Source organism: Lampetra planeri, chromosome 17 (genome assembly GCF_965212315.1).
Source record: "Lampetra planeri chromosome 17, kcLamPlan1.2.h2, whole genome shotgun sequence".
NCBI lineage: Eukaryota > Metazoa > Chordata > Hyperoartia > Petromyzontiformes > Petromyzontidae > Lampetra > Lampetra planeri.
Window position 1 is genome coordinate 620,463 of NC_136123.1, and position 71,067 is coordinate 691,529.

Sequence of the window (71,067 nt, forward strand, 5' to 3'; positions counted from 1 at the left end):
TTAACGGACTCGTTGACCGAGTGGCTGATTGGTTAGCTGACTGTCCTGCTCATCTTGCCATTGACAATGGTTGAGTCGTCAAGTGCGTCGCTGATCGCGTGACTCGTTTCTGCAGTTGACCGATTCGCTGAGTTACGCTCTCGTTCACTTAATTAAGACATTGATCGACTAATTGACTGACTTACCGATAGACTTATTGATTGACTAACTGATTTAATCATTTTAATGACTAAACAAATGATTATTCGACGTATTCACTCATTGATGAACTCTCTCTCTCTCGTGGGTTGTGGACAGGGGTGTGGGTTGTGGATTGGGGTGTGAGTGAGTGGGTGTGGGGTGTGAGTGAGTGTGAGTGGGTTGTGGTTTGGGGTGTGAGTGGGTGTGAGTGAGTGAGTGTGAGTGGGTGTGAGTGTGAGTGAGTGGGTGTGAGTGTGTGTGGGTTGTGGATATGGGTGTGAGTGGGTGTGAGTGAGTGTGAGTGGGTGTGAGTGAGTGTGAGTGAGTGTGTGTGTGTGAGGAGTGTGAGTGAGTGTGAGTGAGTGAGTGTGAGTGAGTGTGTGTGAGTGAGTGAGTGAGTGTGTGTGAGTGAGTGTGTGTGAGTGTGTGTGTGTGAGTGAGTGTGAGTGAGTGAGTGGGTGTGAGTGAGTGTGTGTGAGTGAGTGAGTGTGAGTGAGTGAGTGGGTGTGAGTGAGTGAGTGTGAGTGAGTGTGTGTGAGTGTGTGTGAGTGAGTGAGTGTGAGTGGACCGGTACCGCCTGGATCTCTGTGGCATTCAGGAGGTCCGGTGGACCGGTTCTGGCTCCTGCCACCATGAGGGGTGGACAGTCCTCTACTCGGGGCAGGAGAATGCCAAACAACAGGGTGTGGCTCTTCTTCTGAACAAAAGAATGAAGGGGCGTGGGAGCGTGGCGGTGAGGTGTGGGAAGCTGTAAGCCCCAGGATACTTTGGGCTCGCCTTCCCATCAACCAGAGGCGAGGAGTGGTGGTCGTGGCTACTTATGCCCCCACCGAAGACGAACATCCGTGGAGGGATGCAGGCAAAGCCGATGAGTCAGACGCTTTCTATGACCTCCTGTCACAGGTGCTGGCTAAAGTGGCCACTCGGGACAGAGTCATCTTGTTGGGTGACTTCAATGCCCGAGTTGGTCATGATGCTGGCACCTGGTCTGGAGTGATTGGAAGGCATGGGCCAGATCAGCTCAATAATAACGGTAGAAGGCTGCTAGATTTTTGTGCAGCCCATGGGCTTGTAATTACCAACACGCTCTTCCGGCATCGGCGCATCCACACAACATCATGGATACATGCCGGGTCCAAGCAAGAACATCTGCTGGACTACATAGTGACGGACCAGCGGATGCGAGCCCATGTCCTTGACACCAGGACCTACCGTGGAGCTGATCTGACCTCTGACCATCGACTAGTCATCTGTAAGATGCGCCTGCCATTCTTCCACTCCGGTGGTGGGTGTACACCCAGGACCCCATTCCAACCAAAAGTGGCCTGGTCTCAGCTAGCTGATGAAAGTTGCAAGCGAGAATTTCATCATTGCTTGCAGCTGGGGTTGGCATCGTCCCCCACTCCACCTGATGTCGAGGGTAAATGGGCGAGGTTTAAGACTGTGACTCATGCAGCTGCAATGGCTGCTTTGGGTACGCGGTCCAGACCTCCCCAGAAACCCTGGCTGACAGAGGAGGTGTTCAGGTTAATTGAGAAAAAGCGACAGGCCCACTCTCATCGCCTACAGCATCCCACGTCGGAGAATGAGGAGGTTTACCGCAGCCTTCGCTCGGAGGTTCGGAGAGCCGTAAGGCGCTGTAAGGATGGGTGGTGGTCGCGGGTTGCTGAGGAGATGGAGTCTGCCTCAGTGGCCCGCGATCACAAATCACTATTTAATTCCATCAAAAAAGTAACCTGCAGCGCCACACCTATTACCATCATTAGAGGAAAAAACGGTGATCCAATCTCCGACCCCCAGGAACAGGTTTGCAGATTTGCTGAGCATTTCTGCGAGGTCCTGGGGGAGGGAAAATCTCTCAGCCAGGAAAACATCATGGCACAAAGTGGGGATAACCCTGCTGAGGCTGCGGTGCCTCAAATATTGGAAGAGGTCACCCCCTGTGAGTGGCTGGCTGAGGTGCCAGCTGTTGAGGAAGTACTGAGGGCGATCCGGAGTCTGAGACCATGGAAGGCACCGGGCAGAGATGATCTCCCAAGCGAAATGCTGAGGGAGGGTGGCGTTTGTGCACAGACTGCCCTATATGACATCATAACAACAGTCTGGACCACTGGACGGGTTCCGCAGGACTGGAAGGATGCCCTGGTGGTCCCCCTCTTTAAGAAGGGGGACCGTACCGACTGTAACAACTACAGGGGCATCTCACTCCTCAGTGTGCCGGGTAAGGTCCTGGCAAGGATTATTCAACATCGCCTTGCTAGGCACGCTGAGGAGAGGCTTGCGGAGCCCCAATGCGGTTTCAGGAAAGGGCGGTCCTGCACAGATGCCATATTTTCTGTCCGTCTGCTCCAGCAGAGGTGTAGGGAATTTCAAAAAGACCTACATCTCTGCTTTATTGACCTGGTCAAGGCCTATGATACCATCAGTAGGACTGGGCTCTGGGTTGTTCTTCGTGCTTTCGGAGTCCCTGACCTTCTGCTCACGATCATTAAGGACCTTCATGATGGTGAGCGGGCCCGGGTAAAACTACGTGGCCGGGAGTCGGAGCCTTTCCCTGTACACCTTGGGGTGCGACAGGGATGTCCTCTGGCTCCCACATTATTTAACATCTATTTCGACTGCGTAGTTCGTGAAGCCTTCAAAAGCTGTACCGGGGGAATTACCATTTGGTACAGATATAATGGGAGGCTGATCGACGCCCGGGTGCGATCAAGGGATGGCTCCCTATTGGTCAACCACGTTATGTATGCCGATGATTTGGTAATAGCTGCTCATTCAGAAGAGGAGTTGGAGACGCTGCTGCTGAGACTGGAGTGTGCCACCAAGAGGTGGGGCCTTACCATCAGCCCCACCAAAACTAAGCACCTGCCTGGGTATTTTGTACCATCGGGCACTCCACCCCCACAACTCCCAATCGGTGATGGGGCAGTTGTGGAGAGAGTGGAGAGTTTCCCATACCTGGGCAGTGTGCTTATGACCGGCTCCAGTTTATCAGCAGAGGTCTCACTCCGAATCAGTCGAGCGGCAATATCTTTTCATCGGTTGCGTAACGCTGTGTGGAAGCTACCTGGTCTGTCGCTCCGCACGAAGCTTCAGGTCTTCTCGGCCACGGTCATTCCCTCCCTTCTCTACGCTTGCGAAACGTGGACCCCCCTAGTGGAGCATCTTCGCCGGTTGGAAACATTTAGGCTGGCCTGCCTACGATCCATCCTGGGTTTAACCAGGCTGGATTGTGTGAGGAGCTCACAAGTCCTTGAAAGATCTGGGCAAAGTCCCATCAGTGAGCTCCTCCGGCAGGCAAGGCTGCGTTGGCTGGGTCATGTAGCCCGCATGCCCAGCCACCGCATGCCTAAACAGCTTTTGTTCGGCCGGATCGAGGGGGCTAAACGGGCGCGGCACGGGCTAGAGAAGAGATGGAGTGATGTGGTACAGGAGGACGTGGAGCTGAGTGGACTTGCCGATGACTGGTACCAGCGGTGTCAAGATCGGCCTCAGTGGAGGAGGCTCGTGAAGGACGCTACTGGGCAGTTGGAGGCAGTCGCCCTCCAACAACAACGGAGGGCGGAGGAGCGACGCTCACAACAACGAGCGGAGCGCCGGGTGGCTAAAGCACAGCAAGTTGGCACAGTAGGGGGCACAGGTGGTGGATCAGCCAGTCATCTCGGTCATCTCGGTCAGTCGACCCGTGGCACCTGGGTCTGCCCCGTGACCTCCTGCCAGCGGGCGTTCGACACTTCACGTGGCCTCAGGGTGCACATGGCCTGGCACAAGCGTCGTGGTGACGTCACCGCCACTTAGTGGCGAATGGCGGTTGTTGTTGTTGTTGTTGTGAGTGAGTGAGTGTGAGTGAGTGTGTGAGAGTGAGTGTGTGTGAGTGTGAGTGAGTGGGTGTGAGTGAGTGTGTGTGAGTGAGTGAGTGGGTGTGAGTGAGTGTGAGTGTGTGTGAGTGAGTGTGAGTGAGTGTGAGTGTGTGTGAGTGAGTGTGAGTGAGTGTGTGTGGTATTAAGCTCGAGTCACTGCCAGACCCTCCCGTCCATCACCGCCCCTCGTCAGCAACCTCCTCGCGTGCGTCGTCCCTCCAACCTCCTCCTCGTTCGCAAATTGGACGCCAACGCCAATGTGTGATGAGTAATTAAGGGCTCTGATTTAGCGCTGCGCGTCCAACCGACTGCGCACCCCCCGTGACCTCCATCTAGCGGTCTAATAATACGATTAATATTCATCGTCGTCGTGTTTTAAATGTCTAATTTTATATTTCCTTACAGTTTGTTTTGAGTGTCAATCGACGGCTCTGCTCGCCTCCGCGCGAGACGCCGATTTGTCGGGGAGGGGGGGGAGGGGGAGGGCGAACACCCGCGCAGGAAAGCGACGCGGGTTCGTGCTGTCCGCATCATGAGACGCACCCCAAGCGTCGACTGTTCCACGTGTCAATAGCTCACAAGAGATGTGGCCTCGCACGCACCCACCTATCGGATTGTAAGCTCCCAACTTTTGCTTACGATCCAGATAATAAAAAACATGCGACAGGCAGATGTACAGAGACAGATGCACGGACGGACGGACGGACAGACACGCGTACCCACAGCCGTACGGACAGGGAGGCGGATGAATGGGCAGACGAACAGATGTACAGGGCAGACGGACAGAGTTATAGATGGGCAGCCAGGTGATGTGACAACGAGCCGGACCCTACCAGACGTCGGACTTGGAGTTGTAGCCCCTGCACTGCAGAGCCTCGGGGCTCATGTAGTGCAGGGTCCCCGTGAAGGTGAGGGCCAGGTCCGCGGGCCCCGCCAGCACGCGGGACACGCCGAAATCCCCTGCGGAGCCCAGGCACACACACAGAGTCACGTGGGTGGGTGGGTGGGGGGCATCACACACACAAACAGTCACGTGGGTGGGTGGCATCACACACACAGTCACGTGGGTGGGGGGGGCATCACACACACACAGTCACGTGGGTGGGTGGGGGGCATCACACACACACACACACAGTCACGTGGGTGGGTACGGGGGGGATCACACACACACATCCACGCGAGTGGCTAATTACCTACAGACAAATGGCCAAACAGACAAGCAGATGTGACAGATTCACGTCCAGACGCATAGATGTCACGACGCAGACGGGCAGATGGAAGGACATTGATTGAAAGGCCGTTCATGTACCCGGAAAAGCCTCTCATGGCTCGTTTCCCGGAGGGCCTTGCTTCATCGGGAAGTTTGGCAAATTCCATTCGCGAGAGGGAGTGAGGCTCCACGTGTGAGGAAGCCCACGACGCGATGATTCACGTGGACGGCTTCACAGTCCCGCTTGCTGTGCTGCCACGCCCGGCCACATCGCAGCCCAGCGGGCTTCGGGGGGTTTCACATATCTCTCCGTGATCCACCAACCCTCGCCTCTACGCCGCTGGATCCCAGCAGTGCGTAAGGTTTCCACCTGCTCTGGATTTCCCAGGAGCGTCCTGTGAAAATCTCCAAGTCTTCCCAGCACATTCAAGACTCCGGTTTTTGGCAGTTGCATTCCCCGCACCTCAGATTAGTACGGTTGGCTACGTACGGTACGAAAGAAGTTCAACACACATACAATAACAGCGATGATATTCCACTCAATACGATGCAACTCCGTGTAGCGCTTCCCGACACCGCTATAGTGAGACACTCTTCCCCCGGAGATACGTGCCACCACAACCACCACCACAACTTCCACCATCTACCACCACAAACCACCACCACCTCAACCACCACCACCGCTGCCGCCACGCTCAACTCACCCCACCGAGCCACCGGTCTCAGCCCCATCTGCACACATCAGCTCATTCATTTTATCTGCGTTTAAATTGAATTTGTCTCCATCGGCTTTCGAATCGTGCTCATTACGGGTTATTTATGGGCGCGTTTATGGGGTGGAGGCGCGCGGCGTTCGCTGCGTTCCGGGCGAGCGAGCGAGCGGGCGCCGGGTTCGCGAGCAGCAGCAGCTGCTCCGCTTCCTCAGCGAATGCCGCGCCGCGAGTTTAGCGAGATGGGGGGCGGGGGGGGCTTGGTAATGTCGCCGGGAGTTCCAAGGCGCGGGGGGACTGATGGTGGGGGACTGATGGTGGGGGACAGCCGACAGCTACCACGGGAAGGGGCCCCCTCCACCACGCTCCCCACGTCCTCACCCCCCCACCCACAACCCGCCCCAGACGTCATAGAACGACGTCTCAGGTCACATCCACAGGCCCCGTACAGCCACCCGGCCACTTCACATGAACTGAACGTTCACTGCGTGCGCAGCGCTATGCTTAACACGTTAATCTCGTGTCACGTGTAGTATATCATAACGGACATTAGTGCACGTGAATGCATGCCGTGTGAACATGTTACATGAACATGTTACATGAACATGTTACATGAACATGTTACAATCTTTTGTCAATCCACTGTTGGATGAAGGGCTCCCTCCACGCCTCATCGGCCATGGCAGATGTTTGGCCGGACTTCGCCAGCCGGCCACTTGAGGCCGCTGTAAGGGCGTGCCCCGAGACCGACTCGGACATTCCGGCGGGCGCTCAATGTCACCCGTGGCCGTGACTCCAACTGGGATGGGGCCCCGCTGTTGGCAGGGCAGCGCGCTACCCGCTGCGTCGCGACGCACGCGGCCGTGCGCTCGTTGTCTGCGCGTGCGGAACTCTGCCGAAGTCCACGTCAGACGCCACACGGCGACGGACGCGACGCTCGCCGATTCGCTGACGCGCCGGATGCCCCACAATGCAGCCACCCACCGATCTTCACCATGCCGCTCTTCAGGAAGATGTTTCTCGTCTTCAGGTCCCTGTGGAGAATGTGCCTGCGCGAGAGAGACACAGAGAGACAGAGACACGCACGGAGAGAGACTTGGGATCGGAAGAGATGAAGAGATGGAGAGACATGAGATGGAGAGAGACGGTGGGGTGGAGAGATGCTTTCGGGTTGCGCCGCGCGTTCGATCGGCTTTGATGTCCGACGTTTCGCACCACCCACTGGGAGCGGTTCTTCAGCGTGTGAACGAGCTTCGAGCACGCGCAGCCGAAACGTCGGGCATCGTACCGAACAACGTGCGACGACGCGGCCATAAACCACAGGGGAGAGCTGCACGTGGCCCTCTCTGTGGGACGAGCAGAAGCAGCAGGAAGTAGCTGCATCGCCAGCGACCGCGTTTCCCAGGGACAGCCCCCCCCCCCCCCCCCCCCAGTGTTCCCCCTGCCTCTCCGTGCACCGCCACCGTCGCAAGAATGAATTCACGTCACCAAGTGGAGAGAGAGAGAGAGGTGGGGGGAGAATCGTCGTTCACCTCGCCATTGGCCTCACCACCCTCACAGCCTCGGGCAGCAATATCCTCCAGCGCGCCCTCACCCCAACTGCGCCCGCACGCGGCACATCTCAGAAGCTAAGCGGCGTTGGGCCTGGACGGCGCTCGCATCCTGCACGCCACCCCCCCCCAACGCAGCCGCTCTTACTCTTAGTTCTTTCGGTAAAGTCACCTTGCCGGCCGCTGCTCGGCTCCTCCTCGGCTGCCCCCCGCCCTTGCCGCCAGTGTGGCACGCGGGGTCGGTGGGCCCCCCCCCCCCCACCTGTCGTGGAGGTGCTGCAGGCCCAGCAGCAGCTGCACGAACCACTCCACGACGCGCGGCAGCGCGAACTGGGAGCCCTCCTGACGCCGCCTCTCCACAGCCATGTGCAGGTCTCCTCCCTGCGGCGGCGTGGACAGGAGGCACGAGGTGCACGGGGGGGGGGGGTGGACAGGGGGGGCGGTGGACAAGGGGGGCGGTGGACAGGGGGGGGGGGGGACAGGGGAACGGTCACAAAGCTCCATATTTCCGTTTTGAAATAAAACATGCTTCATTGTAGTGTGTATTTAATGTGGCGCTGCACTCTGATGTTGTAGGAGTGTTGTTATAACAATTCTATATTTATTTAAAGTTGCGCATTTTTACGTGACGTCACATTTCTCAATCCCCCCCCCTCGTCACACATCGTCACAAATGTCTGACCCCCCCTAGGTACGTGACGTCATTTATGGACGGCCCCCAAGCAGGTGTGAACCATGACACCTGATCCCTAAGATAAAGCTACCAAATCTCCGGCTCTATCGCGGGTAGTCATGCTGGCTTGTAACTGCCTGTCGCGGTGTCTCTGCCTGGTGTGTTGTTGTCATCTGCATGTTGGTCTTCAAGCGCCACTCACGGAGCCGCCGAGGGAGGCGCTACCTGTACGGTGGGCGGGGCTACCCGACCAATGGGCGGGGCTAATGCTTCTGTGGGCGTGTCTATGTGATAGTGGGCGGGGCTGAGTCACAGCTGGCCGCGTGTCCCGGTTGAGCCTCCCGGAGAAGTGGCGGCGACGACGTCGTCCTCGCTGGGATCTCCGCCGCCCTGGGGCGGGCGGGCGGGCGGGCGGGCGGGCGGGCGAGCACGGCCGTGGGGTGGGACGTGGGGCGCCGCGTGGGCTCACCTCGCAGTGCTCCGTCACGATGTAGAGGCTGGCGTCCTGCACGAAGCTGCCGTGGAAGCGCAGCACGGCCGGGTGGCCGAGCCGGGACAGCAGCCGCGCCTCGGCCAGGGCCCGCGCCTCGTGCCCCGGGGCCGCCCCCCGAAGCGAAACCTCCTTGAGCACCACGCTGGGGTCGCAGGGACACGTTTGCTCCACACTTGGGAGGCTCAACAGGGACACACGTGACCAGTTGCCAGCCACCCCCCCCCCTCCCTCTGTAAGCCCCGCCCACTCGTACATAGCCCCGCCCACTCGTACATAGCCACGCCCACTGGAGCACTAGCTCCGCTGTGCACACAGTAACGCTGCCTCTGCCAGGTCTCGCGAGTCGGGCACGAGGCCAGCAATGGGCCCCGATGACTGCTGAGGAGTCCTAACAGCGACAAAACCGACCCGCGGCGGCGGTGGCCACGGGCACCCACGTACGTGGCGTCCTCTGCGGCGGCCTCGGTGTCGCGCGCCAGGTGGACCCGGCCGAACGCGCCGTGGCCCAGGGGCCCCAGCAGCTCGTAGCGGCCTCCTGCGAGCGCGGCCGCCGGCTCAGCGCCGCACCCCTTCAAGCGCCGCCGCATCCTCCTCCTCCTCCTGCCGCTGTGCGAGTTACAATAAACAACAACAACAACAGCAACAACGAGAAGCCTCGGCAGGGGGAGTTGCCGGGATGTATTCATAAATGTCGTGATTCTGGTGTGTGCACGGATGTTGAACTCCTTTCGCACCAACCGTACGGAGCCACCCGCGCTAGTCGGAGGTGTGGGGAAGGGCCCCGCGGGGGTCGCGCTGCGAGCGAGCGGCTCGGAAGCCTGCGGGGAGTTCCAATCTCGCTTGGGGGGGTGACTCAGCCCATCATCCCTCCGGAGGGGGGGGGGGGGGCGAGCAAATGAGCACCGCTATGTAGGGGAAGCCAGCAGTCGTTGTGCTGTGGATAGACTCGCCCCGTCATAGGAATGTGGAATGCCCCACCGCTGGCTCTGCAGGGCTATAAATGGGGGGGGGGGGGCGCCGATACATCGATGCTCGTTTGCGTTGCAGGACATTGGCTTTGGCTACATTGGGGTAAGTTTACTCGAGGATGGGACACGCAGCAATTAGGAGGAAAGCTAATTCAATTAACGCCCCTAATGACCCCGCGGGTGCGGGGCGCGGAAACGCAATCAGCGTTGGGGCGCCTCGCCGAGTGGGGGGGGGGGGGGCGCGGAGTGCTCACGGAGGATTCGCGTTTATTGGCACTTAGACGCCTCTTTGCGTCTTCCGTCTCGTCTCAGTCATTCCAATGCTCGCCACTAGCTTTTGTTTAGACTCTTGGGCGGGGGGGGGGGGGTGACAGCTGCCCCTGAGGGTACGGCCGGGTACGGGTACCCGTTTGCGACCCTGGCGCGGCCGGGTACGGGTACCCGTTTGCGACCCTGGTGCGGCCGGGTACGGGTACCCGTTTGCGACCCTGGTGCGGCCGGGTACGGGTACCCGTTTGCGACCCTGGTGCGGCCGGGTACGGGTACGGGTACCCGTTTGCGACCCTGGTGCGGCCGGGTACGGGTAAGGAATCAAAACCCGTTTGCGACCTCTGCCCCGAGCGGCTCGGCACGGTTCGAACCCCTGCACGGAGATGCTCCGTTAACTGAATGTGCGAAGGACATGGATTCCAATCCCCGCTCGAGCGATGCTGTTTGATGAACTACATTTGGCCCCCACGCGCCGATACAATGCTGGTGATCTCCCCACGCCCCCACCAGATATTCCGCCAGGCATTTAACGGAATTCTAAATGTTACTCCGCTGCGATGTTCTAAATGCAGTCTCATCTTAATGGAATGTCGCCGAAGACAAATGCAGGCGAGCTAAAGTGATGTCAGCGTTGGATTGAATACAGCCGAAGATGATTATATAATGGAATCGTTGTTCTTCATGCAAATTGCATCCGTCACATTCACGACAGAACCACGGACAGAGCGTCAAGGTCGCCGCAGCCACGCGGTCCGAGGAGCCCCCCACTGCCAGAAATAGCCCAAGTTCTGCGGTCCTCTACGATTATCACGGCTGGCTACGTACGGCGCGAAGGAAGTCCAACATACATACGTACGAGTTTCCATCCAAACAGTGAGTGTGTTTACACGTGTAGGAGGAGACTGGAGCACCTGGAGAAATCCTACGCGTGCGAGGGGGCAACACTCGATCCCACCACACAGAGAGGCAGTGTATATTCGTCCGCACTTTGCTGCACCGCGTTCTCCCGGCACCACCTCGACGCTCACCCACGGGTAGTAGAAGGGAGTTTCACGCAACATCAGTGCGTGACCCACCAACCCTCGTGTCGACTCCACATTGTGGGATTACAGGCAGCAGCAGCAGCTACTACGTGCAGCAGCAGCAGCTACTACGTGCAGCAGCAGCAGCTACTACGTGCAGCAGCAGCAGCTACTACGTGCAGCAGCAGCAGCAGCTACTACGTGCAGCAGCAGCAGCTACTACGTGCAGCAGCAGCAGCTACTACGTGCAGCAGCAGCAGCTACTACGTGCAGCAGCAGCAGCTACTACGTGCAGCAGCAGCAGCAGCTACTACGTGCAGCAGCAGCAGCAGCTACTACGTGCAGCAGCAGCAGCTACTACGTGCAGCAGCAGCAGCTACTACGTGCAGCAGCAGCAGCTACTACGTGCAGCAGCAGCAGCTACTACGTGCAGCAGCAGCAGCTACTACGTGCAGCAGCAGCAGCAGCTACTACGTGCAGCAGCAGCAGCTACTACGTGCAGCAGCAGCAGCTACTACGTGCAGCAGCAGCAGCTACTACGTGCAGCAGCAGCAGCTACTACGTGCAGCAGCAGCAGCTACTACGTGCAGCAGCAGCAGCTACTACGTGCAGCAGCAGAGCCACCACGGCCAATACAACGTCGCCTACAGAGGGCACAGACTCCACCCCTGGGTGAGGAGTGATGCAGTGTGTAATATCTGCAACCGATCACTAAAGTCACCAAAGATGCAGCTAGACAGTCCCCGTGGTTCCAGGAAGGCTGTCCTGGAGTCCCCAAGCGTGCTGCTGAAAATGTATATTTTGTTCCGGTTGATATACTTTGGGCTTAGCTCGTGGATCTATCGCTTGATGAATGACGTGTTGTAGACATCGTGTTGTAGATATCGTGTTGTAGACATCGTGTTGTGGTTATCGTGTTGTAGACATCGTGTTGTAGACATCGTGTTGTAGATGATTATGACGTGGTGTGGTTATCGTGTTGTAGATGATTATGAGAGAGAATTCTCTCACGTAAATTCGAAATGCACTCTGCGAGTACATTTTAAAGTACCGTGCAAAGGGCGCGGTTTGAAAATCCTGCGCGAGTGACGCCGTTGTCCATCGTTAGTGATCTATCATAGATTTAGTAATCTATGATATATGGATAATAGACGTGCCGTGTACTTAGGACGTTGCTTTAATGGTGGAGAGTGCACGGAGTCAATAAAACATCGTGGCTCGCGTCAACGCGAAGTCACTTTGCGTCTGCTGCCCGCCTCCTCCCTGTCCAGGCTATTGGTGGGGAGCTCCAGGCCGTCGGTCTGTGCCCCCACCCCTGCACAGGGCCGCACAGAATCGGAATCTTTCAGGATGATGTCTTTATACTGGAGGAATCCGACGAGCTATAAAGCGCTTTTTCATAGCTGTCCATAGGGGGGGGGGCATAGCTCCCACTCCCCTCTGGGGGTTGCTGTGACAAATGCAACAACTTAAAGGCGCGTACGGCACAAGTGGGGGTGGTGTGGATAGAACCACCGCCTTTATCTCCCCCAGTGATGATGTCTACACACCACACCAGGTACTGATTTGAGGCTGAGTCGACCGAGGGGAGACCTACACACGACACACGCGCGTGCACATCTACCGCACACACAAGGGAGAGAGGTTGCAGTCTAGCGAGAAACTCGGCTGATCAAGGCCAGGAGCAGTGCTTCATCTTGTTTCATCATCGCATCATCTAATCAGCATCGTTATCTTCATCAACACCATCACCATCATCTAATTAGCATCGCCATTTAAAACACATCATCATCAACCACGTGATCATTGAATTCACCTGCACGCGTTGTCTTCACCACCCAAGACTGGACACTGGAAACCGCGGAGTGGAGTAAAGTAACCCCCTCAACCTGGAGCCTGGAGCCTGGATCCTCACCCCGGAGTGGAGTAAAGTAACCCCCTCAACCTGGAGCCTGGATCCTGGATCCTCACCCCGAAGTGGAGTAAAGTAACCCCCTCAACCTGGAGCCTGGATCCTGGATCCTCACCCCGGAGTGGAGTAAAGTAACCCCCTCAACCTGGATCCTGGATCCTCACCCCGAAGTGGAGTACAGTAACCCCCTCAACCTGGATCCTCCACCCAGCACCTAACACGTGACAAGTTTGATGCGGGGTAGGGGTCAGCGAATCGGCACGTGTGGCACGCGCCGCGGAGGGTCACCCTGGAGCCAGCGACAGACAACACCCCCCCCCAACGCCCCCCCCAACACCCCCCCCCCAACGCCACCCCCCGATCCCAACACCGCTGTCCCACGCGTCTCACGACATTCGCAGAAACGACAGCGCCCCCCCTCCCCTCCAAACGGCGGACGACATGAACACGATGACATGAACACGATGGCATGAACACGACGACATGAACACGATGACATGAACACGACGACATGAACACGATGACATGAACACGATGGCATGAACACGCCAGAGTGGCCTGGTGGTGAAGGCGGACAGGCCGCCACACGCTGCGGCAGAGCCGCTGCCCGTGGGGGCTGCCCGGGGGGGCTGCCCGGGGGGGGGCTGCCCGGGGGGGCGGGGGCTGCCCTGGGGGCTGCCCGCGCCCCGCGCCTCGACTCGGACTCGCGGTGTCGTCACCTCGCCCCGTGCCCAGTGGACAGCGAAACGCGACTCAGCGCGTCTAAAAAACAATCGACGTCGTCATCATTGATACTAACTCGGAGCCCTTTGTCAATCCACTGCTGGATGAAGGCATCTCCACACGCTGTCAATCACGGGGGGGGGGGGGGATTGTTTGATCATACTTCACCACGCTAAGCAGCGTGGGGTAAAACAAAAACCCAAAGAGGTGGAGGAGGATCAGTCAAGGCCGGTGTGGACATCGCTCGCCACTGACGACAGCCGGGGGCCGCTCCTCCACCGGTTCACGCGCACAGTGCGATTAATCCAGACGCCCCCACTATTAGTGCAGAAGTCAACATTTCATTTGTAAAGCCTCCTCGCGTCTCCTCCCCATTGTTCAATATCTGCAACTCACGGAGCCGTCGCGTTCGAGAAGCCGCGAGCCAAGCGGACGATCCGCGGGGCGCCTGTCAGCGGAGAGGCGCGTGCACAAAGCGCACGCGGCAGTGGGAAACGACACCGCGGGGTCTTACAACAACACAAGCGGGGAAGCCATCAATTACCACCAACACCCATCCGTGTAGCTCACCACAAACACGCACGTGAGTCCACCTGACCGTAAGCACGAGCGAGATCAAGGCAATGAGTCCGGGATTCGAGGAGTCGCGGATTCAGGATCCCACCACCACCACCGCCGCCGCCGCCGCAAGCTCCCTCACCTGCCAGGTGTCCCCGTGTCCTAGCAACGGCGCTCCCAACGCAACGCGGCCGCTCATCCCTGCGGAGGCCGCCCGAGCCCATCACTCAGCTCGACATGGCGACTCGTCCATTTGTCTGCGACCTTTCTGGGCTGCCCTCGCGAGCGGCGGCGGCGGCGCCTCTCGCTCCGCTGGGTCCGTGCCGCTGCCGCCCGCGCGCCGCCTACGTGGCTTTGGGGTTGCCACCTCCGCGGTGCAGGAACACAAACAACCCGGCAGCCACGTCGGGGGTGGGGGGGCTGGAACCTCACAATGGCCGTGGAAGAAGGGAGAACCACGGTGTCAGTGAGCGCTGTGCACCGGTGTGTTAGAACCACGGTGTGTTAGAACCACGGTGTGTTAGAACCCAGGGTGTGTTAGAACCACGGTGTGTTAGAACCACGGTGTGTTAGAACCACGGTGTTAATGAGCGCTGTGCACCGGTGTTAGAACCACGGTGTTAATGAGCGAGCGCTGTGCACCGGTGTTAGAATCACGGTGTGTTAGAACCACGGTGTCAATGAGCGCTGTGCACCGGTGTTAGAACCACGTCCGTGAATTACCAGGAGTTGTAGTCGTGGGCTGCAAGGTAGCCAGGAGGTGGCGGGAGAGCAATGGATTCCTGAATCTATCCGTGTGGGCGTTGTTACCCGTCGTTATGCCTGGGTTTCCTACTTTGGGTTCCTCGTCCACGGGTTTGGCTAAACACCGCAATGTCGCCGCTGCACGCATGTCGATCTACTGCTGGATGAGACACCTCCCTCTCATGCCACTTTGGTCACGAGGGTTACTTGACCATACTTCACCACGCCCGTCGTTGTACTTACCTCGATGGGCCCGCGTCTAAGATGCCCGTCTTCACCAACCGACTCGGACCGGCGTGGCGTGCGGTGAAACAGCCGGCACGGTGCGGGGAGGCCGTCATCCAGCAGCGGATTGGCTAAGGGCTGCGCACGCACCCACGTGCACACATTCTAGAATGCGCCACCGAGACTACCGGGGAAGAAACGACCGCACAAACAAGACGCAAGGAAGGAGACACGAGGGGGAATGAATTGTTTAAGTGAAATCTGACCCCTCGGGGGACGGTTCATTGAATCCCCGGGGGGCTGCATCGTTCGATGGCAATACAGTGAACTCCGAGCACCACTCGGGCGCAAGCGTCGATGACGCTAACCGCGCACTGACGCGCGCGTCGTCAACGGGATCCCGACGAGTCCTCGACTACGACTCGGCGAGGCTCTCGGCGGCGCGCTGGGGTTACACGCCGCACAGCCGCACAGCCGCACAGCACTACCGCAGGAGCGTCGCTCGGCGAGGCTTTCCCAGATAAAGGACTCCCACTTAATCTGTCGCTATCGGGCGGTTAGAAAATAAAAAAACAAATCGATCCCATTCTTTTTTTTTCTGAGTTTTTTTTTAAACCACTCTCCGTCTCTGCTGCGGCCCCACGAACCAAACGCGGCCGGCTTGCGCAAAGTCCGATGGAGTCACCGCACGTCAACGCGCGGCATCTGCCCGGCAAACTCGGCAGCGACTCCGCGCGGGTCTCTCCGTGGCGTCCCGCGGCAGGCACGGCACAGAGCCCAGAAAAATGCTCTTCGCTCGTGCCAAGTCGCGCCACCGGGAGCTGCAAGGGCTTCCTTAATTGCTGCTAGCAAAGTGCGTTAGCCATATGTCAATTCCGAGCAGTCAACGGCCAATTAAAAACGAGCTCCAAATCTACAGTGCGAGACGGCGCGACGAAGTCCCCGAGCGCGGAGGAGCGAGATGGGGTTGCGCGCAGGACCAGAGGGGGAAAGACACACACACCGGCAAGCGGACAAGCCTTCATCCGGCAGCGGAGAGAGAATGACCGGCAACGGCGACAAGATCCCCAAGTGAAATTAAACGCAGGACGTGGCACGTTCTTGGATCAAATAATTTTAATTATCAGAAAATACATTACCCCGAAATTCCTCACTATGATACAACTATAATTACAGGTATTAAAAACTGCCAAATGTGAATGGATAAGGGTGAGCGAAACACAGTCAAATACCGCAGGGTAATACCGCCGCCATCTACGCGTTACAAAGCGGACCTCCTACAGGGAATACGGTGAAACAGACGACAGCAGCACTTCCTACTGCGAGCGACATTGCTTGAAAGAACCCTCCGGAGCGATGCAAGGCGCGAGCTGCATTTATTTTGAATTATCTTAAAGAGCAGTTTTTGATTTCGCGTGTCCGCTCACGACCGCGGCAAACAATGCCCGACGCACGCACGGCCCAACGTCTCCGCTCCACGACGGGAGCAGGGCCGCACGGTTCAGCGGCTTGCACATCGAGCATGCCACAACACAGTCCCACTCACGCGCACGCACACACACACTAACAACGAACACGAGATGTAACAACACCGCGCCACTTAATCGGTTTGACAACGGCACAGACTCGCATCATTGCTTTGGCGACGTAAATACGCACGCTTGATCAGGAGGGTGCGTTTCCTCCGGAGGGGGCGGTGAAATAAATACAACGGTGAAGTCAACGGAACGCGGCCAGCGACGGCGTAATAAACAACAGAAGTGGTTGTCCCCGCTTTGGAAGCTGCTCTCAGGGTTCCGAGCGTGCAGCGCGACGATGACCCTCGGCCGTTTTCGGCGCTCGCCGCCCCGCGGCCTTCGGCTCCGGAGCGCTGGGCCCTCGATGACGAGACGGCCGAGGTCGCCGTGCGGGAAAGAGGTGGACAGGAGGTGGACGATCGGTCACCGCCAGCGTTGACACTTCCGCCACGTCGACCGGACTGCGGCGGACGAGGCGGAGGCTATTTTGAGAGCGACGCGGTGGGATTGAAAATAAAAATAAACGCGAGGCCGCAAAACAGAGGCCCCCGCACGCATGCGCACGCATGCGCACGCGACAACAAAAACCGACGACGGCAAGGAACACGGAGTGCGCACGTCTGAGACGAGCGTTCCACACGACGCGATGATGATGCCAGCAAGCCAAACCAAGTGCAAGGACCGTCCAAACAAATACTGCCGCGCGTGCGAAAGCATCACCACTTGAAAAGGCAATAAAACGTAATAGCATTGTCCCTTTCAGAAAACTGCGGGGAAAGGAGAAAAAATAAGAGCATTATAAAAGTAAAATCTGTTTCAAAACCGGCCAAGGTCGCCGCACGGCCCTCGTCGTCCGCGGCGAGGTTTTTGTCTTCGCACCGGCGCGCGGCCTCCCCACCACCGCCCCCCCCCCCCCACTTTCCTCCCACCTCCCTCCACCCCGCCGGCTGGGATCACACTTCAAGGAAGGATCCCCCCCCGTCGTGCTTGCGGGAGAACAACCTCCTCCGCTCCACCGCCTTCATCACCTCCGACGCGATCCACACGGTCGACGTCAGCCCCAGCAGGAAGAGCAGATCTGGAGGGAGTGTCAACACGAGCGCACAAAGACAAAGATCTCCCTTGTAGCATTAACGCACCGTTGGGGCAAGTGCCAATATCGAGCACCTGGAAAGGTCGGCACGGCACACGAGGCGGTGGGTGGCCAGCACCACGCCCGGCCGCCTTTGTCTCCCCAGTGGTGATGTTTACACACCGCACCAGGTACTCATTTGAGGCTGAGTCGGCCCAGGACCGGTTCAGATAATCGTCACCGGTGTTGGCCGTGAGCAGGAATCAAACTCGGGTCACCGGGTTCGTAGTGCGCTAACCATTACAAGACCGCTCCCCACATGTGCAGATGCACACACATGCACACAATCACATACGCATGTGCATGCCTGCATACACAGTTACACACACGCACGCGCAAACAATAAACGAACGAATTATTGATTTAATTTTTCTCGAACTCAGGCAGGTACCAATGGGACCACCACTCTTTCGTATAAAGGGATGCGATAGACAACTGGTCCTGGGAGTAATGAACAGTGTGGCTCTTATTTACAGCCAGATGAGCGCACGTTGATCTGCTGCCACCACTACCAGCCCGGGATAGCGCTGCTTGCGGCAATGCGAGGATGAGCTGTCATCTCAAATATCAAAATGTTAAAATACCGCAAGCATGGCAAGCTGATTAAAAGTACGCACGTCTCTGAAACCGTAACGCCACGTAGCGCCCCTCCCCGCGAGTCAAGCGGAGGGGAGAGGTTTCATCTATGCTGCTTTCTGCTAAGCCGCAGGGACGCCACGGGCGGCGGAGATAAATTATTAAAATTACCGAGATTTTCTTTCAACAACGATGGCAGGCGACATGCGGGTGGAACACTCGGCTAAGCACTTCGGAGGGGCAAATTGTTCTGCTGCCAAGAGGGCTAAGTTGGAAATATGTTTTCCAAACTCTCTTTTCAAAACTGGTTCAGAAGAAATGACGGCTGCTGCTGAGACACGTCGTGGTGGAGGGGGTGGGCAGAAAGCAACTGCCCCTTTTGCGCCTCTGATCCTCACACAGATGCACACATCATCAAACGCACGCACGCACACAGCCTGACACGCCACCAACATACATAACGACACACGGGCACACACACAACCATGCTGACACATTGCCAACACGTACACACAGTCAGATACGCACAGCGCAGGCATGTCATCGCACACACACACGCGACCAGACACGCCACCAACACACCGACACAAAGACTCACAATGACACACACCAACACACTGACACCCACACACACCATCACATAGCTACACACACCCGCTACGATGACACACACAGACATGCCACCAGGGCGGGCGGTAGGAGATGGGGGCGGCAGGCACGGCGGTGGCACCGCCACGCTCTCCTCTTACCCACTGCGCTGAGGTTCTCCGTCTGGAACACCTGCTGCAGGGGCGGGAAGTAGATGACGGCCATCTGCCCCATGATGCTGCCCCCGACCGCGTAGCAGAACATGCGGTTGCTGAAGAAGCCGCTCTCGAACACCGACTTGGTCTGCGGGCGGCATGGACGGTCGCGTCAAGAGCCGCCGCACCCACCATACCCCCCCCCCCTCTCTCTATCTCTCTCGTGCCACCTACACCAATCTTGCCTCACTGAGAAAATATTCAGCGAGGAATTCAAAACCTGGCCCCTATATTCTCACAATCCTCTGTAAATCAAAGAAGATTTCCCACAAATTCTCACTGTCCAGAAAGTAGTGGGATTTTATTGAGAAGGAAAATGAAAGGGATTAAATAAGTGACTTATTAAGCTGATTGTGCGGCCATCTGTGCGGACATAATGCGAGAGAAACTGCCAACACACGACGATGCGTCCTCACGCAGCAAGCGTGGCCGTGTTGATTGCCTCTTAAAAAGTGTTTGTGCAGAGCCGCTGACCCTCGATGAGTAAAGAGCAGCCGGTAATGAAACCAGCTCGCGCGTAAAAACATTTCACCGATTATCTTTTTGGCAAGCGCGGTTAACGCGCAGCCCCCGTGTGTGTGTGTGCGGGGGGAGTCCGCGCTGGGTAACCTGCGACCGCGAGCTCAGGGCGTTGAACATGTCGAAGAAGACGAAGCAGGTGAAGGTCATGGTGGTGTCCCGGGGCGTGATCATGTTGTCCTGAAGCTGCATCCGCGCAGGGCGAGAGGAGCGGCGGCGTTACCTTCCGAGCGGCGGGGGCGCACCGTTGCCGACGCGGTCGTCAATTTACGCGCGCGCCGTTATTAACGACGGTTAATTTTGATTACAAGCGGAGCGTGGTCTGGGAGGGAGCGACGTGATTTATGCGAGACGCCACGGGTGCGTAGCACCCTGCTCCCCGCGCGCAACGATCGTAAACCGCGGCACGGCCAGCGTCGCGCACGCAGATGGATGGGGACTGGAAGGAAACGCGCTCGCGCCTCCGTAGACTTCCGAGGCAAGCCCTCACCTCCCTCCAAAACACGAAGAGGGTTCCCGAGACGATGATGATGGCGGAGATGAGGATCTTGGAGATGAGGCTGCGGGTGAGGATGCTGTCCTTGACGTTTCTCGGAGGCTGCCGGATCACGTCCTTGTCGACAGGCTCTACGCCCAGACTGCATCGGCAACAACAAATACACGCTCGTTGCACAATACAATTACACAATACAAATACACAATACAAGCATACAATTACAACACAATGTGGAGTCGTAGAGTAAAGTAATGCTCAACCATGTTGGTACGGCGGTCCTCCACCCCCCCCAACCCCCCCCACCTTTGTCTTAGCTGCGAGGGTCACGGCACGTAGTGATCACATGTACACCGAGTCGACGCGGTGCTGGCAACGCAAGTGTTTCACGTTGTGTGTCAGTGTGTTTTGTGTTTGTTTCTACGAGTCTCAATGTTGTTTATATGCACGTCCATGCGTCTCAACGCGAGTTTACTGTTCTCCATGGAAATCTTTGCGAGCCGATACAATTACACGACGCGACGCGGACTTATGTGGCGTCTAAAAGCTCCCCCCAAAAACACACCGGTGTACGCGGGCTCCACGGTCAATGTGCCCACGTCACTGCGGGCGTTAAGCAAGAGTCCGGGAACTGAAACCACACTGGGAGAGAATTCCGCCGAGCTGCCCCGCAGGGATCGGCCCGGTCGTGACGCGCGGCCAGAGTCTCGCTCGCCGGCGACGCGAGCGAATGAGCGAGCGGGCAGGTACCTCTGGGCGGGCGGCCCGTCCATGATGATGTTGATCCACAGGATCTGCATGGCGTTGAGCGGGTTGGGGAAGTTCATGAGCGTCGCCAGGGTGATTAGAGTCAGGGCGGCGATGCTCCTGCAAAGCACGGCTCACCGTCAGCATCGTCACCGTCACCATTAGCATCATCAACATCGTCAACATCGTCAACATCGTCGTCATAGCTAGTCGGCCAACAACGATCCACTGCTATTCGTCGCTTGTAAGGTCTCAATCCCTCTAGCACCTGCACTTGAGACAATGCAACGGCGAGCACATCGACTGCAGAGATGGAGCAATGAGATCAGCTCGTGCGCAGGTGCTGGTCGGAGCGTCACAGCGCAGGATCGCGGCGAGACGGTGACGGCTTTAAGAGGCCTTCATCCAACAGCGGACCGATCACGGCTGACGATGACGACGGCGGCGACCTCTGCCGTGTTTAGCCGTCGGTAAATATGACGGATAAAACGAGACGCCCAGCCGGGCAAAACCGCCCTCATTAAACCGAGCGGCGCAAAACAAAGAGAGAGGATTTTTTTTCCCTCGTTCCTTAAACACGCTTTCTCCTCCAGCGACGGGCGCAGCGCGCGTGGCGCCGGGGTCGGCCCTGCGTGGGCTGCGCCACCTGCTCAGAGTCGATTACCGCACCCAATTATCCCGGCATCACGCGCGACCCCTGCCCTCGTCGACGTGACGATCGGGGCGGCCGCGGCGAGCGGCACTTATTTATGAAGTTGGAGCGGCGCCTCGGAGGACGGGCGGGCGGGCGCGGAGAGGTCATCCCGCAAACGAGGCCGCGCAAAATAAATTACACGACTTTAAAGCGCTCGACGTACGTCCAACCCCGGCGATGTCAAACGCCGCGATCCACAACAACAACAACGACGACAACGGTGGCGCTTTCCATTTCGCACGTTTTGTATTTTTAGCTCGAGGAGTTTTGCGACTTGCTGTTCCACGCGATTAAGTTGCAACGTGCACGATTTGCAAGCGCTTGCGCGAGATTGGAGGTTGTCAAGGTACTCTGTTATTTTAATGAAGCGCAGATGAAGAATGCAAGATGAGCTGATGGATCGCGATGTTTTGGCCACGGACGTCTCGAAACAGACTCATCAGTCATTAGCTGTGCGGGAACCGGCAGAAAATGTAATTCGTGTTCGCGTAATTAGGGCATTTATCTCGTTGAATTATGACCACCCTCTGACAGTGCGTTCTGTCTGCAGATGCGTCCCGTGTCTGCTGAGAAACAAACAAACATGACTCACGTGCTCAGCTGAAATCTCACAAAGTTCTTGATGTTGTAGAAGATGCCCTTCCCTTCCTCGATGGCGGACCTGCAGGGCAAGCGCACGGCACAGAGACCAACGTCATACGCACCGGGTAAGACAGACAGACAGAGACAAACACACTGAGACAGAGACACGGACACGTGCACACGCACGCACACACGCCGTACATAGAGACTAGGACTGACCCAGGGACACACGTGCACACAGCTATAAGATAAGGGACACCAGGACACACAGACAGAGCCCTGGGCCCTGCCACTCATCGGTGCTACCCTGGCTGCCCCGGCTGTCCATGGGGGCTCATCGTCGTTGCTGTCGTCACTGCTGTCGTCACTGCTGTCGTCACTGCTGTCGTCACTGTTATTGTCACTGGGCCGCGGTGTTGCTCTCTCTCCCTGCACTGAACCCTGCACCCCCAGCTCCCCTAGGCCATCACTTCTGCGAAGCCCCTTGGGATGGCGGTTATATTTAGCTGCTGTATAACATTTAAATTGGTGTTGTTGTTGAGACACAGACACGGACTGAACCGCGCACGCACTCGGACTGAGAGAGCAATGCGCAGAGACGGGGAGACGACAAACGGGGATTCGGACCGCGACGGACAAGAGACAGATCGAGGCAGACAAACAGAAAGACTACGGGACAAGGAGACGGACTGAGACACGGAGACAACAACAGAGAAAAGCAAATGGAGACAAAGACACGCACTGGCAATAACTTGGATAGAGGGAGACAGACACTCACACACAGAGACAGACAGCTTAGACAGAGACAGGAACTAGATTGTGATAGGAAAGCAGACTCAGACAGGGAGACAGACTGAGATGGGAGCACAGACTGGGAAAGTCACACACAGGCAATGGCTCAGATACAAAAAGACAGAGAAGCTTGCACAAGGTGGCTAGAGACAGGGAGACAGGGAGACAGGGAGACAGCAGACAGGGAGACAGCAGACAGGGACGCATGCGAGGACAGGGAGACGGAAACAGACGGACGGAGACGGCGAGCGCTCACATGATGGTGTAGAAGTCGTCGTCGACGAGGATCATGTCGGCCGCCTCCTTGCACACGTCCGTGCCGCTGCGTCCCATCGCCACGCCGATGTCCGCGGCCCTGAGCGCCACGGCGTCGTTCACCCCGTCGCCCGTCATCCCCACCACCTCCCCGTTCTTCTGCAGCGCCTGCGGGGCCCCGGCGCGGAGAGCCGCCCGCCCGTCAGTCGGCCGAAAGTTCGCCGCCCGCGTCGTCACCGCGCGACGGTAAAGGGGCTCGCCACCCCTTCCCCCGACACTCCCACGCTCGTCAAACTTCTCGGAAAAATACCCACACTTTGCCCCACCGCACGTGACCTGCCGATCCCCTTTTCCCAGCGCCCATTCACACACTGATGGGCCGACAGTTGCGGGTCGGCGGGCAGATTTCATAAACCTTTCCCGCCAGGTCAACTTCCTCGCCGGAGGATCGAATCGGCGACGTTCTGCAAGTGCAGAGTGCCGACCGTTACACTGCGGCAGGGTCCCCACATGCTGCGCGTGTTTCATAAAATGTTTTAATATTTTCCCCCCGATGTCATCCCGTCTCGTACGCACTGTTCGCTTACTCCGCGACGTTTGCCGTGCGAGACTGTGGAGATGGAGCGGCGAGTTTGGCGGCGCGCGGGAGTGGCCCAGGCCACTCCTACAGTGCCGAGTATTTTTGTGGAGTAATCATCGCCAGGGAAACAATCGCGATCCATGCACGCACCCAGGCGGGGACGCAGCTGCGTCCGTAGAGATTGCTCACGAGGCCCCGTGACACAGAGATTCTGTGGGACATCGCCATCTGGGGGTCGCCGTCCGAGTCTCGTGCTCACCGACTCGTTTATATCGTTATTCATCTGCTCCGTCTTGTTCGTAATGCGAGCTTATCATTTGTATAAACGATAAATGACAGATTAATACCCACAATCCAATGCCAGCATTGCAAACGTAAGAAGCAGTTTCAGCCGTTGATTTCTTTTTAGTTCGGCCAAGGAATGATGTGTTCTAATTTGCGTCCTAAGACCCTCCCCCCCGCACCTAAACATTGGCCGTGGAAAATCACCACGTCAAGTTCAGGCGATGATCGTTGCATCGTCAACACGTGGTACGTGTCGGAACCGCACCGCGCGTCCCCGTCTGCCCAACGGACCGTCTGAAGCCGTGACAGCGACAGAACGACGCTAACGCCGCGGCCGGGGGCTCCGTCACAGCCAGCGCCGGGGGCTCCGTCACAGCCAGCGCCGGGGGCTCCGTCACAGCCAGCGCCGGGGGCTCCGTCACAGCCAGCGTCGGCGGCACGACGGCGCGAGCATTCCAAACGCCTCCTCGGCGGTCGCGGCGCTACGGGCCGTGAACGACGAGCTCGCACGTCACTTACGACTCCGCTGCCTCATTAACGGAGCTTCAAAAGCCGCTCGCCCGACAGGCCGACGCGCGCGGCACGGACGCGTCGCGTGCGGGGTTAGCGCTGTTTGTTTCTCGGGTCGCGCGTCCCTTTAATGAGGCGCGGGGCAAGCGGCGAGGCATTCCCATCAGACGGAAACCCTCTCACCTGGCGCCGCCGGCCTCGAGATCTCTGTGCCGCTGCGCTCGCCCCGCGGGGGGAAAAATGCAAAACGTTTTGGCAACAAAACGCCGTCTGCAGAGTCGGGGTCCAAGCAAACAGCATCCACGAACAATGATGTATAATTGGCCTGGTGCGATGCGACGCTTAGGCTTCGTAATGAGAAACGAGGGCACGTTAAAATACGTAGGGGCAGCGGGTAATGAGCGGAGCGGAACACCGAGCCGCCGCGAGCCGTGCGCCAGGCACGTCCACCGACGTGCCACGAAGCAACCAGCGGGGGACGGGAGACGCGGCTAACGGACAGCCGGTGGCCCAGGAGCCGCTGTCACCAGGAGCTGCGATTGCAACAAGCAACAACTGGGCACTGGGCCGTGAGCAATGGGCACTGGGCACTGAGCACAGGGGACTCGTGACTGGGCCCATGGCACAGGGTGCAGGCTGAATTTACCTTCACGATCTTGAGCTTGTGCCTGGGGCTAGCTCGGTAGAACACGGACACCTGCAGCACAACAAAGGCGAACGCAATTCACAATCAAGGAAGAAAAATCACGCACGCGCATGGATTCTGTAACGCCTTCCGACACGCGTTTTTCCTCGGAAATATTGAGTACCGGTATGGATGCCGACAGGTAGCCGTCAGAGCAATATGCATTTGCATATTCCAGCTAAGTCCTTTGTGTGCTGGTTTTTATCTGAAAATTGCGGGTCATCCTATACTTATCATGGCTGGTGTCCTTGTGTTTAAGCACTCAACTCCCGATCGCCATCGTCGTGAGATTAAGATTCGATATTCACCGATGAATTGATACGCCCCGACACCCCTAACGTCAGCGATGGCGGCACCGAAGCTCCGATTCCGATGCACGGCTAACATCAGTGGCGAGCCAAGTGCGACCCGCCCGGTCCCGGGCACCAGAGAGCACGCTTGGGCAACCCCCAGAGCCGACGCGGCGTGGAGAGCTTTTCATCCACCAGTGGAGGGACGACAGGCTAAACGTGTTACGCAAGAGACACACCGCGACACCTTTAACCGATAAACCCTCAACAGCTCCACGTGAGGAAGAGCACGTGGGGCCGAGTTCAGCGGTAGCGTGCGACAGAGAGGCCGTGGGAAACCCGGACACGCTGGACGTCGTCGCACATCGAGAGAGAGAGAGGGGCGACGCATGGCTGGCGGGAGTGGCGCACGCAGTCAATTTTGGAGCGGCCAAATTGACTCCACTCAAAGACAGCCATTCAATTTGGGAATTCAAAACCGTTTGTGTAGAAATTATGATATTTCGTGCATCTGTCGTGTCAGGATTATTATCGTTAACAATACTGATTATTGAAACATTAAAATATAGTGTTTGCCATAAAATATAACTGTTGGATGACGACCTCCCCAAGCCGTCACGAATCCACGTAGCACCTGCAGACGAGCCGATTTCAGTGCTCCATCTCCACGCTAGACGTTCTATACTTCGTCTGCCACCCTATCGTTATCCCAGCCAGCGCCATATCCTGCCTGAGCGCGCCCACACGTAACACGTTGCATGTGTTTCTAATTTTATCGGTCGTCTAAATATTTGAGGGTGGCCCTCTGGCAGCAACGGAGTGGGGGTGTCGGTCTGGCGGGGGGTGGGGGAGGGACGCGTGCTCGTCCTCACCTTGCGGATGATCTGGGAGAGCTGCGTCGTCTCCATCAGGTCCATCTCCTCCCCGGAGATGGCGGCTCCGCCGCCGTTGGAGGACAGCCCGAGGCGGTTGGCTGCCACGAAAATCACGAAGCTACGGTCAGCGAGACGGCCACGAGGGGACCTCCGTCTCCACAACGGACCGCGGCGCAACGGAACCCGCGCGCCTAAGATGGGACACGCACGCGCCCGGACGCCGGCGCCGCTGTCCGCGCCGTACGTTCGCTTGTGCCGGCCGGCCGGCACCGGTCGCCGCTGGGCGGCCTCGCGAGCGGCGCGGCGTCGCGGCCTCCCGTCGCCCCCGTACCTATGGCGACGGCGGTCTCCATGGAGTCGCCGGTGACCATTTTGACGGAGACACCCGAGGAGACGAGGATGGCGACGGACTTGCGCACGCCGGGCCGCGGGGGGTCGATGATGCCCACGAGGCCCAGGAAGGTCAGCTGGCCCAGCTCGGGCCCCGAGGCCATGGCCAGCACTGCAGGGACACACGGCCCCACAGCCCGCTCAGTCCCAGCGTGGCCCCGCCGCTCACGCCGAAGGGCAACTCCGAGACACCTACAGTCGCTCGCAGTCACTCGCAGTCGCTTACACGCACTCTCATTCACTAGCGGTCAGTGCCAGTTGTTCCTGGTAACCCCCAGGTATTCTCCGTGACTCTAAAGCACACCCAGTCACTGCCAATGACCACTTGAGATAGCGACGACTTGAGGTGGCCTTCATCCAGCATTGCTTGTGCTGAGAGAGCAGTCACACTCATCTTCGTCATGATGCCTGAGGCCGGTATTTACACATGACGTTGTTTAACCGAGAAATTGGGGGGAGCAGGGGTTGGGGGTGGGGGGGAGGTGGCTGACCGCGCAGGCCACTGGCACCCATGTAGGTCTCCTCCTGCTTGTAGAGCACCAGCTGCTGGGCGGACAGTGGCAGCGTGTGCCCCTGGCCACGGAAGGAGCAGCACATGTCGATGACACGCTCGAAGGCGCCCTTCACGAAGTAGACCTCCGCCTTGTCCTGCGCACCGCACTGCACACACAGCGCGCCCGTCGGCACGGCGCCCCGACACTGCACAAGCAGCGTGCCCGACGGCAAGGCGCGCCACTCCACCCGCTGGTAGAACCTCCACCGCCACTTAACACTGAACTATTTTTTATCTTACCAGGCAAGGCCCACTGACCTACATAGCTTTTTTTCAGAAGCGACCTGGCCACAAACGATAGCTCAACGAGAAGTGGCTTATCACGTGGAAATTTATAGCAGCCAAATAAATGTGGAGGGAAAAAACGGAGGATCTGGAGAAAAATCCACGCAACCACAGGGAGAACATGCAAACACCAAATATACAGCAGGTGTCAGGGTCGGGATTGAACCCACAACCTCCTGTATACGAGGTAAGGGAGTTAAGATCTCGTCACCACGGCGCCGTACTTACCAAGTCTAGCCTAGCCCTAACCCTCAGCTAACTCAACTCTAACCTAACTTGGCTCTCATCTTAGCCTACTTAATCCTCACATAAGGCTAACTTGACCCTCACTCTAACCCTCATCACCATCTATCTCCAACCCTGTGGCCTAGCCTTGCACTCGCCTAACTTGTTAATCTACTCATTTATCCAGGGGAACCACACTGAGCCCGTAGGACTCTGTTTTAAGACCTTCCTGCCACATTGGGGTTTATGTGAAGATGTTTTGAGCCTGTGAATGCTGAGTTGTATTTATTAAACACGTGGGAGAAAACCGTAGCACCCGGAGAAAACCCACATGTGCGAGGAGGCAACACTATCCCCGTACAGATGGAAGCAGATGGCGATACGTCCACTTTGCTGTACTGCCTTCTACTGGCGCGCCAGGGTACAGGCACCTCCTCGACGCCTACCGGTAGAAGGGCGATTCACACAACATCGGTGGCGGTGATCCCCCAACCCTCGCTGCTGCTGCTGCTGCCTCCACCGCGCTGGGTCACAGGCAGCAGCCACGCGCAGCAGCAGCAAGCAGCAGCCACCACCGCCACCCGGCTCACACCAACCTAGCTTGAGGCTAACCCCATCCGATACACAGTTTTGTCCGTAACGCTGCACACTGCCGAGTGCATGAATGTACGTTGAACTTCTTTCGCACCGTACGTAGCCAACCGTGCTAATTGGAGGTGCGGGGTGAAGGAAAATGTGTGACCTTTGAACTACGCCTGTGCGCGGTGCCTTTAATCCGTAGCAGGGATGGGCGGCGGGAGGGGGGCGGGCAACACGTGGCCGTGTGGGGGGGGGGGGGGCCAGTGGCGTTACCTGCTTTGTCCTGTGCACGCACTTCACCGCCATCCACTTCTGCTCGGAGCTGAAGGGGATCTCCCTCCTCCTGATGTAGTCTCCCCGCACGTCCGCCAGGCCCATCTTTACGGAGGCGTCACGTGACAGGGCGAGAAGCACAATCACCGACGCCGTCGTTGTCATCTTCAAAATCGTCGCCGTCGTCATTTTCACCAAAATCGCTAACGTCACCGTCACTAGGCAATGTGACGCGATGAACTGTGACGATCCGTGGTCACGAGTGGACTCAAGGACTGGTTATTTCTGGTCTCAGTTTTGCCGTCTCATTTGTAATGTGTCAAACGCAGCTGTCTTGTTTGCACAATGCCATTTACTCCACGAGCTCGGATATAACAGCAGTGTGTTACATACATGTAATTTCCATGAATTGTAAATAAGCAATCCTGAGCGCAAAAATCTATTTTAATCAATGAAGCAATGCGTCACCGTGTGCCCAACCATCACCACCACGTTCTGCTTCGGCAAAACAGGTTGCACCCGAGTCAAGAGCCGCATGGCTCACAGGGCTATATCTAATAAATGAAACTGAAACACGGAACGGAACGGCGTTTCTGGGAACAATCCGGCAGTGAATCACCCACAAATAGGCTTCTAAATGCGGCAAGGGGACCGGAGAACAATGGGCGCGCGCACGCACGGCGACATCCCACACGGCGTCCCGCGCACCCAATCAAGGCACCACCCCATGTTAGCCTATGGGTCTCGACATCAATCTATGGGTCTCGGTGGGGTAGCAAGGTGGTTGGCGTCAGCCCCGGTACCAGAAATTAATTGAGGGTCGTCCGTCCAATTTTCCCCTCCCATCTTTGTAACCCGGGGCCTGGACTCCTCGGGCTCCTGGGCCCGGGTGCGGTGGCACCGCCCCCACCCTCGACAGCCACGTCGCGGACGTCACGCGGCCGTTGCCGTCCCCCCGTGGCCTCACCTTCATGGCGAGCACGAGCAGGGCGCCCTCCGTGGGCTGCCCCATCAGGGCCTTATCGCTGCGGATGATGGCGTCGTTGCAGATGCACCCGGCCTGCACGCGGTTCAGGCCACATGGCTATGAACATGAGCCCACCGGTCACACTTGGTTCGGGACGAGCGGGCAGCCCGTCCCCATGAACGGGACAGGGGCCTTGGCATAGGTCCTGGCGCGGGCAATTAATTACGGTCCCCGCCTTCTTCCTAGCCCAAAACCTGGGCCTCAGAGCAGTTGCACCGCCTGCACACTCGATAGCTACACCGCCGGGATAGGGGCGATATGATGCTCGCGCTAGCACGGTTACCCCAACCCAAGTGATCCACTCACGGATAACCGAGATCTAATTGTATACGCGCATAATAGATGCACAACAATGACCCCTTGTGGGCTTAACAGACTGTTGGGGCAAAAGCACCTATGAAGGCCAGCACGGTAAAAACTAGTAAGTGGTGTGTCAAGCGCCACGCCCGACCGCATTTTTCTCTCCAGTGGTGAAGTTTACACACTGCTCCAAGTAATCATTTGAGGCTGAGTTGCCCTAGGAGAGGCCCAGGACTGGTTCAGATAATCGCCACTGGTGTTAGACGTGAGCGGGAATCGCACTCGGGTCGCCAGGTTCGTAGCACATCGTGCTAACCGCTGCACTACAGCTCCACGCCACATCATGTACACACAGAGACAAAGAAACAGACACACGTGGGACAGCACTGCAGGTGGCGAGGACCACCCCCACCTCGACGACGCTGGCGATGGACGCGTGGGAGTAGCCGTGCACGATCTCCCCCTCCACCCGCACCTCCCCGTCCACGTTGTAGCCCACGCCGGTCACCTGCAGCAAGCGCACGCAGCAAACCACGCGCTTACACAACTCCCACACCGAGCGGTGGCCGCGCAGCGCCACACAATTCGCACCAGGATCAGCCTCGGGTCGGCATAAAGGTCGCCCTCGGGTGAGAGGTCACCGGTCACCTCTGCGTGCAACCCGTCCGCCGTGCAGATGTGCGTCGCGGTCATCTCGTTCTTGGTCAGCGTTCCCGTCTTGTCCGAGCAAATCACCGTACAGCAGCCTGCGGTGGACACCGGGGGTGGGGGCGCACAGACACACACACACACACGGGGTCACATGAGGCCACGTGGGGGAGCGGACTGGCTCAGCACTGTCGCTGGGGGCCACACTCCCACAGGAACGCAACGAGAGAAGGGCAGCAGTGCTCCCGAGGGCCACACCCACCGGGAAGACGGCGGGGGCGTCGTTACCAACTCACACTGCTCGCTTTAATACCACCAATCCCGCTTCTCACCTTCCCCAATGGTGCACGCTCCCAAAGGTTCTTATTGCACTTCGAGTCGGCTTACTGGAGACACTTACCGAAAAAGGGAGCTCAATATTTTTGGCAATCGCGCGCATTTTATTTTTAAGCGCGGGCACCGTGCGGGGTCGAGTGTCGGGGTCGCGTGTCGGGGTCGTACCCAGAGTCTCCACGGTGGGCAGCTTCTTGACAATGGCTCTTTTCTTGGCCATACGCATGACTCCGAGCGCCAGCGTCACCGTCACCACGATCGGGAGGCCCTCGGGGATGGCGGCCACCGCCAGGCTGCAGCGAGACAAGCGGCGTCGCTCGCCTCAAAGCCGACCATGCGCCGCAGCCGCCGCGACACGCTCTCACCCAGAAGCGTGCCATCGCAGACTCCTCCGCCGTACCGATCCCATCCATCACCAGCACACCGCCACAGGGCTGCGCAATGCGCCACCACCGCGCTCTTCACCACAAGCCTCAGTGTCACGGTCGCCATGCTGCATCGGCACGCCCCCACAGCAACTTCCTCCACCGGCCCACCAACCCACACCTGTTGCCCTGCAAAACCACCAACTGCCCCTACCTCCAAGCCATCACGACCACACATCACCACCACTAGACATCCAGCCACACACACCGCCAGCAGGCCCCCACCAGCACACCACCGCCTGCACACCACCACTATCAGGCCACTGGCCACAATTGGGCCATTGCGTGACCGAGCGTACCTGACGCCGATGGTGAACATGTCCAGGATGTGCTTGCCTTGCAGCCACCCGATGAGCATGATCAAACCTGGGCACAAGCACACGAAAGATAAAGATCTCCCTGTAGCCTAAACAGATCGCTGGGGGAAGTGCTGTTAGCTACCACCTATTAAGGCCGCCGACACGTCACACGAGGGGGTGGGTGGCCAGCACCGCGCCCGGCCAACTGCGTGTCCCCAGTGGCGATGTTTACAACACACCACTGCATCGGGTACTCATTCGAGACTGAGTCGACCGAGGGGAGGCCCAGGACTGGTTCAGATAGTCGCCACTAGTGTTGGTGGTCGTGAGCGGAAATCGAATCCGCACATGCGAACACAGTCACACACGCACAGCGCGTGCGCGCTGCACTCTGCGTGTGGCGAGAGTCACGGCGTTGTGTTTGTCGACGCTGGAGCACAACGCGGAGCTTGGTGCGAGCCACCACTCACCGATGATGCACAGGGAGTAGAAGGAGAGCTGCTTGCCAAGCCGGTCCATGCTCTTCTGCAGCGGGGTCTTCGGGGCCTTCAATGCAAGAAAGCAACACCACGTGACTTGTACGTGTTAATTTGTCCTCAATTTGATCGCGATTACACCATCGGCGTCACGTCACGAGACGAATGATCCGTTCGCATCTCCGGTAGAGCGCCGCGACCTCCGTGTTCCAGAATGGCCCAGCAGAAACGGTTATTGCAGAGCTACCTCCGAGATCCCTTCAAACGACCTCCGGTCTAAACGGGGAGCGCACGCGTCGCGTGCGGTGCGAGCCGAGCCTCACCTCCTCAGCTTGCATCATCTTGAAGACCTCTCCAAACTCAGAGTTCTCGCCAGTCCCAATGACAATTCCCTGCCGAGACAAAGCGCACGCGGGGCGTCGTCCTGGGTCACGCGGGGGTGGAAGGCGCCGGGGCTCACCGCGCGACCGCATCACGGCTCAAACACCACCACCACCACAACGTACAGTGCCCACACTGATCCCGGCCACCCTCACGCGGTCACCGGTCGCAGCGTGGCGAGCACAGCCTCTTGCCAATCCACCGATCAGGCGGAAGCGTCCTCACGCTCTGTCGATCGTGGGAATTGTTTGACCATACTTCACCACGCTGGTCAGTCCGGGTCTGTGAAGTCTGGTGGGAGGGCGGGACACGAGATCGGTTCACGCATCGAAACGGATGCTGGCAGTGGCCGGGAACCGAACTCGGGTCACCGAGTTTGAAGCGCAATGGCACAAGATGACAATGTTCGGCGTCGCGACCCTGAAGCGCTTGAGCAGGCGTAGAACCGTGCGGTAGAGTCGGAGCACTGCGGGGCGCTGCCATGGTCGGGAGAGGTGGGGTCGAGGGTATCGCGGTTGGCATGGTCAGTCTCTTTCTCCCTGGGCCCTGGTGGCGAGAAGCGATCACTCCTAGGTCAGAGCAGAGGCCTCTGCCGCCTCGAGGGACTGTGCCAAGGAAACGACTGCGTCCGAGAGAAGGAGGGCGGCTGATGTAGAGGTTATGGTGAGGACTGTCACTATGAACATCATCGTCATCATCATAATTATTGTCATCATCATCATCATCGTCGCCATTGTCCTGGGGGCACGTCTGATGCTTTGGCATTATCCTCATCACCTCTTGGGTCTGCACAACGTCTGCTGCGGCCTGTCGCAGACGCTACGTTCATCATCATCATCATGAGTCAGCTGCTCTCGGGCTGACATCTCTTCCTTGTCCTTTCCGACAGGTCCTGCAGGAGGCTGCTAGCAAGTCCCCTCTGCTCTCCGAGTGGCACGGCCAAACCATTGCAGCAGCTTACCTGCTCCCTGCGGCCGCCGCGAGTGTTCGTGTAGCTCTCCGATGCATTTGTGGGTTTGTACCGCTGCCGGCACGTCGAAGCGAAACGTCGGACATCGTGCCGAACAACGCATGGCGCAACCCGAAAACACATCGGAGAGCTACGCGGTGCCACGCGAAAACCCAAACAAGTACTGGTCCGTGTGCCCCAATCCTCAACCAGCACCGCACCAACGGACCCATCTGTGTGTCGCCGTCAGTTTCAAGTCACCTGCCAACCGGTGAAGTGATGTGGAATTGAAGTGAACACAGGTTCCCTTCAGGAGCCCCCAGGTGCCACTGCGCAGAGGCTGCAATGCCAAACAAAGAACACGAAGCCACCTCCCCACGGCTTCCTCTCCCAGCCCGCCCCGACCCAGGCTCATTCAGCCTCAACAAACAACGGCCCTTGTGTATTTGGCTTCACAATGCACTTCTTGGCAAACATCCTTCAGAATACACACCAGTTTCCTCCCCACCCCCCACCCCCCCCAGTTTGATGTATTCCAAAACAGCTGGTGGCTTCTGACTGTTCTGCTGAACGACAAAGAGCACCCGCAGCGTTTGCTTTAATAATCACTTTTCACGGAATGCGTTGCTGGCTCAAGATGCCTCTGGCCGGGTCATGTGGACCCCTAACGACCTCTTGGAAGCAAAGCGTAAGTCCCCGACCGCGTCTCACAACGGAGAGAGTGACGGGCCCGCCGAAACATTCCGGTTTCAAACAGCTGCATAAACCCCTGCCTCGGCTTGTTACAGGTGAGGAACGAGATACGGGCGTGCAAGTCCACTACTGGCAACAGCAAGGAGGAGGAGCAGGGAGCCGCAACGGTTTGATGGTGCTCCAGGCGGCACTATCCTGCAGGGTGGAGCGCGTTATAAACCAGGCTTTACCACTAATATTGTTATTGGTGAGGCCAGCCAAGGAAGTGTGCTGTGGTGGTGAACGGCAGGCGCTGAGCAGACCGTTAAAGTCCACAAGTTGCGGAGAGAGTTTATAGCCCCCACGACCCCCACGGAACCGATGACGACGATGACGACGATGATGACGATGACGACGATGACGACGATGACGACGATAATTCTGATGATGAGCCCTGTTCCGCTTCACTCCGGCCACCCCCTCTCCCAACAACTTTGTTAAATGTCACGATTCAGGGTCCTGATGTAATTTAACAATTGCTCAACTTAAATCTTGACTTAAAGCTTTCGTGACTGCAGGAATTCACTCTTTGGGTCTTTCGGTGAAGTCACGTAGATGGATTCAAAGAAAATAACAAAAATAACGAAAAACTACGACGTTTCGATCGCAAGCGGAGGGGGAAAAAAAGATATGACGAGTGTCGTAGTTTTTGTTATTTTTGTTATTTTCTTTGAACCTATCTACGTGACTTTACCGAAAGATCCAAAGAATAATTGTTCAACTTGTTTCATTTTCACCCACTCATTCGCATTGATTCTTGGTTTTCTCGCTCTGGTCTTTTACAAATCTGCATTTGCCTCAATGCAAGATTCGCATATCATAGACATTCATCAATCCACTGCCGGACACGGGCCTCCAAATGCCCCGGAGATCAATGGGGTCACTTGACCATACTTCACCACGCTGCCCAGTGGGGGCTGGTGGGGAAGGGGGGGGCTCAGGACCGGTTCAGATCTCACTCGCCACCGATCTTAGCCGCCGCGGCAGGGAACCGTCTTCACAGCGCAGGGCGCCAATCACTCCGCCGCCACTCCACGCACGTGTCATTTGAAAGTAGTCGATGTTAACGAGCACGGGCTCCATTCTTGTTTCGTCTGAATAGTGGAATTGAAGAGGCCGCCCCTGGCCTCCTGCTGTGCCTGCTGTGCCTGCTGTGCCACTGCTGCCGCCGCCGCCGCTGCTGCCGGGTGTTTGTAGTTGCGCCCTCGTGGTGCAATAACAACAACAGAGCGGCGCCTTCCTCTCCACGCCCGTACAGTTTGGGTTTGAACGGACGCCAAATGCGCACAAGGGGCAACGGAAAACCAACCGCGGCAACAACAACAATAATAATACAGAAGTAATAATAACGCGATTCATAATGCGCGCCGTTTTTTTTTTTATCGCAAACACAACTGACCGCAACTTTCAAACCGCGCTCGACACGAAAGAGCGGATGGTTGCCCGCACGAGCTCCGCCACGGTGGGCACAAGCGAGCAAGCGCTGCGCCCGCGGGTGGCTCCGGCTGCGGCGCTTCATAGCGGCACGCGGGCGCACGGCGACGAGAGTCGGACGGAGAGGGCAGCGCCGCCGCCGGCGTCCCACTCCGCTTGCTCCGCTGACGTTTTTTTTGTTACTTTTACGCAGTTGCCGAGCACAGCCTCTAAGGCCCAAAACTTCAAACGGCCAGAAACAAACAGCGCGATCCAAGTCGCAATTGATTAGGAGCGTAACGCTCCGGTCCTTGAATTGGGCAAGGTAATTATCACAAGATCTGTTGGGGGAAAGAGACGACGATGGGAAGAGATTCCAAAGTTGAGCAGTGCAAGGGAAGAAGCAGAAAGGGGAACATTGTGACTTGCGGTGTGGTGAGTGAGCGGGAGAACGAGTGGGAGAGTAAACGGAAGAATGACCGAATGAGAGAGTTGAGTGTGTGAGAGAGTGAATAGGTGGCAGAGGGTGTGGGAGAGTGGGCGAGTGTGTGGCTGAGTAAGCGTGTCGTTTTTGGCCTTGTGCTGTAAGAACGGTGCTAATACCAAATGAACTAATGATGACGTTGATGGTGGTGTGACTGCTGCGTGCGTGGGTGTTTACTACCGTGGAGAGGTCGGGCTCGAATCTCACAGAACTTCACGCGGAGCAGCAAATAAGCGCCACGGCTACACCGCACAAACAGCTTTGCAGAGTAATTAAAATTAATTTCTATGAAAAATTATCTTTTAATCTTTTTTTTAATCTGGCATCACACTGCCACGCTGACAACTTCAGTGCACAGGCGGATTATCAAAGCCGGCGTCTGATGTCTCCGCTCGGCCCGGCGAGCTCGCGGCTCCGCGGCCGCCCAAACGGCCGCTTTCATCTCCCTCCCCGCAGCCTCCAACCGCTGGGCTCTCTCCGCAGCCAGCACGGCAATTAGGGCGATTCGGCATCACCGGGAGCCTCGCGTGTAGCCCCGGAGCGCCGGGGAGAAGGGGAGAAGGGGGAGGCTGCAGGGGGATGAGCGCCCCCCCCCACCCCGAAAGCATTGCTGAAGGCTCAGCACCCCCTTCTGGCAGGCAAAAGCCCGTGGCACCGTTACTCAACCCCTCCCCTCTTTTAAACAAGGTCACTCTACAGGGCTGCTCACAAGCGGAAAAAAACAGATGGCATCGCGGCCTGGGCTGGCTTGCAGGGCCTGTGATATTTACTCTTGTGAGTAGACTTAAGGTGGGAATAAATGTTCCGCACATTGACAGAAAAATACACAACGCGTGCGGTGAGGTTTGGGCGACGGCACTCCAGTGCCGAGCGCTTCGGTTTAACTCCACGAAGCGCGGCGGCTCGCTCCTTTCTCCGCGGCCGGTCTCCCCGCACGCGTCGCTCGACTCGCTCGCGGTAGAAATTAAGGGCCGACCGATGCGCAGGCAACGCGATTGTAATGAGCGGGCAGGCGGAGCGAGGACGCTCGTTAGCGGGAACCCAACGCGCCCTTCCGGCTGAGAGATCCCCGGGCGCTTCGTTTCTTCCGCTTGAAAAGCATCTCCCACTTTGCTTTGCTCACGAAATAGAGAAACGGCCGCGTCAGAGAGACGCCGAGTGAACGCGGCAATGTCCGGCTAATACACAACGCTAAAGATACACGAGGGATCAAAGCGGGCCAGGGAACGGGTGTGTAGCAGCAGTAGTGGTACTAGCAACAGTAGCAGCAGCAGTAGTAGTAATATTAGCAGCAGTGGTAGCAGCAGTAGTAGCACTAACAACAGTAGCAGCAGCAGTAGCAGTAGTTGCAGCAGCAGTAGCAGCACCAACAGTAGCAGCAGCAGCAAAAACAGCGGTAGCAGCAGGAGGATCAGCAGCAGCAGTACTAGTTGCAGCAGCAGTAGCAGCAGCAGAAGCAGCAACAGTAGCAGCAGCAATGACAGTAAAAACAGCGGTAACAGCAGTAGGATCAGCAGCAGCAGTACTAGTTGCAGCAGCAGCAACAGTAGCAGCAGCAGCAGCAGCAGCAGAAGCAGCAACAGCAGCGTCAGCAGCGCGTGCGGTGTCAAGACGTTACACCGAGTGTGATGGCGGTGCTCTCGAGTGGCATCTGGCTACGCAGGGGCATGCTGCGCTTTCAAAACCAGCGGGGGTGGGGGGGAATGACCAGGGGGGCAAGGGAGAGGAGGTAAATAGACGAGGGGGTGAGAGGAGGTGAGGGTGGGTGTCATGGAGTGCGAGTGGGTGATTGGGGTAAAAGTGGGTGAGACATAAGTGTGAGTGAGTGGGGCTGAGAGTGAGTGAACGAGCGAACGAGGATGCGAGCGAGTGGGTAGGGATCCGAGTTATTAAGGATGCGAATGAGTAAGATGTGAGCGCCCGAGTGCGGATGTGAGTTGGCGAGTGAGTGATTTAGTAGGGACGTGAGTAAGCACAGCGATTCATAAGGCGACGTAAGTGAGCGAGTCATTCATGCGAGCGAGTGAGCGAGCGAGTGGGGATGCGAGCAAGCGAGCGACCGAGCCGGCATGGGACGGGTGACGGGCGCCGGCCGGCCGGCCGGCGTGGGTCGCCGCACGCACCTTGCCCTTGCCGCAGCGCACCAGCGTGCCCATGAAGGCGATGTTGGTGCGCGCCGCCATGTCGCCGTTGAGGGCCCGCGCCACGATGGACGTCGTCTTCCTGCTGGGCTCCGTCTCGCCCGTGAAGCTCGACTCGTCGATGGACAGGTCGATCGACTGCACGGAGACGACGGGGAACACCCGGGCCCCCGTGGGACCGGCGTTAGGGTGACCGCCAGCGTGGGGGGCGCTCGCCGCAATGCCACGGCAGCTCAAGGCCTCCAGCATTGCAAGTTCAGGTTTCAGGTTGGTTTTGTGTAACCAGGTGAAATTTCAAGAGACCAGGTGAGTGTCTCATGCGTAAGTGTGACCTGGGGGGGGCATCGGCCTGCCAGGAGGGGGGGGGGGGGCGATGATTGCTGCTGTGTGTACAGTACAATTGAGTAATTCGCAGTGTAATTATTTGAATTGGCAACTTTGTATTCCGATTCCAGCACGCACAGTGGCCGACTCTTAACGGTAATATCGGGCGATCTGTGACGTCCTCTGAAGCGGTTACGGTTATTACACCCAGCGCATAAATTAACCAGGGCGGCCGACGGATTTGAGCCATGACTCTCCGCAGATACCATTTTGACCCCACAGAATTTGGACTACCTGGTAAGGATACTTAAACACTGCTTGAACTCCGGGGCACAAATAACTATCGCAGCAATACGACCCCCACGCACCCGTCCCCGTGTCGTGACGGAAGCGAGGCCTACCTCATAGAGGCGCAGGTCGGCGGGGACGCGGTCGCCCACGGAGAGCGTGACGGTGTCGCCCGGCACCAGCTCGCGCGCCAGCAGCTTTTCCATGCGGCCCTCGCGGACGCTGCGGTCACAAGACGGCCAAGCACAGACGTTCAGCCCGGCCTGGGATTCTACCGCTATAGGATTTGGGGTACGGCACCCAGTTGCTACCTCACCGCTGCACCGGATAGAGTTCAGAGTGAAGCGGCAGTCGCGGTGACCGATGATCGAGCGCTCACCGATTCACACAACTTGCTCGCTCACTCACTCACCGGTGAACAGTTCGCCCCCCTTATCACTCATCATCGCTGCTGTCATGGTTACGGTCTCCATGATCATCACTCATTGATTCCTCCACCAAAGTTGAGGACTCACCACCACAGGGTAGGATACAACAATACACCCACGCACCCACCCACACATATTAAAGATCCCCTCGCGTCATTCGCAAGAGTAGACCATTGTGTGCCGGCGTCAGGACCATGAGCAAAATTTGAAAATTATTCAATTTGGATTAAATGCGGAGCAGCCATCATGGCCCCCGACTACTGGCAGACTCATGCCTCCAGGTCTCTCTTGAAAATGAGTCTATCCTGGTCTCTTAGGTTCTCGCCTGGCCATAAAAACTTGATAAGTGTTATAGTTATTATAGAGACCAGATGTGACATCGCTCTCCTCCCGATGTTATAATCGCACTTGTACACGGACAGCCCTTTTGTTGGTGGATACATTTGCCCAGCCAAGCAGTAACCAGGCTCCGCTTGGGCTCCGTGATGCGGCAAGGCCGCGTGTGCCACGAGCGATTTGGCCGAAGGCGAAGTTATTAATTCGGCTAAAATTAAAAATAAACGCTCGATCTCAAATGTAAATCGAAACATCCGACACCTGCATAATTCAGAGAGCTTGCCATCGATTGTAACCACCCGATCTCCCTCCCGGGGGCGTAGGCGTGCGAAACGCTGGCACCGCCGCATGCCAGGTGGCGCTCTCGGTGCCAGCGAAGGCCACGAGGGGCCCAGCGAGTCTCATCCGGCCCGACGCGGCTTCGACGGAGGCCGTGGCCACCGGGCCCTGCCACCTGCCCGAGGCTACCGTGCGGCCTCTCCCGTCGCTCATCATCAACACCATTGGCCACGATGAATCCGCTGCTGGACGAAGGCCTACGCAAGCCATCACCATCCCGCACGGCCCAGTGCCACTACCGTGCATCTCGCTCCCGCACACGAATGAATCTCAGTGCTCCGTCTCCGCTCTGGTCGTCCTCTTGGAAGCGCTCCTTTGTTTGGCTGCCATTCTGCTACAAGTCTCGTCCATTCCGAATTCTCAATATGATGACCTGATTTGTGTTTGTTCCCTCATCCATGGCACTTTTTCTGTCGCTCAGTCAAATTCCAAGCATCTATCTTTCCTTCCATCTCTAGGAACTTTTCAGTTCAAGTTCTATATGTCAGTCATGACCACAGTGTTTATAGTTTACATGTCACATCAGATAATGCTCACTGATTAAAAACATTTTTCCTCCCCGTGTTGGGGCTCTGAATTGGTATTCAAGATCAAGATGCCATCACAGCCAAAGCCACCGAAGCCACCGCCAAAACCGCAGCAATGCTTTCGACCCAATGCCAGATCGTGCAGCCACTGCCACCATCTGCTCCGAGGCCTTTCCCTTGGTCGCCGGATTTGTGCAGACCGCTTCAACGCCCGTCTGGCCAATCGGCCCTCCTATTATTACTACTACTACTACGACAACCAATGCCACGTGACATGAAACAATTCCTGAGCGGGTAGGCGTTCCGTGTTATGCCACGCGGAGTTCGGAGGCAGCGAACGGAACAGACACAATGCAGGCTCGATCCGTCTCTCGCCTCGCCCCCACTATAATTGTCCCGGTCGGAACAGCAACAGCCAGAGATAGCTTTGTGTTTTGACAGACGACACATAAAATCAAACTGCGTCTGAACAATAGCAGAGAACACAAAGGCCCTGCAGTCGGTTGTGGCTGCTTGCCGCACGCTTTGCTCGGCGGCCAAATATAGCGGCTGGCACCGGGCCAAGTCGATGCCAGAGAGCTCCCCAGCGACGTGGGCAACGCTGCCAAGGCGGCGTGTGGCAAAAATCTCAAGAGCCACGTTCCCCAAGAGGACGCCGGCGGGCTCGGAGGGCAGAGACGCTGAGGAGGCACCGCTAATATCCGGCGCTCGAATCTGGGCTTCAGCCACTGCCTCGGGTTGAACCGGATCTCAAGTGTCGTGAGTAGATGGTCTCAGCCCGGTCAACGATAAGTACACAAATAAATACCATCACATTTACTTTGATCCTGAACCTAAAGTAGCTCAATTCCAGCTGAGAATGTCAACATGGGTTTGGCTCTCATCTGCCGAGCCAGTGGGGAAGCGCTGACCCCGACTGTGTGGAACGAAGGACACTCGAAGAAGGGATTTCTAAAAGTCGTTCCGTGAGATGCGCTTCCTCGGGGCCGTTGCACGACCCCCAACGGCTGACCAACGAATGCTTCGTCCGCAATGGGGGTGCAGCCCGCGGATTCAACAACTTTTGTTTAAATTGAAGAAGCGGAAGGCGAGCACCCTCCACACCGCGAGCAGCAGCACCTCGGCTGCAAAGCGGCGACGCGCTGGCTACCGAAGCGCGCTGCATCAAGTCGTTCGCTGCACGAAAATATACGCTCAATTATTTACGTGGCCTCATAACTAATGCAGAGGCTGCTTTTGTGAGCACATTCCCTCCTGAGGATTAATTCAAAAATACACGTGTGGTAAAACGTCGATGCCGAGCACAATGAGAGACTCGCGTGGGCATCTGTGACCACTGGGATGAACGACTCGATAAAAAAATGCCGAAGCATTCTCATACGGAGGTGCTGTTTTTTTTTATCTCGAGTGATGTTGGGTTAAGGATGTCCTGTGACACCCGATCCAATCCCGGGTCAATTCCAAGAATGCATTCACCAGCTTCAAGATGCTCCATGGACTCGTCCCTGCCTACCTCTCCCCTCTCATCTCACTCTACTCCCCTCCACACACTCTCCTACCTCTCCCCTCTCATCTCACTCTACTCCCCTCCACACACTCTCCAACCTCTCCACTCTCATCTCACTCTAATCCCCCTCCACACACTCTCCTACCTCTCCCCTCTCATCTCACTCTACTCCCCTCCACGCACTCTCCTACCTCTCCGCTCTCATCTCACTCTAATCCCCCTCCACACACTCTCCTACCTCTCCCCTCTCATCTCACTCTACTCCCCTCCACGCACTCTCCTACCTCTCCCCTCTCATCTCACTCTAATTCCCCTCCACACACTCTCCTACCTCTCCCCTCTCATCTCACTCTACTCCACACACTCTCCTACCTCTCCGCTCTCATCTCACTCTAATCCCCCCCACGCACTCTCCGCTCCAACAACCGAGGCTTTCTCAGGGGGAGGTTGCTCGTTCTCCTCTGCTGTCCCCACAGTCCGGAACTCCCTGCCCCGATCCATCCGTGCTGTTCCCTTCCTGCCCCTGCCCGAGTCCTGGCTCAAGATCTCCCTTGTTTCCTTCGTGTGTGAATGACTGCCCCTTTCTCTCGATACAATACATTTATATAAAATAAATATGCCCACAATATCTGTACAGTGTCTTGAGTTGGGGTCGCATTTAGACCTGCCATATTTACGTTACATCATATTTGACATGCTTAAGAAAGGCCACAGACCTAACCTACACGCTGTATGCATTTCACATGTCATTGTAATTGTACTGAACCACACCGATGGGAGACAGCAACAGGAGGGAATATGATCCAATCACCGGGCCCCTGTGAACTGCGTGAAGGCGGTGTTCACAATTCGCTCGCTCGGCAACCCCACGCCCCCACCCCCCCCCCCCCGTCACTAATCACGCTGGGGGATGTTGGGAGAAGGACGGGGGGCACCAGCGAGTGACGTACCAGTGGCACTCAGGCGGGACCAGCTTGTTCAGCTCTTCGAGCGACTTCTCCGACCTGTATTCCTGCAACGCAGCGACGCACGTCTCAAATGTCAGCGTCGTCACGCGAGGGACCAAACAAGACACCAGGATGGACGTCTCTCATTTGCAACATGGACCCGGGTCACCGAAATTACAAACGCAATTAAATAACAAAGCAGTGCAGCACCAATGGAGCAAACAGAAACGAGGCAAAAACAAGCGAATAGAAATGAGTAAGCAGACAACCGCCCCGCAGGCGGTCGATGAGAGCGAGTGGGACGACGCCTCGGAGCCGCCATGCGGTCATCGCCGAGCCATCGCGTCTGCTCGATCCACCGTGGGATTGTGCGAGCCGTGAGCCAGACAGACTCATTCTGCATGCGGCCACATCCGAGCTGCTTTGGCCGCGTTGACCAACACAACGTGGCCGCACTAACCAATCGCCTCGGCTGCAGGCCCCCCTATTCTGCGCGTCAGTGAGGCAAGTCCAGTGTCAGCTGGATATAAGCACACCCCCCCCCCCCCCTCGGGCATATCAGGAATTTCTCTTCAAATTCCCCCCACCAGCGTGATGTCAGCACGCGTTTCTTATACCAGAACTGTGCTTATACCAGAACTGTGGTATGCTTAAAAACAGCATCCACTCGTTTTAGAACTCAACCCCAATTTGTGGGGCTCCACGCACGAAGACTGGACGCTCGTTTGCGTCGTGCAATTAATTACGTCGCAAATCCAGACCACGCGCGCTTTGTGAACACGTACCTGCACGAAGGCGACCGTCACGACGATCACGATCGCCTGGTCCGCAAGGGGCGGGGTGCGGGGGGTGCGGGGGGTGGGGAAACGGCAACAAAACACAAACAATGAAGTTTACGATAATCCACTTAAGAGGGACACAGCGCGGCGCGCTAATTAATGGGTTCAGCACTCGCAGCGTCGTCCGGGGACCAAGCGGATGAGCATCTGTTCCAGCCGCGCTCATCGGATGACGCGCTGGGCTCTTGCGCGAGAGCGCAAAACCTCCCCGCATGGCGCCACCACCAGATGGCCGTGCCGGTTTTGATGCCTGTTTTAACAATTACGATTACCGCTCGCACGCACGCACACGCAGGTACACGCGCCCGCCCACACACGCACGCACGTACACATGTATGCACAGGCACGTGCATGCACACACACGCATACACGCACGTACACGAGCATACACACGTACGTGTACACAATGCAACTAGATGCACACTTGCGCCCACTGCTACCACTACTGTGATTAATGTCCTATGTGTTGAGGACACCCGCTCACTCACCCACACGCTCACCCACACGCTCACCCACACGCTCACCCACCCACCCATCCACCCACCCACCCACCCACCCATCCAAACACCCACCCACCCCCCCACCCACCCACCCCCCCATCCACCCATCCACCCACCCACCCACCCACTCATCCACCCATCCATTCACCCACCCATCCATCCACTTTATCTCTTATTTCTGTTTCTTTCCTGGCACTGCTTCACTTACATTATCTCTATTCCCCACGTTCTTATAATAACCTTGCTCGATTAAGGAAAAGTGTTACCACTCTTGTGTGTTCCACTTTCCATCGTGCTGTTTGTTGCTGTTTGTTGCTGTTTGTTGCTGGCAGCTTTGCGCTTTCGGGACTCAATACACACCAGTTCACACTCAGCAGTTTGTGGTCCTTCCCCCGCACCTCCGATGAGCACGGTTGGCCGCGTACGATGCTAAAGAATTTCGATTTAAAGCTTTCGTGACTGCAGGGATTCATATGCTTGGTTCTTTCGGTAAAGTCACGTAAAAGGGAAGTAATCAAATAATAAGAAAAATAAATAAAACTATATTGCTTTTATTTTATTTTATTATTTCCCTTCTACGTGACTTTACCGAAAGAACCAAGAATAAGATGCAAAATAAGTTAAACGTACGTACATACAGCAACGACACGCGTTTCTTTTGTTTTTGCAATTTCCTTGCAGCGAGCCCGCCAGGGCAAGGGCTGTTTCCCAGCGCCAGCGCTGACGCTAAGTGGCGGGACTTCCCGTAAGCGAGTGGCGCGGCCCCATACAGGCGATGCCACGCCGTGTCAGGTTCTCGTTTTGGGGCAAGTTGACCCGGCGCCAACTTCAGGACAGGTAGAGGCAGCGACCGTCAGCGGTGCCGCGGCTCGGCGGCGCGAAGAAACGGTGCAGCGTTTACAGCTCAAGCAGCTGTCGTGTTGCCAACTCCGGCGGTCAGCGCCAAGACAAAGATCCCCCGTGTAGCCTGCATCAGACTGCTGGGGCAAGTGCTTTTGGCGAGTAGCACCTATGAAGGCTGGCACAGCACACGAGGGGGTGGGTGGCCAGCACGCCGTACAAGGTACTCATTTGAGACTGAGCCAACCTAGGAGAGGCCCAGGACCGGTTCAAATATTCGCCTTTGTATTTGGCCGTGAGCAGGTCGCCGATTCGTAGCGAGATGCGATAACCGCTGCGCCACCGCTCCCCCCCCCCCCCCGACTCCCGTGTGTGTGTGTGCGTGCGTGTGCGTGCGTGCGTGTGCGTGCGTGTGCGTGCGTGTGCGTGCATGTGCGGGTGTGTGTGCGTGTGTGTGCGTGTGCCGTGTACAGACACGGCCGCCCTTCACATCGCGAGGCGGACGGCAGAACCACACGAAGCTCGCCGTCCACTTTCGCTCGCGAACAATAGCGCTTAATATAGAGCAAGGCGGCGGCGGCGGCGAGAGAGTTATGCAACGGCACATCACAACAACACCAAACACCGCTGCCGTAATGCCGTCTTTGAAAAGGAGGAAGGATTACGTTAAGCATCTTACATTTTAAACAATAATTAAATTGTCGTCATGTTTTTTTTTATTAACAATTGAATCTTTTGCCCCAGTTTTTATCTGATTGCGCTATCGGCGTGACAAAGCATCGTTCGGATCTCTCACACAGCAGCGGAAGCTCCTTCTGGTTTGAGACTGGCCCGTGAAAGCGTACACCACAGAGCTACCTCTGAAATCCCTTACAGTGACCTCTTTACACGACAGTCAAACCGATTAATTTAGAATTTGGCCAAACTGAGTGCAGAACCAAAACGAATGTGATGGTTTATTTTCGTGTGGTCCTTGGTAACTGGGCTGAGACCATGAAACTTCACTCCAGTGGAGAACCACGGCAGTGCCCGGCTCAGCATCTCTTACATCTGAGCACCACCGCACCCCTCCCCACCGTCATCGTTTCACTGCAAAAACACAACCGAGATATGCACGCAACCGAGCGGTACGCGCCGGCACGGTGCGCTGTGATTCGCTGGGACGCGGCAGGGCCTGGCGGTGCCGTCCTTCGGCCCCCGTGCGACTCTCACCACAGTGATGCTGACCGCGTCGTCGATCTGGTTCATGAGGACGCTGATGACGGCCGAAGAGAGCAGCAGCAGAATCAGGGGGTTCTTGAACTGTGACGGCACAACCACACATGGCCACAAGCAACCATACGCAACCACACGGGACCACACGCAACCACACGGGACCAGAGTCACTGCCGGCCTCCAGAAAATAAGGCTTTTTTTTTAAACATGGCAATCTGCGAATGCACATGTGTAGATGTCCACCATTCAAGAAACGAAAAAACTCTCATCTATTACACCTTTAATAGCGCTGTTTGTTGCTTGTCGCTTGGCATTTTGGGCCTTTGGGAAAGGAGATCCCAGTGATTTAAAGTCAAAGTACAATGTGGAGAAGGAGGAGGTGTGTTTTTTTTTTAAGGGACCGTGTCAGCAGTGGTATCGTGGAGGTTTATTAGACCATACTTCACCACACTGCTTGCTCTACGGGTTTGGTTAAGGTGGCTACGGCAGCATAGACAGTAGAGCACAACGACAGATATTGCCGCCCCGCCCCCCCCCCCCGGCTGCCCCCTTAAATCCAAGCGGCAACCCCCGGTTTCTCAAAACTCGCCACACTCGGTCACCAAGTGGCACGGCGCACGACAGGCGACAGCAACGGAGGGGTGGGGGGCGCTGACGCTGGGTCGCTTCTCGACGGCGCTCTCTTGGCTCCGCGCTAATTAAACGCTTCAGAGACCAATTACCCGGAGCTTTCTCGGCGGCGCTTCATGCCGTCGCCACCCGTCATGAGACTCCTCTGTGGAACCGTTCCACCTCGCCGTCACCCCCGCGCCACCAAAGGGCGCGCCGAATGTTTTCGTTCGGCAGAGAGCGCCGTGCAGCGACGAGAAGCTTTTCCGTCTGCCCGTCAAACTTTTTCGCCGTCAAATAAAAAGCGCCGCACGCGACTTAATCCAGACAGCTCGTGCGGCGCCATAAACAACTTCACTAACGGGGTCGACGAGCAGTGCGGCCTCTCTGCCGAGACCAACACGCTCATTCATTCATCATCATCATCGGCCATCATCTGCTGGGTGACAGGCATGCCCCAAGCCACCGTCATGTCTCGCAATCTTGCGATGTAACTATCCGCCTTGCACCTAGGAAGCGGCCGATTTCACCGCGAAACGTTTGTCTCTCCTGGCTGCCATTCTCTCGTCGTCAGTGTGGAGCACGGCCATCGTCTCCTTCTCGTGACGCTTCCTGCCCAAAGCCCACAAACTTTCCTCGACGGTCACCGCGACGTCTCCAATTCGCGTGCGTTATTTAATCTTCTCATTTGTTTTACTCGACTAAATGCCGCGCCGTGAGATGCAACCGCATGCATCCATTAAGCCACGCGACTCATTAATGCTAATTTAATCCGCGGACGCCTCGAGCCTGTCAACCAAGTTTGCTCGAACACAACTTAATGTGCAATGACATCAACGCGTCGCCACGCCACCGCAGACTCAATTATGTCTAAGTACACAGGCAACTACTCTACGTGGGTCGCTAATTTACGGTCAAAGCGACCCCCAAATTATTTCCCACGTCTCCCGGCGGGCACTCGATCTCACCGACAGGGAGCGGGGCCGGCCCGTGATTGAGCAATGCCCGACAATAACGCCGCATGCGGGCAGCCCAGGGAACTTATAATTAGAGAGCTGGAATTTGCGGCGGCTGCGTTTGCTGCTCAACGTCAAGATTAGCAAATGTCACGGGGTACAAAAAGCAAAATGTTGGGGGCCGTGGTCGTGATTGGCGACCGCGGCCGGCAGACTAACGCTAATAATGGCGGAGGCCCTTCTCCTCCTGCGCGTCGGTCGCGTCGTGCGGCAGCGTGTGACGCTTTTAACGGAACGGAGAATCGCTCGCCAAAGTTGTATTCAACGTTGTCGCCTTGAAATTAAAAACGTGTTTCTCTAGTCTTGTGCGATCACCGAAATGCAACACAACGTGACGCACGCCGCGGCAGAAATGCCGCAGGGCGCTCGTGAAATGTGCCAACGTCGAGTGAAGTTAATTACAAAATGTGAAACCCCACGCACCGAGTTGTTTACACGTGGAGTTCACCCATGTCCTAGCCATGGCAACCACCCTCGGGATACGCGGTTGTGGTAACATTCCAGAAGTCTACGTGACCCAGGCGGCAACGCGGTGCAGTGGTGATGCTCGTATCTAACGGCAAGATTGGCCTGGGCTCGACTCCCGACTTGGGTGCCTTCCAGCGTGGGGTTTGTGTGTTCTCCCCCTGTTTTGCAGAGTGCGTGTGCGAGTGTATGACTGAGTGTGTGTGGATGATGGAGTTGTGAATGAATGGAGTTTGAATGTGCTCGCACCCTGTTCTGCATGGATTTCCTCCGGGTTCTCCAGTTTCCTCGCGTAACTAAAATAAACATACACTGTAACTGGTGTTGGCCAAACCCATACCAAAGCTGAAGAATCACCTGCAAATTACTCATTTGGGATTACACACAGCAGCACCAACGCCCGACTGAAAAAACTTGATAAGACCCGACTGAACGGGTCTTGTGACTCAGCGAGGCTCTAGTGGGTAAACAAGCGTAATAACAACAACAATCACAAAATAACCCGGCCTGCTAACATTCAAACTTCCTCCCTGAGAAACTTTTCACCTCAGCCTCTCTGCAGCGAAATGTCAGCCGCACGCACTGTAGCCGCGTCATCGTATGCAGCTCACCGTGTGACCTCCGTCTAACGGCTTGTGGAATGCCGTCGTCACGCCGTCGCGCTGTCAGCGAACACGGCCATTGTTCATAGTCCACCGGTCGCGAGTGCACAGCACACTGCCGCTTGTGTTGTAAAAACAGTGCTTGAATTCCTGTTGAACGGGGTGCGCCGTTGCTCGTGTTTTACTCCTGGTGTCTGGACTGTAAGCCGTGGAATTGAACCCCCTAAAATCAGAGCCCCCGTTGAAAACGCACAATTGTGCAATCGGCGGTCACGTCATGAAATAACGAATCCATTGGGATATACCGCACACAGCAGTGCAACCCACACGTGTACGGCAATGGCCCACGGAAGCGGATACCACGGAGCTCCCTCCGAGGTCCCTCCATGCTGCTTGACGTGTGTCACGCGCACGTGTGCTTCCTCGCCTATCGTCACGTGATCACCTGCCACTGTTGCCCAAGGCCGCCTGAAACTTTAGTTTATGTGGTAACGGCCAAGTGGCGAGGCAATGAATTACCGAAAGGGGCCACTAACCGTACTTACAGCTTATCTGCCTCGTTACGAGCAATTCGCTTTTACGGCTCCGAGGATCCAAGTTACTACATGTACACAATCGAGGCCCTGCCCGGCACTGATGGCAACGCAGTCACGTGTATTTGCCACCAGACTGACAACAGCTGTGCCAGAAAGCCACCTCGCGGCACACCCCACCGGAAGCACACCGCAAGTTCACATTATTACTTTTACAAGCGAGGCAGCTTTCATGCACTTTGCGATCCTGCAGATTTCTTTTCGCTCAGGCTTAACGTGCAAACATAAAACATCACGCGCGCCGCCACCGCCACCGTTCCCCGCGGCGCCGCGAGCACCCCCCCCCCCCCCGCGTACCTGGGAAATGTACTTCCTCCATAGCGGCTCCTCCTCGTTTATCTCAAACTCGTTCCAGCCGTGGTAGGCCCTCCTGTGCAGCACTTCGCTGGTGGCTAGCCCGCTCTGGAGGCTGGCCTGCACGCGTGAGACACAAGACGGCGCCGGTCACAACCTCCCACTCGACGCCTCCTCCTCCGCCGACGATGCATCGATCGCTCCGGAAGTTTGCAAACGAGTCCCTAAAAGAGAAACGGTCAGAATCCACGGCCCTAATCTAAACATCGGCCTGAACCGTGACAATTCACAAAGAGGGTGGGGAGATTATTATCATTACTTTATTATTGTTGTTGTTATTAAGCTGGTTTAGCCAGGAAAGCCTCACCGAGTCTCACGACTCTTTTTCATTGGGGTCCTGCTCTATTGGATCCCGACTTAGTCATTTGCAGGTGAGTTTTCAGCATTGGGATGCTTGGCCAATACCGGTTGCACTGTGTCGGGGGTTTTGTTAGCGAATGGAAGGAACGTGGAAATCCTGGATGGAACCCACGCAGAACAGGGGCAGAACATAAAAACTCATTCTTAATCCACTGTTGGATGAAGGCCTCTCCATGCCATGCAGGCTTTCGGACCGTACATCTCTCCACGCCGGTGAGTGCGGGTTGGAGACCGGAGCGCGAGGCAGAGGGCAGGATGGGCTCCGATGTCAGGAATCACAAACGTCAAGCCGTGCGCAACCCTACTGGATGTCACAGTACAGAAGGCTGCGGGATGAACGGGGCCATTGAACGTCACGCTGGTCTCGACGGCTGCCCCAAAACGCATTTTACAATCGCTCAGCCAGCATCCCAGACTTAAAATGTAATACGGGGCATATTTCCCCTCACGTATCCTACAACGACACTGCCGCACCACGCGAGGCACCGGCAGAACAGCGTTCACCACGCTCCGCGAACGTTAAGTTTCACGGCGCTCGGCTTCCACGTTGCAAATTCTCCTCCTACCCCCGTCCCCCCAGTCTCTCGAGGATAAGCTCCGTGCGACACACACGGGTTAACGAGACCGTGTGTGTCAAGGGATTATCTTGCCTGCCCATCCTCCACACCTCCCCTCCCCCACGCTCCTCAGCCGACTGTGCGAGAACGCCCTTCCTAGGAGTCCACACGTCACGCCGCATTATCCACACCGCACAACCGGCTCACGGGATGAATGCATGTTGGCTCTACGATATGTTTTGGGGTTGTGCCGCGCGTGGGTTCGGCGCCATGCCCGACGTTCCTTCAGGACGATGTCGGCGTTCTACAGTTCCCTGAGTAAGCTCCCGGCACTTGAAACCGAATTGAAGAAGCTCCAAGCCGGTAGACCGAAATGTCAGACATCGCGCCAAACAGCACGCGGAACAACACAAAAACACATCGGAGAGCCACACGGCAGCACAGCTTCCAAAGCCTACGCCGCAGGAGTGGGTCAGGGCATGCGTTAAACCACTCGGCCAACGCCCAACGCCAACGCCACCGGTTCCGAGGTGGTGGTGGTGCAGACGACACCCCTTGGGGCAGCAGGGCTCTGACCCATTGCGCCAACTCAGCTCTGGGCAGGGAGGGTGGAGGGAGGCTGGGACTCAAGCAGGTGGGAGGGCAGAGAATGAGAGCGAGAGACACCGACTGCAGAGCGTGACTGCATCTTGAATGCACGATGTGCGGATCCCGGTAGCAAGGCGCGTGTAACACTGCCCCAATTTTGGTTGGAGAATGTAATGCAGTAAAAGTGCCGAGTGGGAGCTCGTTGAAGCCTCATGGGGTGAACGGTGAACGTTCGTTGCAGTGCAGCCGTTTCAAACTGCCTCTGCGAATGCCTCCGGTCGCTTGCGGACTCATGAGTGAAGGCATAACAACAGGGCTCCATCCAACAGTGAACAAGCTCACGATGTATGCATCGAATCGCTTTTTATACCCGTACGTTGTACGTAATGGGTTCACGTGACCCATCCAGCAACGAGTGGCCGTCACATTCATCACGGTGTAAAAAGTGAAAACCGGTGCTTTAATGGACTTGCAACTGCCCGGGAGGTGAATAGTTACAACTCGACTCACGAGGGAGGTTCTATCGAATATTAGATCTAAAGACGAATTATGCCGCGCCGTGGTCTCTGCTCCTTCAGACGCCGTCATTAAATACGCCGAGTAAGCGTGCCGGTCTCGCACCAGCAGGACCCGTCCTTCCCTCTCTGCGCATCCCCCTTCTCCACCGCTGTGCCGCTCGCGCCTCATCAACGTCACCGCTGCTCTCCGAGCGTGAATCCCCCGTTCCCTCGGCTCGCTGTCTAACGAATGAGGAGGGCGCAGCAGCCAGCGATGGGCAGGCAGGATTATTTAATTAATATCACCCGCCACGTCCCCTTTCCGATGTTGCGCTCTGAAAAGTTTGTCTACTTGAAGGAATGTTTCTTACACAACTCTAAATCCACCACCACGCCACCTCCACCGGACCCGCCCACCACACCGCCACGTCTCTTTAATTATCAATCAAACTTCACTTTGAACATGAATCTGAGGAAAAACAAGTCGCCGCGCGTGTGTACACAGGGCGGTGGCGATACTGGTTAGTCCAGTTTCGCTTTTCACTTCCCAACTCCACTATGAACTGCGACAATTCACCGACATTAAAGCAATTCACCACGTATCAAGCGGAGCAATAGCCTGGTCAACTTATCTGGATGTAGACTTCTTATTATTAGTATTTGGTGCCGCTGCGTTGCCAGTTGTGAACAAGCACAGTTCTGGACGAAGAATGTAAAGTTATCATTCATTCGGACATTCTCCGAGTCACTAAGACCAGGTCAAGGCCCTGAAAAAAGTTGCTAATCCTCACTGTGCAAACACAGCGAATGGAAACCTACAGGTGAACGGGCAGGACACTGGTGAGGGAGGGGCGAGCGAGTGAATGAGCTGGAAAGATAAGACACGTCAGCCTCCGAGGCACGGGAGCAACTCTTGTTGCCGTGTTTGCACAAACACCGCGAGAACAGCGTGTGCGCGTCTCGCATGTCGGCAGCGAGGAAGCGCGAGCGCCACAGCGAGCATAGCGCACTACAAACACAGCTGCCCAAGTTGGAATTCCGACCACTGTTAACATGGCGATCATCTTCACCATTCCAGCGCCTCCCCTAGGTACACATACGCCTTAAAAAGAGTCCCTGGTACAGGAAGCATCTGCGCTGACAAAGGCAGCCAGGCGTGGTTGTGGCCACACCACCCCTTCGAACGCCGTGCCGGCCTTCATTGGCGCTCGCCAATGAGCATTTGCCCCAAAGGCCCATGTAGGCTGTCTTCGCCACCGTTTGTCTTTGTGTGGTAGTGCCACGCGACTCCGGCCTGGCGGGGCTCTGCGCGGGTACCTGCAGCATGCACGCCACCTCGTCCACCGCCAGCGCCGCCGCCTCCTTGGATGGCAGGACGCGGATCATGGTCTCATTCTTGCCAAGTCCAGGCTCGTCTGGCTTGTCCTACAGACGCGCGAGGCGAGGTGGACACATCGAGAAAATACATTAGAGGTAATCAACGACGTATTGATCGGACGATTACTATCAATTTGTTACGCCCTCCGATCTATTCGCCCTCCGACGTTTCGACACACGTGCCAAGGGATTGATCTTCTTCAGTTCCTGCTGCGAGGAAGCTTCAAGCACGTAGAGTGAAACGTCGGACTGTGATAACTTACACAGCAGTGCTGTGTTCCGCTCACGAGACACACGAGTCATCGTGCACGCTAGATGAGATGTAAAAATGTACAGCCCTGAGCAGCATGTGGGTTGTTTGTCCACACTTCAGCACGAGTCGACACGGGAGGGCCAGTTTCGATGTCACTTTCCACAACTAATGTACGGTGTGAAATGTATATTGCCGTGTTACATTGATGGCAACGAGGACGAGAAAATGGTCAGATTGAGACGGGTAAAAATGAGGAACATTACAAACGAGAATTTAAAAAGATCAAGTGTTGAATTGACTTGCAGCAATGAATCCTCGAAACATTAGTACTATATTTTATTGAAATCAAGAGAGAGAAGCCAGGTGATATTTACCATTATGAGTTATCTTGAACGTGGCCAACAATCACTTTATAGCTCATCAGATTCCTCCAGGATGAAAAAAAAATCCGATTTTGACGATGTAAATTGACGAAATGTACAGAGTTCTGTGCAGCAACGAAAATGATTCCGGAACATTCCAGGGAGCTGGGCGCTTGAGCTCAGGCCGGCCCTGCACTTTATTTAAATCGCGACCACAAAACAGCCATCTCCCTCGCTGCAGTACAGCAGACGTGAAAATCCATCTTCCACCGTCGCATCCACCGCCCCATCACAGCCACCACTCCATCACGTCCACCACGTCACCACGTCCACCACATCATTATACACACCGCCCCATCACACCACCCCATCACACCCACCACATTATTATAGACACCACCCCATCATCACACCCACCACATCATTATACACACCACCCCATCACAGCCACCACTCCATCACGTCCACCAAATCACCACGTCCACCACAACATCACGTCCACCACATCATGATACACACCACCCCACCACCGCAGCCCCGCTGGAGCCCAACGCAGTGGCCAGGCGACCGTCTTACGCGCTTCCCCGATCCACGGCGAGACCGGCGAGGCATCCTCTCCCTCCTGCTCCCCCCCCGTCTCTCTTCCCACTCGTCTCTTCCCCCTGTTGCTTCTCCTCCTGCTGCTGCTGCTGCGTCTGCCCGCACCCAGCGCCCGGCTGGAAGCAGCCGCGGGGCGCGGCGCTTTATAGGCGGTCGGGGGCGTCACGGGAGAGTGGCTAATTAATCACCGCGGGACCGCGGGACGCCCACCAACATCCACCCCCCCGTGCGGCTCGCTCCTTCCCAGAACCCAGAACCCCCCCGCGGCTTCATGTCCCATGGCAGCTCTGGTCCAGCTCCAGTCTCCCCGAGCCCCGTGTGGGAGCGCAATGCCCTCCCCGTCACGAAACCCCGCGACCCCCAAGGCTCGACCCCGATGGCTTTCCCGAGTCCCCCGGTTTGACCCGCAGAGAATATCAGAGCACGTCGCTCGACGCCACTTTGAATCTCACCACTCCGAGCCACTCCACCTCGCGTCAACCCCCCCCCCCCCTCCTAACCACTCCACCTCGCATCAACCCCCCTCGGAACCACTCCACCCCACCAAGGGAAGATCCCCGTGTAGCCTGAACAGACTGTAGGGGCAAGAGCTGTTAGCGAGCACCTATGAAGGCCAGAACGGTACACGAGGGGGTGGGTGGCCAGCACCACACCCGACCGCCTGTCTCCCCAGTGGCGATGTTTACACACCGCACCGGGTACTCGTTTTAGGCTGAGTCGACCTAGGGGAGGCCCAGGACGGGTTCAGATAATCGTCACTGTGGTGTTGGCCGTGAGCGGGAATCGAACTCGGGTCGTCACTACCGCTCCCCATGACACCACCAGCAGCACCACAACAACAACAACACGCCACCACAGCACCCAACCCACACACCGCCACACAACACCGCCACGCCAGTCGCACCTTGCGTAAGCCGCCCGCTCCTCCGCCCCCTGCCTGTTCGGCTCCCCGCGGTCCCCACGAGGCCGCAGCGCGCTTCGCAAGGCCGACAAGCCGGGCCAGACCCCCTGCCATGCTGCTCACAGAGGCCGCGGAAGGCCGCGCGGTCCCGGGCGAGCGTCTATCCGAGCGCCGAGGCCCCGCATCGCGCCGGGGCGCGGACCACCTCGGCTCGGCTCGGTGTTTCCCCCGGCGGCCGCCGACGTCTCTCCCCACCACGGGGACCGGTGGCAGGGCCCGGTGCGAGGGGTCGGGCGGTCGGGCGGTGTGCGGCTCTGGCGGCGGCGGAGGGGGTCTCTGGGGCCGCGTGTCTCGGTCTCCCGCGGGGATCGCCGCCGCTCCACTTCGCAGTGTCGCTCGACACGAGACCGAGAGCTGTGGTCGATTCGATTCCCTGCGAGAGATTCGCAAATCGTCGAGGTGGGGAATCGATTCCTGCCCTGCTTTGTTCCCGATCACCCCGTGCTCACGTGGGGGATGTTTGTTACATTGTGTACTTTGTGTATGAATCTTGACATTGTGTACTTTGTGTATGAATCCTGACATTGTGTATGAATCTTGACGTTGTGTATGAATCTTGACATTGTGTACTTTGTGTATGAATCCTGACATTGTGTATGAATCTTGACATTGTGTATGAATCTTGACGTTGTGTATGAATATTGACATTGTGTACTCTGTGTATGAATCTTGTCATTGTATAGTTTGTGTATGAATCTTGACATTGTGTATGAATCTTGACGTTGTGTATGAATCTTGACATTGTGTACTTTGTGTATGAATCCTGACATTGTGTATGAATCTTGACGTTGTGTATGAATCTTGACATTGTGTACTTTGTGTATGAATCCTGACATTGTGTATGAATCTTGACATTGTGTATGAATCTTGACGTTGTGTATGAATATTGACATTGTGTACTCTGTGTATGAATCTTGTCATTGTATAGTTTGTGTATGAATCTTGACATTGTGTATGAATCTTGACGTTGTGTATGAATCTTGACATTGTGTACTTTGTGTATGAATCCTGACATTGTGTATGAATCTTGACGTTGTGTATGAATCTTGACATTGTGTACTTTGTGTATGAATCCTGACATTGTGTATGAATCTTGACATTGTGTATGAATCTTGACGTTGTGTATGAATATTGACATTGTGTACTCTGTGTATGAATCTTGTCATTGTATAGTTTGTGTATGAATCTTGACATTGTGTATGAATCTTGACGTTGTGTATGAATCTTGACATTGTGTATGAATCTTGACATTGTGTACTCTGTGTATGAATCTTGTTATTGTATAGTTTGTGTATGAATCTTGACATTGTGTATGAATATTGACATTGTGTACTCTGTGTATGAATCTTGTCATTGTATAGTTTGTGTATGAATCTTGACATTGTGTATGAATCTTGACATTGTGTATGAATCTTGACGTTGTGTATTGTGAGGCCGCAGGAGGAATCCGATGAGCTATAAAGCTCTTTTTCACAGACCTCCAGTCGGGATTGTGGTCAGAATGTCACAGCAACAAACAGCACAGAACACGATCGGAGTGCAGAGTATAGGGAAGGTTTAACACGTCGCCTTTCGCGACCAAAGTCATCTGTAAGTTTTTGTTTTATTGTTTACGTGACGAACCTTGGCTGTGTATGTGGTAGCGGGTTTATTAACACAGGTATATTTACGCGAACCACCCCCCCCCCCCCATAGACCTACATATATAGGAAATGTATATAAAACACTTTAAAGGTTGTACAAATAAAACGAAACATTTTTGTACCTTGCCAGCTAAGCCCCACAGAGGTATCAGCTTATTTTTCAGAATAACCCTGGCCACATAAATAGCTAAACGAAGTGGCTTATCACGTGGACATTTACAGCAGCCACATACTCTGAATAATCTAAACTGAACGTGGTAATTCGTGGGACTGGAACACGTCCCTTGACTGGAGCAAGGGCTCCATCAGAGAGACACGGTGATGGTGGTGAAGGTGGTGAAGGTGGTGATGGTGGTGATGGTGGTGATGGTGGTGAAGGTGGTGATGGTGGTGATGGTGGTGAAGGTGGTGATGGTGGTGAAGGTGGTGATGGTGGTGATGGTGGTGAAGGTGGTGATGGTGGTGATGGTGGTGAAGGTGGTGATGGTGGTGATGGTGGTGAAGGTGGTGATGGTGGTGAAGGTGGTGATGGTGGTGAAGGTGGTGATGGTGGTGAAGGTGGTGATGGTGGTGAAGGTGGTGATGGTGGTGAAGGTGGTGAGAGCGAAGAAGTGGAGTTGACGGCCGTGACTTGCAGTGGCGAGTTCGTGGGTGTGTGGGCGAGTTCCATTCACGCTCACGGCCAACACCACCGGTGACAATTATTTGAACCGGTCCTGGGTCTCCTCTAGGTCAACTCAGCTTCAAATGAGTACCTGGAACGGTGTGTAAACATCGCCACTGGGGAGACAAAGGCGGCCGGGCGTGGTGCTGGCCACCCACCCCCTCGTGTGCCGTGCCGGCCTTCATAGGTGCTCGCTAACAGCACTTGCCCCAACAGTCTGTTAGAGGCTACACGGGGGATCTTTGTCTTTGTTGTGGCCTGCAGTGTTGGTGGTGACCACTGAATGAGCTGAGACAGTGAATGGTGGCCCGAGTCCTGACCCTGGGTGAAGGAATCCACGAGGAGTGAGGTTGCAGTGAACCGTGACCATGGAAGTAGCGACAGAATTGGTAGAGATGATGGCAGAGGCTTGGGAAGGCCTCCACCCAGCAGTGGATAGACCAAAGCTAATGATGGTGCATATGGATTCTAGTGATTGTAGGGCTTTACAACTTCTTTTGAACTCATATATTGGGTTTTTACCCTTTTATCTGGCAACAAAACTGACACCTTTTTTTACAAGGAGTCATATTTGCATTGACCACAATACCTGCAGTCGGAATGCAAACAAAAACACAACTCTGATAATGTATGCATTGTTCTTGAAATTGAAAAAAATGTGTCAGTTTTGTTGCCAGATAAAAGGGTAAAAAACCAATGATCATATTTTGCTACTGGCAAATGAGGTTCCAATGGTGTGAATTCTTTTGAACTGTTCGCATACCATCATCATGGTGCGAAAGAAGTTCAACACACAAGCATTAGAGAATAAACTCTTCTTAATACTTGTACTTGTAACTCCGTTTAACTTCTAATGAACATCATCGATTTCTGAATCGGAAGATGCCAATAAACCAAGGAGTCTCGTCCTGGGCGGGGCCTAATGCGTGACGTCACGTGGGCGGTACTCCAAAACGCGGGATTTTGACGTCATTGTGTTCTACCATAAAGTATTACGTCACCATGTTTACAATTGGCCGCCGTGCGGGTTATGACGTGAAAACTGAGTAGGAGCGGTGGTGACATGACGTCGCACAGTTTGTCACGCCCTCTCATTCACTCTACGGAAGGCCAGAGTGACGGAGAAGCGATAAAAGCGATTTGTAAAATACTTGGCTCACCCAAAGAAACCTTTCTGGCAATAAAAGTTGTGTTAAGATGTTTAAAAAAACCAAACTGAAACCTGACAGTGGCATTGTCTTTCTATTCTTATATTTTGACATACTGGCAAGGGATGTCCCATGACGTGGATAAATGTCACTCTCCAACACAACCGGTGTTGGCTGGAGGAGTAACTCGTTGGCGCGTTCTGTTTACGCGACAAACCTTGCTAAGGGGCCGTCCATAAATGACGTCACGCGATTTTGGACGATTTTTGACTCCGACCCCCCCCCTTCGTCACACGGTGTCACAAAAAGTCAGACCCCCCCTCAAATATGACGTCACAAAGCTCTGCCCCCCCCTCCCCCCAGAATAAAACACGCTTCAAATCGCTTTAAACTATTGTCATTGTAGTGCGTATTTAATGTGGCGCTGCACTCTGATGTTGTAGGAGAAAACATTAAAAAGTCTATTTAAACACATTCCTGCGGAGGGAGCTGGTAGGAACGTCGGGTTGCTCGGTCAATGGCCAGGGTCAACGGCGGCGTGGTGTATTCCGCAAATATGGCCGACTGTGAGGGCGGGCACAAGCCGGCGTGAGTAGGTTAAACGTTGAGTTTTATAAGGGCACCACGGGGTGACCAGCCCCTCCTCACCCAGCCCCACCCCTCCCACCCTCCCCACCCATCCCCTCCCCACCCATCCCCTCCCCACCCTCCCCACCCAGCTCCTCCCCACCCTCCCCACAACTCCCACCCACCCTCCCCACCCATCCCCTCCCCACCCTCCCCACCCAACACGCCCTACTCCTCACACTGGTGATGTCTTATCAGCGAAAGTGGCCCCCCCTTTGAAAATTAGTGAAGAACACCGCACTTTTATTTGTTTCATAAGGATACAAATTCTTGGCTTTTTAAGAATATCAATGTATTTTATTACATGGTAATTGTAAACGCACCATTAATCAGCTTTTGTGAAGTTCGCGATTAAAAGTGTAGCATTACCAGAGGTTCACCTTTTAATCATTTAAAGATGCAATTATGTAATGTAAGCTCGTCAATTTTTAACTCATCCCAAAAATGAAAAAAAAAGTCAAAACGGTTACGAGTGTAACTTGCATAACATATTTTAAGTGGCAAGATAACATCCCGAATGTGAACACTCGTCCGGATGTTCCTGACGAGTCTTGAGATGATGAAACTCGCCGCATCAGCCAACCACGCCACTGATACTGCACCGCGTGTGTGTGTGTGTTAGTGTATACGTGTGTGTGTGTTAGTGTATACGTGTGTGTGTGTTAGTGTATACGTGTGTGTGTGTTAGTGTATACGTGTGTGTGTGTTAGTGAATACGTGTGTGTGTTAGTGTATACGTGTGTTAGTGTATACGTGTGTGTGTGTTAGTGTATACGTGTGTGTGTGTTAGTGTATACGTGTGTGTGTGTGTTAGTGTATACGTGTGTGTTAGTGTATACGTGTGTGTGTGTTAGTGTATACGTGTGTGTTAGTGTATACGTGTGTGTGTGTTAGTGTATACGTGTGTGTGTTAGTGTATACGTGTGTGTGTGTGTTAGTGTATACGTGTGTGTTAGTGTATACGTGTGTGTGTGTTAGTGTATACGTGTGTGTGTTAGTGTATACGTGTGTGTGTGTGTTAGTGTATACGTGTGTGTTAGTGTATACGTGTGTGTGTGTTAGTGTATACGTGTGTGTGTGTTAGTGTATACGTGTGTGTGTTAGTGTATACGTGTGTGTGTGTTAGTGTATACGTGTGTGTTAGTGTATACGTGTGTGTGTGTTAGTGTATACGTGTGTGTGTGTTAGTGTATACGTGTGTGTTAGTGTATACGTGTGTGTGTGTTAGTGTATACGTGTGTGTGTGTTAGTGTATACGTGTGTGTGTTAGTGTATACGTGTGTGTGTGTTAGTGTATACGTGTGTGTTAGTGTATACGTGTGTGTGTGTTAGTGTATACGTGTGTGTGTGTTAGTGTATACGTGTGTGTGTGTTAGTGTATACGTGTGTGTGTGTTAGTGAATACGTGTGTGTGTTAGTGTATACGTGTGTTAGTGTATACGTGTGTGTGTGTTAGTGTATACGTGTGTGTGTGTTAGTGTATACGTGTGTGTGTGTGTTAGTGTATACGTGTGTGTTAGTGTATACGTGTGTGTGTGTTAGTGTATACGTGTGTGTTAGTGTATACGTGTGTGTGTGTTAGTGTATACGTGTGTGTGTTAGTGTATACGTGTGTGTGTGTGTTAGTGTATACGTGTGTGTTAGTGTATACGTGTGTGTGTGTTAGTGTATACGTGTGTGTGTTAGTGTATACGTGTGTGTGTGTGTTAGTGTATACGTGTGTGTTAGTGTATACGTGTGTGTGTGTTAGTGTATACGTGTGTGTGTGTTAGTGTATACGTGTGTGTGTTAGTGTATACGTGTGTGTGTGTTAGTGTATACGTGTGTGTTAGTGTATACGTGTGTGTGTGTTAGTGTATACGTGTGTGTGTGTTAGTGTATACGTGTGTGTTAGTGTATACGTGTGTGTGTGTTAGTGTATACGTGTGTGTGTGTTAGTGTATACGTGTGTGTGTTAGTGTATACGTGTGTGTGTGTTAGTGTATACGTGTGTGTTAGTGTATACGTGTGTGTGTGTTAGTGTATACGTGTGTGTGTGTTAGTGTATACGTGTGTGTGTGTTAGTGTATACGTGTGTGTGTGTTAGTGTATACGTGTGTGTGTGTTAGTGTATACGTGTGTGTGTGTTAGTGTATACGTGTGTGTGTGTTAGTGTATACGTGTGTGTTAGTGTATACGTGTGTGTGTTAGTGTATACGTGTGTGTGTGTTAGTGTATACGTGTGTGTGTGTTAGTGTATACGTGTGTGTGTGTTAGTGTATACGTGTGTGTGTGTTAGTGTATACGTGTGTGTTAGTGTATACGTGTGTGTGTGTTAGTGTATACGTGTGTGTGTGTTAGTGTATACGTGTGTGTGTTAGTGTATACGTGTGTGTGTGTTAGTGTATACGTGTGTGTGTGTTAGTGTATACGTGTGTGTTAGTGTATACGTGTGTGTGTGTTAGTGTATACGTGTGTGTGTGTTAGTGTATACGTGTGTGTTAGTGTATACGTGTGTGTGTGTTAGTGTATACGTGTGTGTGTGTTAGTGTATACGTGTGTGTTAGTGTATACGTGTGTGTGTGTTAGTGTATACGTGTGTGTGTGTTAGTGTATACGTGTGTGTGTGTTAGTGTATACGCAGCATCGCCCAGGTACCTACACCGCCACGCCGTGATAGGAGCGCGCAGCTGTGTGTGTCACTCGGGGGAGCGGTCGTGTAGGGGTTAGTTAGCACGCTGTGCTGCGAACCTGGCCACCCGGGTTCCCGCTCACGGCGAACACCAGTGACGATTATTTGAACCGATCCTGGGCCATCCCCTAGGTTGACTCAGCCTCAAATGAGTACCTGGTGCGATGTGTAAACATCTCCACTGGGGAGACAAAGGCGGCCGGGCGTGGTGTTGGCCACCCACTCCCTCGCGTGCTGTGCCGGCCTTCATAGGTGCTCGCTAACAGCACTTGCCCCAACAGTCTGATAAGGATATACGGGGGATCTTTGTCTTTGTGTAATAGTCGTGGTTGGTTGGATACATCAATTGTGTTGAACAGTATCTATTAATGTCGGTACATATTCGTGGGGCAAACGCGAACGGATAGGGCAGCCCGCGTGTAACATCAAACCCACGAGTGGGGTCCTCTCGCTGGGGATTTCGCTTTCTAGTCACGTGCCCAATCCAGTCGACAAGTGACCCGAAACATATCCGGTGAGAAATGAATCCCCGTGTTTTTGAATCGCGAAGCCTCGGCTTCACAATCAATCATTTGGTGGCAGTTGTGCTGAAAGCCGCTTGAGGAGCCTCGTGTGATGATGTCCGGGCCTCATTGCGAGCTGCGTCTGGCGCAAAATACGAGGGAGGTGACGCGCCGTTATGCAAGGAATTTAATTGCGTATTTTAAATTACTCACATACACATTAGCATGTAAAGTGATTACATAATTGAAGTTAACACGTTCAAACATTAACGGCAACTCCACGCACGTGCTAAACAGCAGGCGTCCGTGGGGTCTCTATTGAACTCGTGCCTCAACAACGTGTCAGAGGCTCCGCCACCGGACATCTGACAAACCTCGAGGCTTCCCCCAGCAGCAGCAGCAGGAGAAGCAGCAGCAGCAGGAGAAGCAGCAGCAGCAGGAGAAGCAGCAGCAGCAGGAGAAGCAGCAGCAGCAGGAGAAGCAGCAGCAGGAGAAGCAGCAGCAGCAGGAGAAGCAGCAGCAGCAGCAGAAGCAGCAGCAGCAGGAGAAGCAGCAGCAGGAGAAGCAGCAGCAGCAGGAGAAGCAGCAGCAGCAGAAGCAGCAGCAGGAGAAGCAGCAGCAGCAGCAGCAGGAGAAGCAGCAGCAGGAGAAGCAGCAGCAGCAGAAGCAGCAGCAGCAGGAGAAGCAGCAGCAGCAGCAGAAGCAGCAGCAGCAGGAGAAGCAGCAGCAGCAGGAGAAGCAGCAGCAGGAGAAGCAGCAGCAGCAGCAGAAGCAGCAGCAGCAGCAGCAGGAGAAGCAGCAGCAGGAGAAGCAGCAGCAGGAGAAGCAGCAGCAGCAGCAGGAGCAGCAGGAGAAGCAGCAGCAGCAGGAGAAGCAGCAGCAGCAGCAGAAGCAGGAGAAGCAGCAGCAGCAGGAGAAGCAGCAGCAGGAGAAGCAGCAGCAGCAGGAGAAGCAGCAGCAGCAGAAGCAGCAGCAGGAGAAGCAGCAGCAGCAGCAGCAGGAGAAGCAGCAGCAGGAGAAGCAGCAGCAGCAGAAGCAGCAGCAGGAGAAGCAGCAGCAGCAGGAGAAGCAGCAGCAGCAGAAGCAGGAGAAGCAGCAGCAGCAGGAGAAGCAGCAGCAGCAGGAGAAGCAGCAGCAGCAGGAGAAGCAGCAGCAGCAAGAGAAGCAGCAGCAGGAGAAGCAGCAGCAGCAGAAGCAGCAGCAGGAGAAGCAGCAGCAGCAGCAGCAGGAGAAGCAGCAGAAGCAGCAGAAGCAGAAGCAGCAGGAGAAGCAGCAGCAGGAGAAGCAGCAGCAGCAGAAGCAGGAGAAGCAGCAGCAGCAGGAGAAGCAGCAGCAGGAGAAGCAGCAGCAGGAGAAGCAGCAGCAGCAGGAGAAGCAGCAGCAGGAGAAGCAGCAGCAGCAGAAGCAGGAGAAGCAGCAGCAGCAGGAGAAGCAGCAGCAGGAGAAGCAGCAGCAGCAGAAGCAGGAGAAGCAGCAGCAGCAGGAGAAGCAGCAGCAGGAGAAGCAGCAGCAGGAGAAGCAGCAGCAGCAGGAGAAGCAGCAGCAGGAGAAGCAGCAGCAGCAGAAGCAGGAGAAGCAGCAGCAGCAGGAGAAGCAGCAGCAGGAGAAGCAGCAGCAGCAGAAGCAGGAGAAGCAGCAGCAGCAGGAGAAGCAGCAGCAGGAGAAGCAGCAGCAGGAGAAGCAGCAGCAGCAGGAGAAGCAGCAGCAGGAGAAGCAGCAGCAGCAGCAGCAGGAGAAGCAGCAGCAGCAGGAGAAGCAGCAGCAGGAGAAGCAGCAGCAGAGGGAGTCCAGCCGCGTGAGTGCACGGAGCTGCGGACCCGCCGGCCCGAGTTCGACCCGCCGCCAGGGCTCACGTGAGTGGCGAGTGAACAATCGCATCGGGTCCCAGGTGGCCCCCTTCTTCACCAAGCCGACGTGTTAGACTCACCCGCAAGTACCGCCGTGGGTGAAGTATGGTCAGTCAAACACACGTCACCAGCCTTGGAGGAGGCATTCATCCAGCAATGGATTGACAAAGGAGGGCACGTGTGTTCATCACATGTTGCATAACACCCACACGAAGAGACGATACTGACAAAGCTTACACGGCGCAACTTACAACGCACGACCTCGAGGTGATCCACCGCCTAAGCACTGCGCTGGGGCTCGCCCCACGATCGGACTGACTCGCGAATAATCCGAACGGAAACACAAAAACTGGCGGCGTTCGCATCACCTGCGCGCCTTTGCAGCACCAAGCGCAGGCGAGAGGCGCGTTGTCACGCCGCCTGCCAGCGGGTTAAAGGGCACCGCGGCTGCGTCCCCATCACGCGACTGCCTGCCAGAGCCAGAGCCGGCGACTCCGTGGCGGGTGCTGGCATTGACCCGGCACCACCATCACCACCGCCGCCAATGCTCGTCCCTTTGGCCCACCCGGGCTCACGCGGCTCAACGGCCACGTGGCTCTTGCGGTGGCCCCCCAACTCACAACACCCCCCCCCCCACCGAGAGGAGCTGCAGCCAGGCCTCTTGGCAGCTCCTGGCAGTGCCCTGTCTCCGCTTGGCGTCGCCACTCGTGTCTTGTTAGGGTACGCGGCCAGTACGGTCATATGATTACGAAGAGATTTGTGTTGGGGTTACGATGCGGCAAAATGTGTGTCGTCAAGAACCCTCCGCCACCCGACACGACCAAACAGATGAACTCGCCATGTTGCGCACGAGCGGTGAACGTGGCAATTGCCATTGGTCGGTTCAGCTCTCTTGCCCGGTGAAGTTTAAGAGTCGCTCGATTACGCCACCGCTGAGAAAGAGTTACACGTTACAAAAACACAAGACTAATACCTCTACCTTGCTAAATGCGTTACAGCCAACGAGTCCTAAAGGCTCACGAAAAAAAACATACATTGCAACATTGCGCACTTCTGCTTTCATCTGCTCTAGGGAGAACAAAACAAGGGGGGGAAACCACGCGCACTCGTGGGTTCTGTGACGCTGTCGAACGCGCGTGAGTGAGCGGCGGAGGTGGTGATCAATCATCAGCGATCATAACGGTGGCGCCCACAGGCCGCGATGAGACGTCGGCCCTCGGATAACGGCTCTGCCGTGAAGGGCACGGCCAACGGTTTGATCAATGTGGCCTCTAGGGTTGAGTCCCTAACAGCCACGCAAATCCGCTAAGAGACGGATGGGGCGAACAGAGGTCGTGCACAACAAATACGTTCAACGTTGGCTGGAAGGCGTCGCGTGGGTACGGGGTGCGAGTATTGGCTACATCTACTCTGAGTGGAGGTGCGTGTCGAGCCTTCACGGAGACTGGGGGCGGGGGGAGATGAGCAGCCACGCCTCGCGTGAGAGCCGCCCTCCAGCATCCCCCAACGTCTCCGAGCGTGGCTGCGTGCCCGCCCCTCCGGGCAGCACCCCGTGGCACCGGGTGGCACCCCGTGGCACCGGGCGTCATGGACGCGACCTCGCCAGTGGCCACGTCTCCTCGGCCCTCACTTGCCGAGCGGACTCCGGTGCGTTTTGTCGTAGCTCACGGCGCTGTTGGCGCCACCGCCTGCGGAAGGAGAGAGCGCGGAACGTCGGCGAGAAGTCCCGCAACTCCACAACGTGCGCGGCCCTCTCCTCAAGGAGAGGGCCTCCCCCGCGAGGTTCATGGGGAATAATTGACCACCCTTCAACACACTGGGCGGTGTGCGAGCGTGAACGTGGGAGCACAGAGGTACGGTACAACGGTGGATTTTGCTGCACTGCGCTCTGCTGCCGGCAACGTAGCTCGGTAGCAGCCTTCTGAGGCGTGATGAGACTGGGTGCGTTCCGGGTGATTTGGTGACTGCCGGAACCCAGATGCGGGACGCACGCAGGGATGAGTGAATATCACGGCGAAAGCCTCTCTCTCGGACACGACGCGGTGGTGGGCTCACGGTGGCCACGTGTGCACAGCGGTCGAGACTCATAAGGGGCCGCGGTGGGACCGCAATGCACGCAGGTTAAGGGATGCCGATTGAGTAACTTGAAGGTAATGTGTTTTGAATTGGGATATTTGGCCGACACGCGCTACATTCACTGTGTGCGCGTTTTCTTACGAGGGGAGAAACACCAGGGAAGCTGGGCAACCCCCGTGCAGAACAGGGGGAGAGAACAAGCTCCTCCCAAGAAGGTGCCCGAGTCAGGAATCAAACCAAGGCGTTTCCTGCCGTGGGGCACCACCGCATTTAGAACATTTCCAACAGCGTCCGTGGACTTGAAGGAGCTGCACCTACCGGAGGGCTCTTTGCGAAGCCTGTGCTTGTAGCTGTGCGGGTCTGCGGTGGGGAACAACACGCCCAGTGCGTTATTAGCGCAGTGCCGTCCACCATCGCCATTCAACAACAACAAGGAGTGGACGATGGCAGCAGCCTTCAAGCGGCCCACTCTGTCGAGTGAGAATCCACGATGAAAGCCATCGATGCGGGGACCGCCTGGATGTGCAGTTGTTACTCTGCATCTACATCAGCCGTACGAAAGAAGAGGAACTACAAGAAGACGATCCCACGGACAGGACACAGCGGCTCTGCGCCACGTGGCCGCCGCACACACAACCCGGACCTGAGCGATGTTTACACATCGACCACAATTTGTGGCCAACTTTTGGGGCAAGTGCTGCGAGCGATAACAACCATAATAGATTGCGTGAATATGAACGTGTCGTTAATCCGCCACCACCCAACACAGCCAATCAGTAAGGTTTGTCACGGAAATCAAACATGCCAATTACTTACTGCTTTAGCACACTGTTATGTTGGAGTGTAAACCCACAACATTTACAATTCGAGGACGACGTTTCGCTGGTGATTACAACCAGCTTCATCGAGCGATTATCCAGATTCGTGAAGATTCACCAACCCTCGCGAGAACCTGTGAAGGCCCCCCCACGGGACACGAGGCGGTGGGTGGAGTGTCGATGTTGACACACCGCACCAGGTACTCAATTGAGGCCGAGTCGACCCATGTGCCTCCACCAACTCGTACTGACCATCGGGTTGTGCTCAAGTAGCCCCCACGGGCCGCACGGCGTGTGGATGCCCGCATGCAGCAGTGGGTTCGATGAGCGCGAGCGGCACTTCTCGGAGCCCGTGGTGGTCCTGCGGTGCCACCTCGTGGCGAGGCCGGGGAACTGCAGGCGGTCGCGGCGCGGCCTCGTGGGTCGTTGTCTTCAACTAAACTTTTTTTTTATTTCACCAGGTAGGGACCACTGAGCTGCAGAGCTCTTTTTCAGAAGTGACCTGGCCACAAATGATAGCTCAACGAAGTGGCTTATCATCATGTGGAAGTTTATAGCAGCCAAATACTCTAAATGGATATTTCGAAATGCGGAGGGAAAAACATGAAGATCCGGAAAAATAATCCACACGACCATGAGGAGAAGATGCAAACTCCAAACATACAGCAGGCATCAGGGTCGGGATCGAACCCACGGCCTCCTGTATACCCAGGCGAGGTAGTCCACATCTCGCCACCACGGCACCTTCATGGCTGAGCACTGCAGTGTGAATATCTCTGTGTGGGGGGCAGTGGCGCACTGCGCTCCAACCCGGCGACCCGAATTCAAGTCCCGAACAGCTTACGACCAAAATACCAGTGGACCCAGTACCTGGTGGCGTGTGTAAAACACACATTGCCACGATCGTCACTTCATCAACACATTATGTCGTCGTATCTCTCATATCTACTCGTAGTTACATAAAATCGTATCTTAAACCGATCTCACGCTCTGCCTGATGCCGTAAAACGCCGTGCACCGCGGGCCCCGGTGACGGCGCGGGCGTGACCTGGAGGCGTGACCTGCGTGCGTGACCTGGAGGCGTGACCTGCGTGCGTGACCTGCGTGCGTTACCTGCGTGCTCGCGCTGCTTCACGCACTGCCCGCGGTTGGGCAGTCCGAGGGCCGGGTTGCCCGCGCGGATGATGTGGCACTCGTAGCCCGTGGGGCACTGCAGCGGCACGTCGCCATCCTCCGTGGTGCTGCACGCCTCCGCTGTGCCGCACACCACACACACACACACCACGCATCACACACACCACACACACACACACACCCCACGCATCACGCACAACCCCTACACCACGCACACCTCGCACACCCCACACACACACACCACGCATCACGCACACAAACACACACCACACACACACACACCCCACGCATCACGCACACCACACACACACACCCCACGCATCACGCACAACCCCTACACCACGCACACCTCGCACACCCCACACACACCACACACCACGCACACAAACACACACCACACACACACCACGCATCACGCACACACACACCCCACGCATCACGCACAACCCCTACACCACGCACACCTCGCACACCCCACACACACCACACACCACGCACACAAACACACCACACACACACCACGCATCACGCACACACACACCCCACGCATCACGCACAACCCCTATACCACGCACACCTCGCACACCCCACACACACACCACGCATCACACACAACCCCGACACCCCACGCATCACGCACAACCCCGACACCCCACGCACACCATACACCCACCACACCCCCATGCACCCCAGACACCCCGGACACCCGCACACACACCCCACACACCCTACACACACCACACACTCCATACAACCCACACCCCCCACACACCCCACACACTCTACACACCCCATACACCCCACACACTCTACACACCTCACACACCCTACACACACCACATACACCCCACACACCCCTTACAACCCACACAACCTACACATCCCACACACGTCAAGCGCACCTCGTCAGTAGGCCTTGACGAAGTCCCCGGGAGACGAACATTCATTCGCTGCGCGTCTCGTTAGGGGTCTGATTCGCGTGTTGTGAACCTGAGATCTTTGGCACGAATCTGACAACATCTGGCGTCGCGTAATTGGAATGGGCCCTGGTGCAAGTGACTGCAGATTTAGTCGAAAATCAATTCGTAGGCCGGTGTCCGGGTGCCTTCTGGCATGTGGTCCCCGTCGCAGTTGCACCGCCTGCACACTCGAACTTCCTCTGGGGTCGCTTCTTAAATGGACCTTTGTTCGTCACAGCAAGAGTCGGTACCCACCGCCACTGCCACCGAGAGTGGGGGTTGTCGCATGGCAGTTGCGTGGACGTTCTGTTCATCCTCAGAGCTACAACTTGGCCAATATTAAGTTAAAATAACGAATGTAACGTCTTGGCTATTTTTGTGCGCGTAGTCATTGGTAACTAGGCTAAGCCCATCAACTCACCGCACTCGGGACCCCCATTTAGCCACTGAATCTGGGTGGTGCTAGTGCGGTGGCGCTGCGACCTGTGAGCGGCGTGGGGCCCCTCTGCAGTAGAGCGCTCTCACCTGGGAGCACCTCCTCGGGCCCGTCCAGCAGCCAGCCGTTGCCTCCCAGCCAGCGCGGCTTCGGCTGCACGAGCCAGTCCAGCACTGGAACACAACGTCACGCGCCGGACTCGAACTCAGCTCGCGGCAGGTCGTGGCGCTTACCCACTGCGCTTCATTTCTCACTGATCTCTGGGAGGCTGGGGTAGGTGGCAGGTGACGAGTAGTAGCCACTGCCGTAGCGGAGAGGGGGGTATACTGGATGTGGTGTGCCGGGTTGCTGACTCGGAGAGATCCGGCTAAATTGATACCCCGATCGTATGGTATTGTATCATACCGTATCAGAGACGCTGGCGCCGTATAACTCTTAGCACACTGAAGCTTGCAATCCGGAGGCCACGGGTTCGATTCCATCATCCCAACAGCTGTCACGTGTCTTAAATCCCCTCGCCTCTGTCCACCCGGCACCACAGTGAGTCGACGGCCAAGTCACGTGTGGTGGGGTCAGGCGTGGGCACTCCCAGCCAGTCAAGAGGGGCAGCTCTGCAGAGACACCGCTCGCGGGGGCCACTTCCACCGGCAGTGGCCTGCGCGAGAGCGATTGCAGGGGCTGCCCCTTTACCATCACCAGGCGGCAGGGTTCGCGCATCGAGCCCCCTCGCCGCCGCCGCGGGGGATGGAGGGTGGGGGCGGGGGGGATGGAGGGTGGGGGCGGGGGGGATGGAGGGTGGGGGGGGATGGAGGGTGAGGGCGAGGGGGGGATGGAGGGTGGGGGGGATGGAGGGTGGGGGCAGGGGGATGTAGGGTGGGGGCGGGGGGGATGTAGGGTGGGGGCGGGGAGGA

General features: G+C 56.1%; 2 protein-coding genes across 4 annotated transcripts in view; both read right to left on the reverse strand.

Annotated features, from left to right (window-relative positions):
* Positions 1 to 17,542: 17,542 nt before the first annotated feature.
* Positions 17,543 to 56,006, reverse strand: ATP2C1 (ATPase secretory pathway Ca2+ transporting 1). 3 transcript variants are annotated; one of them, XM_078601786.1, is made up of 27 exons: positions 55,694 to 56,006; positions 53,395 to 53,502; positions 50,019 to 50,135; positions 46,434 to 46,523; positions 43,828 to 43,863; positions 43,046 to 43,107; positions 39,072 to 39,180; positions 38,329 to 38,484; positions 32,570 to 32,638; positions 32,241 to 32,316; positions 31,771 to 31,837; positions 31,215 to 31,339; positions 30,714 to 30,811; positions 30,478 to 30,573; positions 29,706 to 29,798; positions 28,739 to 28,843; positions 27,315 to 27,483; positions 26,765 to 26,935; positions 26,431 to 26,531; positions 25,230 to 25,280; positions 23,210 to 23,376; positions 22,172 to 22,240; positions 20,889 to 21,005; positions 20,136 to 20,283; positions 19,736 to 19,831; positions 19,073 to 19,214; positions 17,543 to 17,693 (listed from the first exon to the last, which is right to left on the reverse strand). In XM_078601786.1, exons 2-27 carry the CDS (start codon positions 53,461 to 53,463, stop codon positions 17,569 to 17,571), a joined length of 2,724 nt encoding a protein of 907 aa, XP_078457912.1. In that variant the 5' UTR covers positions 53,464 to 53,502; positions 55,694 to 56,006; the 3' UTR covers positions 17,543 to 17,568. The 3 variants fall into 3 exon arrangements, with proteins under 3 accessions (XP_078457912.1, XP_078457911.1, XP_078457913.1); XM_078601785.1 differs by having other exon boundaries at positions 55,574 to 56,006; XM_078601787.1 differs by lacking the exon at positions 55,694 to 56,006 and adding an exon at positions 54,646 to 54,728.
* An 8,902-nt stretch (positions 56,007 to 64,908) lies between these two features.
* Positions 64,909 to 71,067, reverse strand: part of WFDC1 (WAP four-disulfide core domain 1) — an 11,130-nt gene continuing 4,971 nt past the window's right edge. The window contains exons 3-6 of the mRNA XM_078601788.1: positions 70,246 to 70,329; positions 68,741 to 68,881; positions 67,128 to 67,169; positions 64,909 to 66,421 (exon numbers count right to left, since the gene is read on the reverse strand). Coding sequence (XP_078457914.1) covers positions 66,360 to 66,421; positions 67,128 to 67,169; positions 68,741 to 68,881; positions 70,246 to 70,329 — 329 coding nt within the window. The 3' untranslated portion in view covers positions 64,909 to 66,359. The remainder of the gene's footprint in view (positions 66,422 to 67,127; positions 67,170 to 68,740; positions 68,882 to 70,245; positions 70,330 to 71,067) is intronic.

Bases quoted from the DNA above. Each gene is read 5' to 3' on its own strand.
- ATP2C1 (XM_078601785.1), bottom strand. From the start codon at position 55,684: ATGGCAGGGGGTCTGGCCCGGCTTGTCGGCCTTGCGAAGCGCGCTGCG. The intron at 30,574-30,713 runs GTGACCGGTGAC...CGCTTGCTGCAG, and splicing joins CGGACGGGTTGCACGCAGAG to GTGACCGGCGTGGGCTACAA. The intron at 26,532-26,764 runs GTACGGGGGCGA...TTTTCGTGGCAG, and splicing joins GGAGACCGCCGTCGCCATAG to CCAACCGCCTCGGGCTGTCC.